General features: G+C 45.4%; 2 protein-coding genes across 2 annotated transcripts; both read left to right on the forward strand.

The window, feature by feature from the left end:
* The first annotated feature begins 4883 nt into the window (after nt 1-4883).
* LOC142255680 (nicotinamide N-methyltransferase-like) lies at nt 4884-38517 on the forward strand. The gene is made up of 3 exons (XM_075327120.1): nt 4884-5029; nt 14386-14593; nt 37738-38517. The coding sequence occupies exons 1-3, from the start codon at nt 4888-4890 to the stop codon at nt 38159-38161; spliced, it is 774 nt and encodes a 257-aa protein (XP_075183235.1). The 5' UTR covers nt 4884-4887; the 3' UTR covers nt 38162-38517.
* A 9200-nt stretch (nt 38518-47717) lies between these two features.
* Nucleotides 47718-57230, forward strand: LOC142257085 (nicotinamide N-methyltransferase-like). The gene is made up of 3 exons (XM_075329156.1): nt 47718-47865; nt 50970-51177; nt 51760-57230. Exons 1-3 carry the CDS (start codon nt 47724-47726, stop codon nt 52181-52183), a joined length of 774 nt encoding a protein of 257 aa, XP_075185271.1. The 5' UTR covers nt 47718-47723; the 3' UTR covers nt 52184-57230.
* Nucleotides 57231-70097: the final 12867 nt, after the last annotated feature.

The raw sequence follows: 70097 nt of genomic DNA on the forward strand, positions 1-70097 counted from the left end.
GCAGCCGGCGGCAGGTAAGGTGAAGTTCCTCGCTCCTGCGGCTTTACACATAGCGATGTGTGCTGCCACAAAAACGAGGAACAACATCGTACCTGTCGCACCATCGGCATTATGGAAATGTCGGAGGCTGCAGCGATGATACGATAACGACGCTTTTGCGCTCGTTCATCGTATCAAAAAGGTTTTACACGTTGCGATATCGACTGCGACGCCGGATGTGCGTCACTTTCGATTTGACCCCATCGACATCGCACGTGCAATGTCGCAACGTGCAAAGCCGCCCTTAAACTCATGATGATCCCATGAGCGATGATCCGACATACAGTGGAGTACCCACCATTGCTCCATTTACTGTCTGTGAAAGTGGTGGTTATAGTTGACTGTCATAAACAATGAATGAGATGATATGGAACCACTGCGCCTTTCAAATTTTCAGCAAGTTGTTGCCTGCATACCTCCTTTTAGGTTTGCATGTATTTTGTTAGTAACATGCCTCCAAAATCCTTAAATTATGCAGTTACATTAAAAAGAAAATCCAAAATTCGTCTTGTAAGAGTTTCATAATATTTCTTTATGGCAATTACATCCTTTTTTATCTTATAACAGAGATTAAAATTGTCTTCTTGGTTGGGTATTGTTGCGTCTTCATTTTTGGAACCTTTATGTAGAATAATAATTGTGTGAAATAAAAATGGTGCCAGAAACTAATGTGATGATCTAAGAGATCACATGTTGACATGAGCAATACAAAGGTTTGGTTGTTCAATGGTCATACCAAGCACAGACTTTTTAAAAAAAATAAAAACCCAGAGTTCGGGTTCGGAGATCGGGCGCTTTATGTATGCAAACCACTGAAGTAAGCATCGCTGTGCTCAGGTACTCTCAGTGCTCAGCCCGGTGCGAGCCGCTTGCAGTGTTTGATCAGCGTGAACTGGGAGCAACAACAGCGTGATCAGATGTGGTGTGCATCCCCAAAAAATAGAAGACTCCACCCACCCTTGGAAGTATTCTGTTTGTGGCTGGCTGCATGTGGGCGGAGACCTGAACGACCCAATTAGTGAACCTGCCCCGCTGTGATAAAGAGCAGCGTGCCCTCCAGACCCATAATCGGTGCAGGGGAGCAGCCCGTCATGTGCCACCCATGATGGGCATACCAATATTAGCTGCCAGCCTTTGATAAACTGGTGGCTTCTACAGCTATTGTGGTGCAAGGAGCTAATGGCTCTCTACTTATCAATACATTTCATCCAAATGTGCGTTTGAGGACTGTCACGTTCCCCGGGTCCCCTGTCACGCTCCCCGGGTCCCCTGTCACGCTCCCCGGGTCCCCTGTCACGCTCCCCGGCTCCTCTTCCATGCTCGCCGGCTCCCCTGCCTTGCTTACCGGCTCCCCTGCCGCGCTCCGCCGCTCCCGTGCCAGGCTTCCTGGTCCCCTTCTCCACAGCCTTCCTACCCCATCGCCTGCGGTCCCCAGGGAGCCCGGTCCCCGCTCCCGGCGTCCGATGGCAACCCAGCCCCAGCCCGGCTCTCCTGCTTCCTCCTCACCGCTCCCTCCTCTGGCTTCTGGCACCCGGGCCGCGCGCATGCGCATTAGGGCGCGCGCGCGGTCATTGACCCTCTCTTAAAGGGCCAGCGTCCACTGACAGGAAATTGAACACGCAGGTACAGGGTATAAAGGGGTTTAATGTCCAAGTGGGCGGGGCCTGTTCTTCGTGTTTCCTAAGCTAGGAGTCAGGTCTCCTTGTGTCTCTATGATATACTTACATATCTCTCTTCTAGAGCCGCTCCTGCCTCGCCATCCGGTCCTGCCGATCCCCGAACCCCGAACGCTGACTATCTGCCATCTCGTCAGTCCGTACCATCTCTGATCCCTGTGGTGACCCGTCCTCTTGCTCCATCGGTTCCGGACTCTGCCTGACATCATCTTGGCCTCCGAACCTGAGTTCCGTCACCCGGACTACCATCAGTGACTCCGTGGTCCCAGGGACTTCTCCATTCCACGCTTTTGCACGGACTGTCCTGCTACCCGTAGTGCTCGGCTACCGGACTCCTTGCCTTCAGTAAGGTGTTCGGCCCAGTGGATCCACCTCCTGGGTCTGCCCGTCCACCTGGCCCTAACAAGGACAGACATTCAGCTGATGAAGGCGCTGGCTTTGGCAAGCCCTCATGATCACTGACCCTGGTCATAGTAGTATTCTCTACTACTGCGATTGTTGCATCTCTCATTGAGCTCAGTCCTGAGGATATATACTTTAAGACAATATTCTGCAATACACCTGAGATTGAACTAACCAAGAACTATCAGCATGGAAAGAGTATTTAACCCTTGTTGCACCAAAAAAAGGCAAATATGTTTAAAAACCCAACGTCTCACAAGGCAATGTGAGACCTAGATCTCAAACCTATCACATCAGAGTTAAATGGGGCAAAGGAGGGAATGATAAATAAGTCAGTGTTCAGCGATTAAAATAATACCTATATTGTTCAAGTTAGGGTCCCTTTATATATAAAAGAGATCACCTTGTTCATGGTTACTGGGCTCACATGCATTGACCAATAGATAAGCTAAATATCACTAGTGATGACCTATTCCTATATATTATATAGAGTCATTACACACAGAGGGATGTATTTCAGGTGTTTATTATACATTATATAGAGTCATTACACACAGAGGGATCTATTTCACATGTTTATAATATAGAGTCATTATACACAGAGTGATCTATTCCATGTGTTTATGTTTTTTAATGTTGAAGATTATGGCTTACAGCCAATGAAAACCCAAAATTCATTATATCATAAAATTAGGATAACAGCAGCAATAATAGGATTGTTAAGAAAAGGCTAGTCAAAAATTTGGGGGAGATTCACAAGTAGTGGACTGCTGCTGGAGTCAGTGCTTCAAGAGCCACCACACACAGAGGAATCCAGGACATGGGCTACAACTGTCACATTCCTTGTGTCAAGCCACTCATGACCAATAGACAAGGCCAGAAGTGTCTTCTGGGCAAAGGAGAAAAAGATCTGGACTGTTGTCAGTGTCCAAGGTGTTGTTTTCAGATGAAAGTAAATTTTGTATTTCAATTGGAAATCAAAGTCCCAGAGTCTGGAGATAGAGCGGAGGCCACAATCCAAGCTGCTGAGGTCTAGTGTGAAGTCTCCACAATCAGTGATGGTTTGGGGAGCCATGTCATCTGCTGGTGTAGCTCCACTGTGTTTTATCACGACCAAAGTCAGCACAGCCGACTACCAGGAAATTTTACACCACTCCACGCTTCTCTCTGCTGACAAGGTTTTTGGAGATGGAAATTTCATTTTTCAGGAGGACCTGGCCCCTGTCCACACTGCCAAAAGTACCAATACCTGATTTACTAACCACAGTATCACTGTGCTTGATTGGTCAGCAAACACACCTGACCTAAACCCCATAGAGAATCTATGAGAGACACCAGAGCCAACAATGCAGACGAGCTGAAGGCGGCCATTAAAGCAACCTGGGCTTCCATAACACCTCAGCAGTGCCACAGGCTGATCGCCTCGATGCCACAGTGCCGCATTGATGCAGTAATTCATGCAAAAGGAGCCCCGACCAAGTATTGAGGCATTTATTGTACAGACTTTTCAGTAGGTGCCAACATTTCTGAGTGTAACATCATTTTTTCAGTTGGTCTTATATAATATTGTAATTTTCTGAGATGACTTTTGGGTTTTCATTGGCTGTAAGTCATAATCATCAACATTAACAGAAATAAACACGTGAAATAGATCCCTCTGTGTGTAATGACTCTATATAATATATAGGAATAGATCCCTCTGTGTGTAATGACTCTATATAATATATAGGAATAGATCCCTCTATGTGTAATGACTCTATATAATATATAGGAATAGATTCCTCTGTGTGTAATGACTCTGTATAATATATAGGAATAGATCCCTCTGTGTGTAATGACTCTATATAATATATAGGAATAGATCTCTCTATGTGTAATGACTCTATATAATATATAGGAATAGATCCCTATGTGTGTAATGACTCTATATAATATATAGGAATAGATCCCTATGTGTGTAATGACTCTATATAATATATAGAAATAGATTCCTCTGTGTGTAATGACTCTGTATAATATATAGGAATAGATACCTCTGTGTGTAATGACTCTATATAATATATAGGAATAGATCTCTCTATGTGTAATGACTCTATATAATATATAGGAATAGATCCCTATGTGTGTAATGACTCTATATAATATATAGGAATAGATCCCTATGTGTGTAATAACTCTATATAATATATAGAAATAGATTCCTCTGTGTGTAATGACTCTGTATAATATATAGGAATAGATCCCTATGTGTGTAATGACTCTATATAATATATAGGAATAGATTCCTCTGTGTGTAATGACTCTGTAAAATATATAGGAATAGATCCCTATGTGTGTAATGACTCTATATAATATATAGGAATAGATCCCTCTGTGTGTAATGACTCTATATAATATATAGGAATAGATCCCTCTGTGTGTACTGACTCTATATAATATATAGGAATAGATCCCTCTGTGTGTACTGACTCTATATAATATATAGGAATAATCCCTCTGTGTGTAATAACTGTACATAATGTGTTTCCCTTTTTGTACTGAATTACTGAAATAAATTAACTTTTTGATGATATTATAATTTATTGAAATGCAGTTGTATAAATTATTCTATATAAATATTATAAAACATCCCCGTGACTGACTCCTGAATATACCGTGTGATGTGAGTAATATTTACTAACTTTTTAAAATTGCAAATTTGATTTCTAGTTATTATATAAAGACCTTGAGATTAGGGAGAGTCATTCTTTCAGTGATACAAGATTACACAATGGATTCCAAAAACTATCATGAATGTGGCTTTGATTCCAGGCAATTTCTGGAGCATTATGTGTCAGACAGCCCCGACATGGCCTTTGAAGAGGATTTCTTGATATTTCCCATTGAAAGTCTAAGAAACACTTTTATACAAGGTATGTATTTATGATGTTTAATAATTTTTTTTCATACAATTACTAAACAATTTTCCTAAAAACATAAGCGGTATCAACTTGTGGCCAAAAAAATGAAAATCTCTGTTACCCTTATGTGGAGGAGAGAATAGTAGAAAAAGCTACTCTCCGGTAAAGTGATCAGAGGGGGATCCATACTGCCCCGGTCAAATAAACTAATGGAAACAGAGCAAAACCTTGGTCATTGAATAGTATGTGTCCATATTCTCATAGATACACATAGGGAGGGAGCGCATGTGAAGAACCTCAGGGACAAGGTGAATAAGCAATCTGTAAAACCGCTCACCTGGGAAGGTTATGCAACCCTGCACAACCACGGTTAAAGCAAAGGTGGTGGGGTGGAGCTAAGCGGTGGCCCAGACGCCACTATGATGTTCCTCTATCCAAGTAATCTGGGTGTGTAACTTGTGGAGCGGTCATGTGACCGCTCACATGAGTGCCCCCTCAACGCCGGTCCTAGATGTTACCAGCCTCAGAAATGGCAGCTCCTGCCATGAGTACCCAAGAGGGGAAATGAGTAGTAGCTGAAGAAATTACACGGTCCGATGGAGCGCTAAGGATGAAGATGAGGACTTCTTCCTTAAAACTTCAAAACTTTATTTCCTTTTCATACCACAACGCGTTTCGATGGAGACTATCTTCAAAAGGTGGAGGTATAAAATAATAAACTAATGGAAACAGAGCAAAGCCTGGGTCATTGAATAGTATATGTCTATATTCTCATGATTTTGTAGTTTCCCACTATATATCCAAACCTTTTGACAACTTTTTAAAGATAATGTAAGGTAACTTGTAAATTCCATATGGTGGAGGTACATACTTTGCTTTATTTTTTTGGTTGTCTTCAGGCCCGGTGTCAGCATCCGGCAAACTCGGTGAAATGCTGTGGCCCTGGGCTGCCGGGGGAGCCCACTCGCAGTGTCAGGGGGGGCTGGTGCCAGCGCTGTCACCACTCTCCCCCCGTCAAGGAACGCGCTTTCAATTGTATCGGCATCGCAGGTGCCGATACAATTGAAAGCAATGATGAGAGATGGAGTGGCGCTCTCCCTCTCTAATCATTCTCCCGCTGAGTGACTGTCGGTGCTCTGACAGCTCTGCAGCAGAGCACGGTGACATCACCACTGCGCGCCTGCAGTGAGGTCAGAGCGACAGCAGTGGATGCGCTGAGGAGACTGGAGCATCAGGGGAACGAGGAAAAGTGAGTAACTATGTAATCGTGGTGGCCAGACGACCATGGGGGTGCATTAAATGATACAGGGGCTGTATACTACATGGAGGTGCCTAATGCTATCTGGGTCTGCATTGTTCTATATACAGGCTGTATACTACATGAGGGTGCCTAATGCTATCTGGGTCTGTACTGTGCTATATACAGGCTGTATACTACATGATGGCGCCTAATGCTATCTGGGTCTGCACTGTACTATATACAGGCTGTACACTACATGAGGGTGCCTAATGCTATCTGGGTCTGTACTGTGCTATATACAGGCTGTATACTGCATGAGGGTGCCTAATGCTATCTGGGTCTGCGTTGTACTATATACAGGCTGTATACTACATGAGGGTGCCTAATGCTATCTGGGTCTGCGTTGTACTATATACAGGCTGTATACTACATGAGGGTGCCTAATGCTATCTGGGTCTGCGTTGTACTATATACAGGCTGTATACTACATGAGGGTGCCTAATGCTATCTGGGTCTGCACTTTGCTATATACGGGCTGTATACTACATGAGGATGCCTAATGCTATCTGGGTCTGCACTGTGCTATATATGGGCTGTATACTACATGAGGGTGCCTAATGCTATCTGGGTCTGCACTGTACTATATACAGGCTGAATACTACATGAGGGTGCCTAATGCTATCTGGGTCTGCGTTGTACTATATACAGGCTGTATACTACATGAGGGTGCCTAATGCTATCTGGGTCTTCACTGTGCTATATACAGGCTGTATACTACATGAGGATGCCTAATGCTATCTGGGTCTGCGTTGTACTATATACAGGCTGTATACTACATGAGGATGCCTAATGCTATCTGGGTCTGCACTGTGCTATATACAGGCTGTATACTACATGAGGGTGCCTAATGCTATCTGGGTCTGCACTGTACTATATACAGGCTGTTTACTACATGAGGGTGCCTAATGCTATCTGGGTCTGCACTGTGATATATACGGGCTGTATACTACATGAGGATGCCTAATGCTTTCTGGGTCTTCACTGTGCTTTACGGCGGCTGTATACTACATGAGGATTCCTAATGCTATCAGGGTCTGAATTGTGCTATTTGCGGGCTGTATACTACATGAGGGTGCCTAATGCTATCTGGGTCTGCATTGTACTATATACAGTCTGTATACTACATGAGGCCGTTTAATGCTATCTGGGTCTGCACTTTGCTATATGGCAGCTGTATATTACATGAGGATGGCTAATGCTATCTGGGTCTGCATTGTGCTATATGCGGGCTATATACTACATGAGGGTGCCTAATGCTATCTGGGTCTGCCCTGTGCTATATATGGGCTGTATACTACATGAAGATGCCTAATGCTATCTGGGTCTGCATTGTGCTATATGGCGGCTGTATACTACATGAGGGTGCCTAATGCTATCTAGGTCTGCACTGTGCTATATGGCGGCTATATACTATCTGAGGGTGCCTAATGCTATCTGGGTCTGAATTGTGCTATATGCGGGCTGTATACTACATGAGGGTTCCTAATGCTATCTGGGTCTGCATTATACTATATACAGGCTGTATACTACATGAGGATGTCTAATGCTATTTGAGTCTGCATTGTACTATATACAGGCTGTATACTACATGAGGATGGCTATTGCTATCTGGATCTGCATTGTGCTATATGCAGGCTGTATACGACATGAGGGTGCCTAATGCTATCTGGGTCTGCACTGTGCTATATACGGGCTGCTTACTGTTATATGAGGGTTGCATAGTGCCATATGGGGGCTGCATAGTGCCATATGGGGGCTGCATAGTGCCATATGGGGGCTGCATAATACTACATAGGGGCTATGTAATACTATATGGAGGACTATGGGGGCTTCATAACACTATATGGAGGAATATGGGGGCTGCATACTACATACCCACAGAGTTATATGTCACTTCCACCCCGGTGCTGTATAGCCTCCCGAGCTGTATACTCCCAGAGTTGCATGTCACCCCCCACCTCAGAACTGTTTGTCCCCCCACCCCAGAACCACTGCCCCCCTCTAGAGCTGTATGCCCCCCCTCTGGAGTTGTATGCCCCCCATTGCTGTATACCATTTTCTTCAGTAATACGTATGCCCCCCAGTAATGTGTATGTCTTCAGCCTCTCTTGTGATGTATACACAGCAGTGTCAGTATGCTCTATGTGCGACCATGTCTGTTAGTGACGGCCACCAATCAGCGTGGCACAGACACATGCCCTGGAGGAGCTGGATGGAGACAGGTGGGGAGGTGAATGAGGCTGTTGTCGGCTTCTCAATATTAGAAATCTCTCTAATGTGTCTGTGTGTGCATGTATGATGTGTATCTATGTATGTCAGTGTATATGACTGTGTATAGATTTATGTCTATTTATATGTTTTGTGAATTTCTCTTTAAATATATATGTGTTTGTATGCCTGTATGTGTATGTATCTGTCTATGTGTGACTCTTTCGCCCAGGGCCCACAATAACCTGGAGCTGTCCCTGGTTGTCTTAATGATTTTTGGTAAAGTTGAATTTCCATAAACTGTTGAGGACAAGAATTGAGTATAAAAAAATACTTAATGCAGCCATTTCATAGACTCAGGTATATAGTTCAGTAGATGTGAACTAACACACATATTTGTGAATGCTTTTGTTTCTTACTAACATGTATATATGTATATTACATATTCAGTGTATTTTCCTTAGACACAGTATATATATATATATACATATAATTTATATATACAGTATGTCAGCACATGTATTCTCAAAGATGGCTGCCATTTCCTGTTCTGCACATGGGACGATGGACAAAGAAATTCCTGGAGCCTGGACTGACCAATCCAAGGAGGATGTGCAGATCTCTCTACGTCATGAAGCCCTGCACTGCGATACTTGATTGGACTAAAACTTTTGTTTACACCCCCTTACTGCTCAGTCTAGAGTTTTTTCAAATAATAAAGATCACTTGGCCAGTGCCAGTCATGGAGATAGATGTAACTGACTTGTTGTCCAGTTATTTAGTCTCGAAGTGCACTCATGACATTTTAATTTGAAACAGCAGTCAGATCCCGAGAGACCTTTTGAATCTCACCATCATCATCGTCATTTTAACCTTGACAAATCTACTCCTCAACAAATTAAAATACTGCTCATCCTTCGAAACAAAATTCACAAAAAAAATAAAAAACATTTTATGTTTTAAATAGAATATAATTCTAAAATGTTGCCATATTTCTGTGGGGGTTTTTTTGCCAGACTTAGGGGTACTTTACACGTTGCGACATTGCTAGCATCGGCTAGCGATGTCAAGCGCGATAATACCCGCCCCCATTGCACATGCGATATGTGGTGATTGCTGCCGTAGCGAACATTATCGCAACGGCAGCGTCACACGCACATACCTGCTCGGCGATGTCGCTGTGACCGCTGAACTATTCCTCCTTCAAGGGGGAGGTGCGTGCGACGTCACTAATCGGCTGGCCAGTAGAAGCGGAGGAGCGGAGATGAGCGGGACATAACATCCCGCCCACCTTCTCCCTTCCGCATTACCGTCGGGACGCAGGTAAGGAGATGTTTGTCGCTCCTGCGGGTTTACACACAGCGATACGTGCTGCCGCAGGTGCGACAAACAATATCGTACTTGCGGTCGACCAGACATTATGAAAATGACCGACGCTACTCAGATCACCGATTTTCGACGGTTTTGCAATAGTTTATCGGCGCATCTAGGATTTACACGTTGTGATGTCGCTACCGGCGCCGGATGTGCGGCACTAACGACGTGACCCTGACAGTATTTTGGAAGCGATGTCGCAACGTGTAAAGCCCCCCTTAGTCGTGTTATATTTACAATAATATAATTTTTTTAAAAAAAGTTAGCACTGGGTGCAATAGAAAACAATGTTAAAAAAATTGAGGGCAAATCGAAAAATTACAGGTGCCTTTTTTCGTCACACACATCCCTAAAAACACAATAAAAAGCAATCAAAATGTCATGTAATTGCGTAAGCCAATATGGTATTGTCACAATCGTCTCCCGACATGTCGAGACCGGTGACGGCCTTTGGACTGGAGCCTCTTATCTGGCTTTCGTCATTTAAATCAGAGTTCCCCAACTCCAGTCCTCAAGGCCCACCAACACTGCACATTTTCGGGATTTACTTAGTATTGCACAGGTGACAGTTTAATCACTTGCACTGGTGATGATTCCAACATCTGTGCAATGCTAAGGAAATCCTGAAAACACGCACCGTTGGTGGGCCTTGAGGACTGGAGTTGGGGAACCCTGATTTAAATGGGTTTCATTTCTTTTGGCACGGCAGTGATTAAGTGCCAGTTTTGCTACTGGAGCTTTTAATAAGCAGTTCCTTGCTGAGTGACCAGCTGCACTTACTCAGTAGTCCCACCCTTCAGCTTCAAATAGCAGCATATCCCAGCATTCCTCGCTGAAGATACAAACTCATTTGTGTCCTGGCCGCCGTTGAGGAAGGTTCTGCAAGTTAAGTTCCTGCTCAGGCAATATCCTTTCGAATGTTAATTTTTACCCCTTTTTCTCTTTGTTCCCCTGTGTGTTGTTAGTGCAGCATTGACAGCTAGTGAACCCTACCTGCCCCTCATTAGTCATGGTTACTATAGGGCCTTTACAGGGTCTCAAGTTCCTGCTCGGCTACAGTTGCGGAGACATTATAGGGACTGGTGAGGAGAGAAGGGACAGTTGCAGATGAGGTTAGGAGGTTCCCACCTACCCCTCTCACTAGTTCCAGGACCTCCTGTTGTTTTTGTGTCCCCTGTGCCCCCCTTTTTGTGTGTTTTTTGTTGTGCATCAGATGCACAGGTCTGAACGCACCTCGCCACGCATGCTACACCCAGCAAGCATGATAGGTATAAACAAAATCAGCATGCAAAAAACAAGTTCTCACAAAGCTACAGGAATATAAACAAAGGGTTTTAAAAAAGGTGATATAAATAAGATTTTTTTAATACAAAATAATGATTTTTTTTTAAAACCAATAAGATACATAAAAATAAACTTTACACGTTTATTATCACAGTAATTGCACTATTCTGGAGAAACAGGGGTCATTTTGTACTGCACAATGAATGTCATAAAAAAAACACCCCCCAAAATGGCACAATTGCATTTTTTGCTCCTTTTCACCCCACTTGGAATTCTTTACAATATTTTATTTATATACAGTCATGGACAAAAGTTTTGAGAATGACATCAAAATTATATTTTCACATGATCTGTTGCCTTCTGGTTTTTAATTGTGTTTGTCTGATGTTTACATCACATACAGAAATATAATTGCAATCATATTATGTTCTATTGACAGTTAGAATGAGTTAATGCAGCAAGTCAATATTTGCAGTGTTGCCCCTTCTTCTTCAGGACCTCTGCAATTCTCCCTGGCATGCTCTCAATTAACTTTTGGACCAAATCCTGACTGATAGCTGTCCATTCTTGCATAAGCAATGCTTGCATTTTGCCAGAATTTGTTGGTTTTTGTTTGTCCAGCCGTCTCTTGATGATTGCCCACAAGTTCTCAATGAGATTAAGATCTGGGGAGTTTCCAGGCCATGGACCCAAAATCTCTATGTTTTGTTCCATGAGCCATTTAGTGATCAGCTTTGCTTTATGGCAAGGTGCTCCATCATGCTGGAAAAGGCATTGTTGGGCGCCAAACTGCTCTTGGACAGTTGGGAGAAGTTGCTCTTGGAGGACATTCTGGTCCCATTCTTTATTCATGGCTGTGTTTTTAGGCAAGACTGTGAGTGGTGTGATTCCCTTGGCTGAGAAGCAACCCCACACATGAATCGTTTCAGGATGCTTAACAGTTGGCATGAGACAAGACTGGTGGTCACCTCTTCTTCTCCTAATAAGCTGTTTTCCAGATGTCCCAAACAATCGAAAAGGGGATTCATCTGAGAAAATGCCTTTACCCCAGTCCTCAGCAGTCACTCCCTGTACCTTTTGCAGAATATCAGTCGGTCCCTGATGTTTTTTCTGGAGATAAGTGGCTTCTTTGCTGCCCTTTTTGAAACCAGGCCTTGCTCAAAGAGTCTCCGCCTCACAGTGCGTGCAGAAGCACTCACACCAGCCTGCTGCCATTGCTGAGCTAGCTCGGCACTGCTGGTAGTCCGATCCCGCAGCTGAAACAGTTTTAAGATACGGTCCTGGTGTTTGCTGGTCCTTCTTGTGCGCCCTGGAGCCTTTTTGGCAACAATGGAAGCGCTTTTTTTGAAGTTCTTGATGATGCGATAGATTGTTGACTGAGGTGCAATCTTTGTAGCTGCGATACTCTTTCCTGTTAGGCCATTTTTGTGCAGAGCAATGATGGATGCACGTGTTTCTTTAGAGATAACCATGGTTAACTGAAGAGAAACAATGATACCAAGCACCAGCCTCCATTTAAAGTGTCCAGTGGTGTCATTCTTACTTAATCATGACTGATTGATCGCCAGCCCTGTCCTCATCAACACCCACACGGTGTTAATGGAACAATCACTAAAACAATTTTAACTGCTCCTTTTAAGGCAGGAATGCAATGATGTTGAAAAGTGTTTTGGGGATTAAAGTTCATTTTCTTAGCCAATATTGACTTTGCAAGTAATTGCTGTTAAGCTGATCACTCTTTATGACATTCTGGAGCATATGCAAATTGCCATTAGAAAATCTAAGCAGTAGACTTTGTAAAAATTAATATTTGTAGCATTCTCAAAACTTTTGGCCATGACTGTAGTAAAGTGAACAATGAATTCAAAATTATGAGTCATCCCACAAAAGTTATCCCCCATACGGCTATGTAGATGGAAAATAAAAAAAAAAGTTAGGATCTTGAAAGAAGGAGAGGAAAAAATGAAAATGCAAAAAAAGAAACATCACATGGTGATAAATATTCAGACCCTTTGCACAGTATTGAGTAGAAGCCTTTTTCCTTTTGAGCTAGTACAGCCATGAGTCTTCTTGACACCTGGATTTGGGGATCCTCTGCCATTCTTCCTTGCAGATCCTCTCCAGTTCTGTCAGGTTGGATGGTGAACGTTGGTGGACAGCCAGTTTCAGGTTTCTCCAGAGATGCTCAATTGGGTTTAGGTCAGGGCTCTGGCTGGGTCGGTCAAGAATTGTCACAGAGTTGTACTGAAGCCGCTCCTTTGTTATTTTAGCTGTGCTTAGGGTCATTGTCTTGTTGGAACGTGAACCTTCGGCCAAGTCTGAGGTCAAGAGCACTCTGGAAGAGGTTTTCTTCCAGGATATCTCTGTACTTGGCTGCAATAATCTTTCCTTCAATTGCAACCAGCCGTCCTACAGCTGAAAAACACCCCCATAGCATGATGCTGCCACCACCATGTCACACTCTTGGGATTGTATTGGGCAGGTGATATGTCTGGTTTTCTCCAAACATACCGCTTAGAATTATCACCAAAAAGGTCTATCTTCATCTGATCAGACCAGAGAATCTTATTTCTCATAGTCTGGGAGTCCTTCATGTGTTTTTTTTGCAAACTCTATGTGGGCTTTTATATGTCTTACACTGAAGAGAGGCTTCTGCTGGGCCGCTCTGCTATAAAGGCCTGACTGGTGGAGGCTGCAGCGATAGGTGAGTTTGTGGAACTTTCTCCCATCTCCCTACTGCATCTCTGGAGCTCAGCCACAGTGATCTTGGGGTTCTTCTTTACCTCTGTCACCAAGGCTCTTCTCCCACTATTGCACAATTTGGCTGGACGGCCAGGTCTGGGAAGAGCTCTGGTGGTCCCAAACTTCTTCCATTTAAGGATTATGGAGTCCACTTTGCTCTTAGAAACCTTGAGTACTGCAAAAATTCTTTTGTAACCTTGGCCAGATCTGTGCCTTGCCACAATTCTGTCTCTGAGCTTCTTGGGCAGTTCCTTTGACCTCATGATTCTCAGTTGGTATGACATGCACTGTGAGCTGTGAGGTCTTATATAGAGAGGTGTGCGCCTTTCCAAATGAAGTCCTATCAGTTAAATTAAACACAGCTGGACTCCAACGAATGACTACTATATAAATATAGTGCAATAAGTAAAATGTACACTACAAGTATGGTTTTGAATATTTTTTTTTCTTTTTTCTGTAGGTCATATTAAAGGAGACATCTTGATTGACCTCAGTCTTGGTTCCCTAGTTCATCAGTTATATACAGCCTGTGATTTTTTCAACAACATCATAGTGCTAAAGTTGAAAGACAGATGCATCATGGAGCTGAAAAGATGGGTGGACGCACGAACAGGAGCGTTTCATTGGGGCCATGTCACAAAACTTCATACTGACATTGGAGAAAAGAGGTGAAATCAGAAGGGGAAGCGAGGCAAATCTACTGTCTAGACTGATTGTCAGAATAGGGCACTTTAATCCTCATTAGAATGGATCAGCAGTGCGCATGCGCCATTCATTCTGTTTGGGCAGTCAAGCAATGTCCTGTGCTTTATCTTCAGCCCCATAGAGAATAAATGGCGCTGGTGATGGTCATCTGACCTGTTGTTCAACTTTATTACCTATATAAGGCCTCTCAAGTTCATGAATAGATTCCGATCATAATCAATTGTAACATATAAAAATTCAGGAATCACAAATTATGATGTTCAAATAGAAATTTATTTATACAAAGTGCTAGTGCAACAATAAAATGTCATTATACATAGGATAACAATATTGGACTGTTGGGGGGGATGTAAAGCCGCACCACAAAGTGGTACAATACTTGCAATAGCTGCAACAATTAGACCATATAATAGAAAAATCTGGCCAGTGGTAGTTATATATAACAGTATAAGCACATCATATAGCTACAGGGACTAGATGAACGAGACATTGGTATCAATCCAAACATATGGTTACGTGAAAAAATATTCAACCATTGACAGGTACTGGATATATCGTATCAATTGCCCCTAATTAAATATCTGCCCTTTAAGCAAAAAGTATACCATAATGTAGCCGTCTAAATACCTGTGGCCATTTGTAAACCGCGTAAGTCCTGTGCAGCCTTGCAGATTGCGCCACTCCCACGTCGACGAGCGTTTCACCGCACTGCAGGTTTCATCAGTAGGCGTGTACATAGTGTGGTGTGTGCCCCTTATTATGGCCCCATAATTGGATCCAGGCGCACACTCTTGGTCCGGTGTGTGGGCACACATAATGGCGGGATGCGCATCCCGAGCGCGAGTCGCCCGTCGAGAGCGTCATGCGTCACATGACCGCAGGTCATGCGGTCAGCGAGCACATGACACGGAGCAGGCCTGGAGATATGTCATCCGGTCGACATGCCAACTCTCTCTGTCGGCGACTCATGCTCAGGAAATGCACAGCGCACGCCACCCATGCGTCCCCGGGCATCAAGCAGCACCCGGATGCAACTATAGAAAGTAGCTCGCAATGTGTAATCATAGGTAAATCCAAAAATAGATTAACACTTGCTCAGAAACAATCATAATATCAGAATATATAATACATGGCTGATTATATTACCATTTCCACTATATTACAATATAGACTGTCTGTCTGTCTGTCTTGCTCCAAAATTGTGTCGTTACAGTGACAGTGTCGTTACAGTGACAACCGTCGAATTGGCCGCTGGGCTCGCCCTGGCCCCGCCCCCCCCACGGAATGGCCGCTCGCCTCGACCTTGCCCCGCCCCCCGCATGGATTGGCCGCTTGCCCCGGCCCTTCGCACGCATTGCCCGCTTGGACACACCCCTTCCCCCAAATTCAAACAAAGCCCTGACTCCCAGGTGACTGCTGCAGTGCACTCCCAGGAGTCCACACCGGCAACCCAGCCCAGACATAACCTGAAATGCTGGGATCGTGACAGAGCCGGTGTAAGCTGGTAACCATGACACACATCGGGTAACTATAGGAAGTGCTTCCCTTAGTTACCCGATGTGTATCATGGTTACCAGCGTACACCGGCTCACAGTACACATGTGCAGGGAGCCGGCACCCCAGGACCACTCGTCCCATTATACTCCTCTTTCTCCAGGACCACTCCTCCTAATATAGTCCTCCTATTATACTCCTCTCTGAGTATAATAGGAGGACTATTATAGCATGGGGGATGGAGCACGATAGGGGGTGTGCAGCATGATGGGGGGTGTGCAGCATGCGGGATGGAGCATGATGGGGGTGTGCAGCATGGGGAATGGAGCACGATGGGGGGTGCGCAGCATGGGGGATGGAGCATGATGGGGGGTGCGCAGCATGGGGGATGGAGCACGATGGGGGGTGCGCAGCATGGGAGATGGAGCACGATGGAGGGTGCGCAGCATGGGAGATGGAGCACGATGGGGGGTGCACAGCATGGGGGATGGAGCACGATGGGGGGTGTGCAGCATGGGGGATGGAGCACGATGGGGGGTGCACAGCATGGGGGATGGAGCACGATGGGGGGTGTGCAGCATGGGGGATGGAGCACGATGGGGGGTGCGCAGCATGGGGGATGAAACACAATGGGGGGTGCGCAGCATGGGGGATGGAGCACGATGGGGGTGCAACATGGGGGATGGAGCACAATGGGGGCTGCGCAGCATGGGGGATGGAGCACGATGGGGGTGCACACCTCCCCCCAAAACACACACACCGCCACACGCGCACCGCACAACACACCACACACACACTGGGAACCATAAACACTGCCCTACACAGACACCCAAACACACAGACAACGCTGCACACACATAACACCCAACACACAAACACCGCGGCATACACAAATATACGCACTTACCGCGCAACACACACACATTGCACAAAACATACCTCCCCAAAACACACACACGCACCCCACAGCCACACCCACACAAACCGCGCAACACACACAGCACCACACACAGACAACGCTACAGACACACAGCGCTCCACAAACAATGCAACACACACAACGCAACACACAAACAACACCGCTCTCACCCCCCCCCACACCTAGACAACACCCAGAACATTTACAGTGCCCTACACAAACACTTGTCAACTACACACAACAACATCTATATATATATAACAAAAATCATACATTAACTATACAATACGTAAATTCTAGAATACCCGATGCGTTAGAATCCGGCCACCTTCTAGTCTTCACATAATGACAGACATTCAGTAGTTGTAAACGTCCATCTGTAGAAAATGTTGTCAGATTTTCTCATCTATATGGGTTTGATCATGGCACTGAATTCATTCACCTCTTATTTTATCCCATGTATCAAATAATAGGTTTCCATGTATTTAGAAGAAATGACTTCTGAGATTAATATTCTTTATGAAATCCAACATTGCTATGGTGATATAAATAGGGACACAAAGAAAACAGAAGAAGAAATTAAAATACTGTACAATGAAAATAGTGCATATGCTAAAATTCGCGCTATACAGGTAGAAAGGATTTGAAGCTCAAGGATTCGTTTAGCCCCTTTTGTGTCATAGTATCAAGTACCATAATCCATTTGGTTTCTTTTTTTAGAAGTTCACTTTTATAGTTTCCACCTCTGGCTTCCAGACTGACATGGTCAATGCCTTTTACTTTAAAGCTACTAGGGTTACATTTGTGATAGACAAAAACATGTTGTGGTACGGTTTTCCATTCTCTTATATCCTTACATCCTTTGGCATTGACAATATCACGGATATGCTCCAGAGTTCTTACTCTTAATTGCCTAGTGGTCATGCCAATATATATCATATTACATGAACAGCTTGCATGATATATCACCATTTCAGTTTTACATGTGTGAGGAAAGAGTTAACCTTTTTCACTGACTTAGAAAATAATAGAAATTCATTCTCCCTGGCAAGACCGAACCAGACTTATTTACGTAATAAACCGTGAGACTAACTGCAAGGACACAGAATGTTTTGACTTAGAAATGAGTGACAAACATCTTGTTATGAGAATGAGAGGCGGAATAGACTATTATGAGAGAATAAGTCATTATGTTAATTTCTCTTGCTGGGAACATGTAATTCAGTGTAATTCACGCCTTTAATGAATATGTATACTGCTTTGTCACGCCCTAATCAAATCTGTATAACCTTGTAATGTAAACAAAATAATACAGTTTTTCTTTTTGGGAGCCGCACGTCTCCTAGCCTTACGTGTATAACGGTGTCTGCCTGTTTTCATTGAAGGCTAAAGGGGGGACAGAGGGGGGTCACCGGTACCCTCTCTGCATTCGGACATCGCTGGCAATAGCTGTGACCGTTAGGTCAACCTAACATTATCTGGCGCCCAAAAAGCAGGGACCCATGTTTCTAATCCCAGGACGCATATAGAAATCAGGATGCATATGTCTCACTGTCTTACAACCCCACTGGTGAATTCATGGCTGAATTGGTTGGTGTGCTGGATATGGCTTTATCCCGGGGAATTATTACCAAAAGAGTGTATGAGGGGCTCCACATCAAATTTCCAGTAACTCCAACTTTTTATCTGCTGCCCAAGATACATAAGAACCCCCGTTGTCCCCCTGGACGTCCTATTGTCTCTGGCATAGGAGGGCTATGCGACCCAATTTGTAAATTTATTGAATATTATTTCCATCCATTGGTTGAAACGCTCCCCTCCTATGTCAGAGACACGTCGGACGTCCTGAGGCGGATTGATGGATTGTATCTTGATCCTGGTTCTATCTTGGTGGCAGCTGATGTGGAGTCCCTTTATTCCTGTATCCAGCACAAGGATGGGCTGTTGGCAGCTAAGTTTTTCCTGCGAATGAGCCGCTGGGAGACATCTATGCAGGATTTGGTCCTCGAACTCCTGGAGTTCATCGTGACACGGAATTTTTTTCTTTTCAAGGATCGGTTCTTCCTCCAGAAGCGTGGCACTGCGATGGGCGCGGCGTGCGCGCCGTCGTACGCAAATCTCTTTCTCGGCTATTGGGAGAGGGAGATTTTCGGCGACGGCGCCTGCGCCGCTTCCCATTTGCAGTGCTGGCTAAGATACATCGATGACGTGTTCATCATCTGGGGGGGAACCGACCTTGAATTATCTTCTTTTATTTCCGTTTTGAATTCTAACGATCGCAATGTCAGGATGACCTTCAGGAGTAATTCGGAGTCCATGGACTTTTTGGATATTAACATCTCGATTCAAACTGATAGGTCTGTTCAGACTGATGTCTTCCGGAAGGAGACGTCGGTGAACAGTCTACTACATGCATCATCCTCCCATTTGTCCTCAACCATCAGGGCTATTCCTGTGGGACAGTTTTTGAGGATTAGGAGGATATGCTCTTCTAATGAGTCCTTTGCTATACAGTCCGGAGATCTGTCCCAGCGGTTCAGGGACAGGGGATACAGTGCTCGGAATGTGAAACGAGCTCACTCCAGGGCCAGAGCCACTTCTAGACACCAACTTTTATCTATATCCAAGAAAACGGAGCCTAGCATTGGACCAATACGGTTCATATCCACCTTTAATAACCAGTGGGGTGAGATAAGACGTATTCTTGATAAGCACTGGTCTGTTTTGAAAACGGAACCTTCGTTGGCGAAGGCTCTCTCTGACCGTCCCCTCATGACGGCAAGGAGGGGTAGGAATCTGCGTGACATCCTGGTGCATAGTCATTATGTGCATCATGATGTCCTTCCATTTAACATCGGGAAACCAAGATGGGGTTGTTTCCCCTGTGGTGCGTGTATGGCCTGTAAAAACATTGATAGGGCCTCCTCTTTTTTGTCGGCGGATGGTACGAAAGAGTTCATAATTAGGCATTACATCTCGTGTAGTACCGACCATGTAATCTATGTGGCAAAATGTGGATGCAATTTGTTGTATGTCGGTTTAACAACTCGGCAGTTTCGGGTGCGTACACGCGAACATGTCAGAGACATTGTGGCGGCAAAGGATGTTGAAGATTTGAACTCTCTTCGTACCATCCCTCGACATTACAAGACGCATCACGATTGCAATCCGGCATCCTTCAGAGTGAAGGCTATCGACAAATTACATCTTGGTTCAAGGGGCGGCAACTACCAGCAGGCATTGTCGCGCCTTGAATGCAGATGGATTGTCATTTTGGGCACCATGACACCTGGGGGACTCAATGAGAAGTTGTCCTTCGCCCCCTTTCTATGAGGTCGGGCTCCGTCAGCGTTTAGAAATCGTTTCCACCCGACTCAGTTTTTTCTGATTCATTTATCTGTGATGTTTTAGTCACTTGCCTCAGTGTCTTTGGTTTTAAAACTGTGTTTATTCATGTTGGTGTTTGTCTCTTGTTTTTTGATTTGTTCTTTCTACAGGCTTATTTTGTCTGCGTTTGGAATTTTGCCGTTCCCCCTTCTGCTAATGGGAACATGGATGTATCTACTAGTGCATGAAATATCTTGGTCACATTGAAAATATTCACATCTATGGACCCATACTGTGGACGGATATACTCCATCTCTAACTAATGTTTGGCATTAAAAGATGAAGTTGGCATGAAGGAGGAGGGCATTGAAGATTGAATCGTGCATGCCCCCCATTTATGGATTGCTGATATACATGTCTGGGTCTTATCCATAACTCTATCTTACGGACTAGACTGGTGTGTTTAAATTATTAGGGTTGCTGTTTATTTGATATCACCATGGTTACTGTAAAGTGACCATGGTATGGTTATCTCTTTTACTATCTATTATTACAATAGCGGCTGCCCTGGAATGTATATCTGGGTCTGTGCTGGTGTATGATTATATTCGCTGGTTTTAGCAGACTCTTTGATGTTGCCCGGTTATGTATGTAGGTTTGGGGTAATGTAGGAGGAGATTGTCTCCTGCTCTATATTCAGCCCCCAAATATCGGGATTTATGGTCTTAGACGCGCATATGTATATCGCCAGCCCCTTTTGCCCTTTTCCTTGCCCTCTCCTCGAATGGCCGCGGCTGTGGAGCGCGTGCGCGCTGTGAATCCGGGCATGTTCGCGTTGGCCGGCTTCCGTACGGAGTGACGCGTGCGCTCTGTGTGACGACACAGGAAGCGCCCGCGTCAGTTCCGGGAATGCCCGATGACGCGGCCCACTGCCGGATCCCCACCCCGCACGCGACCAATCGCTGCCCGGCTGGACATGGGAGCGGTATATTTAAACGCAGTTTTGTTATGTGACAGCACACCACGGCCCCCCGAAGAAGACATCGAAACGTGCGCGTCGGGGCACGTTTTACTCGGGACCCACCTTCCTTATTATGGGTGAGTGCAGCACAGGGACTTTGTGTATGATAATGTGAAGTATTTTGATTAATGCCTGTCTCTGCTATTATTGTGGTGTGGTAAATGGTCTGACTCTTTGGATATTGGGCCCCCTATGTATGTTGATCCCTGTTGGTGCACACTATAATAGGTGTGCACACTCTGGATCATGGATGTTTATTCGGGCCCAGTGTCCAATGTGTTTTTTCTGGCCATGTCCCACCTATCACTTTGGTGATCCTGCTCCCCCAATGAAGGGTGGACTCCTGGTTCTTTTGTGTCAGTGACACCTCCTTGCTCTAGCCTGATCTCTGTTTAATGTTGTTGTCATTATGTCATGTCACTTTTTTGCTATTTATTATATTAATAAAACACTTGTTATATTTTTGCAAAAAAGCAGTAATTGTTGTCATTTTGAATTGGTCATTTTATGACTTCCTGACTACTATTCCCACAGTCCTCTTGTCTCTATATCAAACAAAAGGGTGTAGTCTTTATTGATGCCTTAACTATTGGTCACATTTTGCCCTCATCCTCCTATATTCTAATCCCAGGACGCAGTGGACTGTCTTGCCATTCAGAGGAGGAGTGGACCAGACGTGGGGACCAGAAACACCTGGCCAGGTAAGAGTTGAACCTTATTCTTCTCTTTATGCTCCCCACATCTGATCTCCCCTCTCCTCAACGCGCAAAATGGTACACTGTGAGTAGATACTGGGTTATTGGCGGGTTTCTATTGAACTCTGAGAGAGCCTTGCCAGCTGATGTTTTCTGTGCCTTGTTTGGTTGTTTGTTTGTTTCTCTGTGTTTCTCTGCCTCTCCGTGTGTCGCGTGTCTGCTCTCCTGCGCTTTACTTCTGTGCTGTTGTCCTTGTTGGTTGTCATAGATCCCATACATCAGTGAGTGTTGAAAGGGAATAGTGTGCCTGCTCTGTCCAATGGATGTGATATTCACTGCCCTAGTGTTAGTGGGAATAGCCCTGTTTGCCATTGCTATCGGATATAGAGTGTATCTCTGTTACAAGAAGGGCAACCCAGCGCCATTCAACATTCTCAGCCCCCTCTGAAGTTAGGACACCACCTTTCAGTAGGAATACACATCAAGAATCAGTCTTTGGGTACTTCCAGGAAAGGTGGTTCTAGACCTCACCTTAGGTAGGAATACAAAAGGAGTTAGTCTCTGAGTATCTCCAGGATAGGTAGGTTTAGTCCAAAGGACGTTCAAGGGTCTAAAAGCTGAAGAAGATAGAAGAAGAAGAATGGGGCAAGGAATATCAAAAGACAGAAGAGCTGGATGCACCCTGCAACATCTCATTACGTGTTATCATGGCAAAAGAACAGCCAGTCAGTCCAAGGAAGTTTTTAAGACATTTGGATTGAAGGGTAAGGATCAATTGGACCCCAACAAATGGGACACAATAAGAGCTACTAGAACAGGAGTGATAGCAGATAAATCATGGACTAAACTAGTCAGAACTCTTTCTGACATGGCAAAAACAGCCCACGATCAAGGTTGGATATACCATGAAGAATCAGACATATGGGAAGAAGCTGGGAAGAAGGCTAATAAGGATCAACAGCAGCTTCCTCCGTACCTGTCAGCTACTTCTGGAACAGCTCCAAAAATAGCAGGATCCCTGGAATAGACCTGCACAAACTGTAGCCAACAAAATCCGGACTGGAGTGAAAGATGTCTAGCCTGTGGAGCCCCACAGCACAAGCTACAAGCTACAGCACCAGTGCCTCTTTATCCCGTAGTGGAAAGAAGAGTCCTGATAAGACCACCTGTTAATCCACAAAACCCAGATGCTCCCAGAGATGCAGTTCCCCGTACGTATGAAGACTACATACCCTGGACTCCAGCCGAGCAGATGGCTTTCCTGCAAAATGCTCCAGACCCGACTAGAAACCCAGTCAGTTTTTCACGTTACCTGAACCAAATACAGGTCTCCTACAGAAGCACTTGGTTGGACATGGAAGGTTTGTGTAGAGTTAAAATGTCTCCCGAACTGTATGCCAAACTCACTGCCCACCTGACAGGACATGTTCCGGACGATACCCATAATGTGGAATCGGGCCAAGACTTCATGATAAGACTCAATCTCTTCTGCGCCCAGGAGCAAAGAACTAAGGGCACAATGGGACCAGTGCATCAAGGTCCTGTGGAGAATGTCAGCTCATTTTACTACCGATTGATGCAGTCATTCGCAGATGAAGGGCTGGACTTACAAGCGGGTGCAATACGTCGCCTGATGGTAAGATCCTTCATGGATGGAATACATGCACCTCTGGCAGAAAGATTGAAAGCATGCTGCCCAGAATGGAGAAACATGGAAGACATAGATCTTCTAGTTAACAAAGCAAGTGGCTTAGAAACCGACCTGCTACTATTGTGGGAGTCAGAGGACATGTGATCAGAGACTGTAGAAAGAAGAAGAGGGACACCCAAAACCAACCCGAGAGTCAGGAGGAGAAGACTGCCTGACTTGCGGCAGCACGGGATAGGGATGCCAGAGGTCCATTTATACACGTCCCCCTTCACATTGGCAGCAAGGAAATAAGAGCTTTGGTGGACTCAGGAGCCTCACGCTCCGTACTCCCCAGGAACCTGGTGACTGAAGGATCCATCTCATCTGAAGCTACTGTAGTATCCGGATTTGATGGACAAGCCCAGATAATCCCAATAACACATCCACTGAAGGTGAAACTGGGACCACACATGTTCGTGTCTAAATTCTTAGTGTCCCCCCTGGGTAGAGATGCCCTAGTGGGAGAAGATCTACTATCAAGACTACAAGCTCAGATTGTCTTCAATGAAGATGGATCTGCTATCCTGCAAATTCCAGAAGATATCCCAGAAGAAATCCTGTGCACTCTCCAGATGATAGAAGATCAACCAGAATCTGATGTTACACGTGAAGTAAACACGGATCCAATACTTCTACAAGTTCCTGCAAAACTCTGGTCCACATCAAAAACTGACCTCGGCACACTATCCGTGCCCACAGTAAAAGTTTCAGTCAAGCCTGGAATTACGCCACCGCAGCTGAGACAATCCCCCCTCCCGCTACCTCTCGCAGTACATCTACCAGTACGTGGATGATTTACTACTGTGTTGCCCTAGTGAAGAAAAATGTAAAACGGCTTCAATAAGTCTTCTTACCTTTCTGGCAGAAGTAGGATGCAAAGCAAGCAGAGATAAATGCAGACAGTGGATTCCCAATGCGTCACTACTCATGCAACCGCTGTATGATTGCACAAAGAATGTTCCTTTCTCCCTTACAGAAGAAGCTCGACAAAATTTTCAAAAGCTCAAGGAACTAGTGATTGATGCACTTGCTCTGGCACTACCAAACTATGATCTCACCTTTAATCTGTTCGTAGCAGAGCTTCAAGGATTTGCCGTAGGAGTACTCACCCAGAAGACTGACAAACATCACATAATCGGGTACTACTCCTCTCAACTCGACAACGTCATCAGAGCAGCACCAACCTGTGTCCGTGCTGTTACAGCAGTTTTAAATATACTGCAGAAAGCATCTGAAATCTCATTCGATTTCCCGACTACCATCCTTACCAGCCATGACATTTATGCTGTTCCCAATCAAGTGCAGTTGAAACATCTCTCCATGGCAAGACAAGTCAGACTCCAGTGCACGCTGTTGCTACCCCCAAACATCTCATTTGCTCGAGTTACAAGTCTAAACCTTGCTGATCTGCTGATCTTCACAAGTTTAGAGGGGGGGACAGAAGAGAGGACAGAAGAGAGTGACAAACGTACCAGCGCACCATTTGATCATGATTGTCAGGAACTCATTGAACATGAGGCAAAGCCCCTGCACAATATACAGGCAACACCGCTTACAAATCCAGACTTTGAACTTTTTGTGGATGGTAGCAGATACGCTGATGAAGCAGAACTTCTTGCTCTCATCTGGGCAATTGAGTTTCTGGAAGAACGAACAGCGAACATCTACACGGACTCAGCCTATTCACACGGCATTGTGCACGATTTTGGCACCATCTGGCAGACTAGAGGATTCCTCACAGCAACAGGAAATCCTATCAGGCATGGAGCCTCAGTGAAGAAACTAATGGAAGTAGCCTTGATACCAAAACAGCTAGCAATCATAAAGGTTGCTGCCCACACCAAGGCTCAAACACCCGAGGCAAGGGGAAATCGCTTGGCCGATCAAACAGCAAAACAAGCCGCCTTACTCCCTTTGAAGGAGACGGAAACAGTGTCAACGACGGAGGAAGAAATGCAGAACCTCTTTGAGACACAAGAAAACGCCTCTGAGGAAGAAAAGGCCGGATGGCGGGCCAAGGGGGCAGAAAAAGGTGGAGGGGATTTGGCGCCTAAACGGACTTCCCGTCCTGCCACGCAGTTGGTTCCCTGCCATTTTCCAAGTACTCCACTACCCCACACATGGAAGCACAAACTCAATCATGAACCAGATGCAACCTTATTGGGTAGCCCCGGCTTCAGACAATACGCCTCCCAGAGAATAAAAGCTTGTCACATCTGTCAACAACACAATCCAGGCCAGCTAACTAAAACCCCGCAAAGACACATGCCAAAGACGTTTGCCCCATTTCAAAGAGTACAAATAGACTATATACAGTTGCCAAAACATGGCATCTACGAGTTTGTACTTGTCTGTGTAGACCTCTTCTCAGGATGGCCAGAGGCCTATCCTGTAAGCTCAGCCACGGCCCGAATTACAACAAAAAAATTGGCCTGTGAGCTGGTGCCTCGGTTTGGACTCCCTGAAGTCATAGAGTCAGACCGAGGTACTCATTTCACTGGACAAGTTTTCCAGAACACCTGTGCCCTGTTAGGCATTCAGTCAGCCTTACACACACCTTACCACCCGCAGTCATCAGGGAAAGTGGAAAGGTTAAATGGAACTCTAAAGCTCAAACTAGCCAAGGCAGTGGAGGAGACTGGTAGACCATGGACAGAATGTCTCCCCATAGCTCTTTACTCTATAAGGACTACCCCGCAGGGAAAGCACAGGCTCTCACCCTTTGAAATACTCTTTGGTAGTGCACCCAGATTAGGATGCTACTTTCCGCAGGAGTTACACCTGCAATGTGATAGCCTAACGTCTTATGTTGTTTCCCTGCAGAAGAGACTAACTGAAACCCACCAAAGGGTCTACTCTTCTCTACCTGATCCTGATGCCATTCCAGGAACCCACTCTCTAAAGCCGGGTGACCGGGTCTACCTAAAGAAGCACATGAAAAAGATCCTTGAGCCACGATTCGAAGGGCCTTTGACTGTCCAGCTGACCACTCCAACCTCCGTCAAACTTGAGGGGAGATCGGCATGGGTCCATGCCAGCCACTGCAAGAAGGCCTAATACTGCTGATAAGTATTTCTATGTGTACTCCCTTTTTGGGGCCTTCTACACCACGGCAGAATTCATTTGAGACCCATCATGAAGTGTTAGCTGAAAAACTTGAGATCACAGACTGCTGGATATGTACACATGCACCTGTAACAGCCTCTTCCATGCCATACTTAGCCATACCAGTCCCAATAAACAAAGTGTTTCAATGGGGAGGCTGTTACAACAGACTATCAGTGTTCCAAGTGTTACTCTGTTTATTAGTTGCTTATGTAGTGTTCAAGTTGCTAATGGCTTTGTTTTCTCGCTGCTTGAAGCAATGTAGATGCAATGATTATTCAGCACCCATATGAAAACACTAATATGCCTTTTTTCTCTTCTCTACTCTTTCCTCTAGAAATCACCTTGGCGTATTATGATGAGACTCCTATCGAGAGGCATGCAAGCAGTCCTGGGTGACGGATGTGAGACGACACTCCCTGAGCAAACCCGCGGCTCAGAAAGTATCTGGAGGCTAGCCTGCTCTCTCTATAGTCCACAGCTTCTCGATGGCCCCCTGTCCATCAATCACGCCAATAGGGGGGATTGTGAGGAAAGAGTTAACCTTTTTCACTGACTTAGAAAATAATAGAAATTCATTCTCCCTGGCAAGACCGAACCAGACTTATTTACGTAATAAACCGTGAGACTAACTGCAAGGACACAGAATGTTTTGACTTAGAAATGACTGACAAACATCTTGTTATGAGAATGAGAGGCGGAATAGACTATTATGAGAGAATAAGTCATTATGTTAATTTCTCTTGCTGGGAACATGTAATTCAGTGTAATTCACGCCTTTAATGAATATGTATACTGCTTTGTCACGCCCTAATCAAATCTGTATAACCTTATAATGTAAACAAAATAATACAGTTTTTCTTTTTGGGAGCCGCACGTCTCCTAGCCTTTAAAAACAATGTAAGCAAGGGTTACTCCAAGCGGAGTCTCCCTTTTTTCCAAAAATTGGGCCCCACACACACCCACCCCTTCAGTGGCAGCAGTTGTGCCCCAGTTGTACAATTCACAGCTACATTTGCATCAAGCACATTCAAAAATACGCTATTCTTAACCGTCCCCAGGATGACACCGGGGTAGGTAGCAAAGTCTTTGCTGAACCATGACTTGTTCATCTTGGCTTCTTTTAAAAAACACAGCAAGCAAGGGTTACTCCAAGCGGAGTCTCCCTTTTTTCCAAAAATTGGGCCACACAGACACTAACCCCTTCAGTGGCAGCACTTGTGCCCTAGTTGCAAACAGGATGTTTTGATTTGCATCAAGCACATTCCAAATCCACAAGCAATTACTCTCCCCAGGATGACACCGGGGTAGTAAATTCCTTGTGGATCCATAACTTGTTCATTTTGATGAACGTCAGTCTGTCCACATTGTCACTGGACAGACGCGTGCACTTATCTGTCAGCACACACCCAGCAGCACTGAAGACACGTTCAGAGACAACGCTGGCAGCTGGACACGACAAAATCTCCAAGGCGTAACTGGAGAGCTTTGGCCATTTTTCTAGATTTGAAGCCCAAAAGGAGCAAGGCTCCATTTGCAAAGTCATGGCATCGATGTTCATTTGGAGATACTCCTGTATCATCCTCTCTAGCCGTTGACTATGTGTCAGACTTGTTGTCTCTGGTGGCCTTGCAAAGGAGGGTCTAAAAAAATTATGAAAAGATTCCATAAAATTGCTGTTACCAGCACCAGATACGGTCCTACTGGTACGGGTAGACTGTTGAAGATGACGAGACCGTCCCATGTTTGTCAAGTTACAACTGGGAGAATCACTCCCTGCACCTGCACGGTTGTTTGGTGGAAAAGCCGAGCTAAGATCGAGTAACAGCTTCTGCTGATACTCCTGCATACGTGCGTCCCTTTCTATGGCTGGAATTATGTCACAAAATTTGGACTTGTACCGGGGATCTAATAGTGTGGCAAGCCAGTAGTCATCATCACTTCTAATTTTGACAATACGAGGGTCATGTTGGAGGTAGTGCAACAAGAAGGCACTCATGTGTCTTGCGCAGCCATGCGGACCAAGTCCACGCTGTGTTTGTGGCGTAGAGGTGCTAACCGTTCTTTCTTCTTCTGACATCTCCCCCCAACCTCTTTCAACAGAAATTTGACCAAGGTCTCCCTCATCCGCTGAGTCTTCCATGTCTATGGACAGTTCGTCCTCCATTTCTTCATGTTCTCCTGCACCTTCCTCAACATTTCGCCTGCTACCATGCGCCCTTGTTGATCCCTGTCCCCCATGGTCCCATGCCTGCCGCGTTGGTGATGATGAACGTCTGGACCTTGGTGATGTTGTTGTGTCTTGCGCATATGAATCCTCCTGTAGTTCCTCCCCTTCTTGTTGTCCCACCCCCTGACTCCGAATTGTGTTTAGCATGTGCTCCAGCATGTAAATGACTGGAATTGTCATGCTGATAATGGCATTGTCAGTGCTAAACATATTCGTCGCCACATCGAAACTGTGCAGAAGGGTGCATAGGTCCTTGATCTGAGACCACTCCATCAGGGTGATCTGCCCCACCTCTGCATCTCGTTGACCCAGGCTATACGTCATGACGTATTGCACCAGGGCTCGGCGGTGCTGCCACAGTCGCTGTAACATGTGAAGAGTCGAATTCCAGCGTGTCGCCACATCGCATTTCAGGCGATGAACCGGCAGGCCGAAAGACTTCTGGAGCGATGCAAGTCACTCAGCTGCGGCGCTTGAACGGCGGAAGTGAGCAGACAGTTTTCGTGCCCTGTTCAGAAGGCCATCTAGGCCGGGATAGTGTGTTAAAAATTGCTGGACGACAAGGTTCAACACGTGAGCCATACAAGGTACGTGTGTCACCTTGCCCAGGCGAAGGGCCGCACCCAGGTTTGCAGCATTGTCGCACACGGCCTTACCAGGCTGCAGGTTGAGTGGAGACAACCATTTATTAAACTCGGACCGCAGAGCTGACCACAACTCCTCAGCTGTGTGACTCTTATTCCCAAGACATGTCAAGCTAAAGACCGCCTGATGCCGTTGCGCTCTGCTGCCAGCACAGTAATGAGGGGTGCGTGATTCCTTCTGCGCAGTGAGAACGCTGGTGGCCTGACCAGGCAGGTTTGGGGCGGAGGTGGAGGACCCAGATGAGGTGGAGGAGGCAGAAGCAGTGGCGGAACTTGGACAGACAGAGGATTGACACACAAGTCGTAGGGACAGCAAGACTTGTGCAGCAGACCCTTCACCATCTATCACCATAGTTACCCAGTGCCCAGTCAGCGACATGTAACGTCCCTGTCCATGCTTACTGGTCCAAGTATCGGTGGTGAAATGCACCTGTTCACACACAGAGTTTCTCAAGGAAGCGGTGATGTTGTGTGCGACATGCTGGTGTAGCGCGGGCACACCTTTCTTAGAGAAGTAGTGGCGACTAGGCATCTGGTACTGGGGCACAGCGACAGACATAAGGTCTCTAAAATCCTGTGTGTCCACTAGGCGGAAAGGCAGCATTTCGGTAGCCAAGAGCTTACAGAGGGATAGAGTCAACCTCTTAGCTTTGTCATGGGTCGCAGGAAGTGGCCTTTTATTTGACCACATCTGAGGGACAGAGATCGGGCTGCTGTGTGTAGACGGTGTTGAGTAGGGTGTCCCTGGAAAAATGCAGGTGTGTGAGGAAAGTGCAGGCGGAGACATGATGTTGCCTTCATCCAACGTTGGTGCTATCGATGTCTGAGAGAGCTGTACACACTCACTTGTTTCCCCTTCCAAACCAACTGACGACCTACCAAGCAAACTGCCTGTTGCGGTTACAGTGGTGGAAGTTGTGCGTGGAAAAACAGGTGTGACAGCTGTCCCCACAGTCCTAGAAGATGAAGAGCGCGCGGATGCACTGGAAGGGGCCGGCGGTGGATGGTTCGCTCCGCTAGGCCGCATTGCAGCATGGTGAGCTTCCCACCGGGACATATGATATTTATTCATGTGACGATTCATGGAAGTAGCTGTCAAACTGCTGAGGTTTTGACCTCTACTAATAGAACCATGACAAATTTTACAGATCACATAATTTGGGCGATCTTTTGCTATGTCAAAAAAGGACCAGGCTAGGCAAGGCTTAGAGGGCATGCGACCTGTTGATCCACCCCGACTAGTGCTCAGAGGCAGAGTGGTGGCTGAGGATGCAGTTGTAGACGTGCTACCAGTACTCCGACTCTGTCCAGGAAGGCGCAAGGTAACTTCGTCATCAGTTGCATCCTCCTCCACCACCTCTGTTGACCTCCTCGAGTGCCTGACTGTGAGTTGACAGTAGGTGGGATATACAACTTCATCATCAATTGTTGTGTTTACACTCCCCTCCCCCTCAGACCGAGCCTCTTCTTGCCCTGACTGAATATTTAAGTTGTCATCCCAATTGGGTATCTGCGTCTCATCTTCATCAGTATGTTCCTCATTGTCTATAACCACAGGTGTTACAGTTTGTGACAAAGGGTCAACATTATGCTCAGAAACTTGGTCCTCACGGCCTGAATCAGAGTCACAAAGGTTCTGGGCATCACTGCAGACCATTTCCTGTTCTGTACTCACTGTAGCTTGGGAGCAGACCTCTGATTCCCAGGCTATAGTGTGACTGAACAGCTCTGCAGAGTCAGCCATCTCAGTTCCACCATACTGTGCAGGGCTGATGGAGACTTCAGAGCTGGGAGAAAGCAAATTTGATTGGGATGACAACTCAGAGGACTGGTGTTTTTTGGATGCGGTACTTGAAGTGGCTGAGAGGGCACTTGTTGGACCACTTGAGATCCATTCAAGCATTTTCCTTTTTTGGCCATCATCTACCTTTGTTCCTGTTGTTCGTGTCCGTAAAAAAGGGAGCACATCGGATTGTCCATGGTAAGTAGTAGACATCTTACTTTTGCTGGTAGATGGTCTATCTTCAGCAGATGATAATGGAGCTTTGCCACCTTCCCCACGGACAAACCCTTTTTTTTGCTTTTCTACCACGCCTCTTCCCCTTTCCACCAACATCTGTCATTTTGCCACTCATGTTGATTGCGACAAGATTGTGCACTGAAAATGTGGTAGTAAAAATTGAGAGGTGGTGTAGATTGCAGCGGTGGTCTAGCTTTATTAACAGCAGAATAATAAAGAATAAATATCCATGACAATGCAACTACGGCCCTTAAACTGGCAGCATAAATTGCTAGTATAATGGCTTAGTAACAATAAGTTTGAGTGTGCAATGCAGGCAGACGTGCTGCAAATATCTGTGCACTACTGGGACTATACAGAAGTCCAATAGCCACGTTTAGGATGACACTAGGTACACTCAGTGTTTACTAGTATAATGGCTTAGTAACTATCAGTTGGAGTGTGCAATGCAGGCAGACGTGCTGCAAATATCTTTGCACTAGTGGGACTATACAAAAGTCCAATAGCCACGTTTAGGATGCCACTAGGTACACTGAGTGTTTGCTAGTATAATGGCTTAGTTATAATGAGTTTGAGTGTGCAATGCAGGCAGACGTGCTGCAAATATCTTTGCACTAGTGGGACTATACAAAAGTCCAATAGCCACGTTTAGGATGCCACTAGGTAAACTCAGTGTTTGCTAGTATAATGGCTTAGTAACAATAAGTTTGAGTTTGCAATGCAGGCAGACGTGCTGCAAATATCTTTGCACTAGTGGGACTATACAAAAGTCCAATAGCCACGTTTAGGATGCCACTAGGTACACTCAGTATTTGCTAGTATAATGGCTTAGTTATAATGAGTTTGAGTGTGCAATGCAGGCAGACGTGCTGCAAATATCTTTGCACTAGTGGGACTATACAGAAGTCCAATAGCCACGTTTAGAATGCCACTAGGTACACTCAGTGTTTGCTAGTATAATGGCTTAGTAACAATAAGTTTTAGTGTGCAATGCAGGCAGACGTGCTGCAAATATCTTTGCACTAGTGGGACTATACAAAAGTCCAATAGCCACGTTTAGGATGCCACTAGGTACACTCAGTGTTTGCTAGTATAATGGCTTAGTAACAATAAGTTTGAGTGTGCAATGCAGGCAGACGTGCTGCAAATATCTTTGCACTAGTGGGACTATACAAAAGTCCCTTAGCCACGTTTAGGATGCCACTAGGTACACTCAGTGTTTGCTAGTATAATGGCTTAGTTATAATGAGTTGGAGTGTGCAGAGGACAGGAGGGTACAGTGCCAGGATTGTGGGGCTCTGGGTAGGGGAAAGGAAGCCTGCCTTTCTGTTCCCTTCTAATGGGGAAATGCAGCGAGGAAATCCCTGACCTTAGCTACACAGACGCTGTCTCTGTTTTCAGGACTTGTCACCTATGGCTCTGACCCTGCCGGTACGAGCCCTTAAAAGGACTGATAGAAAGTGCTCTCCCTAAGCTGTCCAGTGCTGTGTATGGAGCGCATACAGCATTATCGGCGATAGGACTCAGGACGGAGCTGCGCCAGTGATGTCTGACACCAAGGACGCAGAAGGCATATAATGGCGTGCTGGAGGAAAATGTCCATTTTTATAATGCAGGGACATGTGACATGGACATCCTATAACACATGCCGTTGCTTCTCTGGCTAAAAGTCCACTTAGCTGTGTTTGTGTCTGGGATTGGCTGCCATAATGGCCCTCCCCACAAGACGCGCGCGCTTAGGGAAGGAAGACAAGAAAAAAAAAAATGGTGATCGCCATTATACAAACAGCAGTGATCTGAAGGCGCTGAAATTTCATAATAGTGTGAGTCACAGAGTGACTTATACTATTACAGCGGAAAGCCAGCTAGGAATTAGCTGTTTTTTTGCTGCTAGAACCGTTCTCGAACGTTTCTAGAACTATCGAGCTTTTGCAAAAAGCTCGAGTTCTAGTTCGATCTAGAACAGGCCCCAAAATCACTCGAGCCTAGAACTGGAGAACCTCGAACCGCGAACCGCGCTCAACTCTAATCCCTACTTTTGCAATGAGTTGTCAAAAGGGCTTCACGATTACTTTTTGCAGCTCTTATATATCCTAATCTAATATTTTTGGGTTTATAGCCTCCCTCTTCCAAATTCCTACTTAACAGCCTGGCTTGATTCTCAAAATCTCCTACTCTTGAACATATCCTCCGCATACGCAGGAATTGCCCTGTTGGCACTGCTTTAATAGTCTGAGGATGGTGGGAGGAGGATGCGTGCAAGAGTGTATTAGTGACCATGTTTTTCCTAAATACATCTGTAATTATATGGCCATCTTCATTCCTCATGATCAGAACGTCCAAGAACTCCACCTTCCAATAATCATATTTAGATGTTAGTTTTATGTTTAGATCATTATCATTTAATTTCTGCAGAAATATCTCCAGGGATGCCTCAGAACCCTGCCATACAAACAGGACATCATCAATGTACCTATACCATCAGACCACCGCATCAAACCCCTCCACAGACTGGACAACATCTCGCTCCTACAGCCCCAGGAAGAGATTAGCATATGAGGGCACACAAGTCGCCCCCATTGCCACTCCCTGGAGCTGTAGGTAATAGCGATCTTTAAACATGAAGTAATTATGGGTTAGAGCGTAATCCAATAACTCCATCACAAACTCTATCAATTCTTTGTCAATGTTTGTCATCCGTAGAAAAATTTTACATGCAGTGGTCCCATGGCTGTGAACAATAGATGTGTATAGCGCCTCGACATCACATGTAACCATAATCATGTCTGGTTCCAATTGAATGCTGTCGAGGCGCTTGAGTACATCCATGGTATCTCTGATATGTGATGGCAGGGTCCCGACACATCCCTGGAGATAGAAGTCAATAAATCTGCATATCTTTTCATTTAATCCACCAATCCCAGATATTATTGGGCGTCCTGGAGGATTCCCTCTATCTTTGTGAATTTTTGGTGTTATATAGATGGTTGGAGTTCTTGGAGATTCCGTCATGAGTCCATCTTTCATCTTGGCTGAAATGATCCCTTTTCTAAAGCCAATTTTGATAATACCATCTAATATCTTTTTATACTGTATAGTAGGATTGCTATCCAGTTTCTCATAGCATGTCAAAGATTTTAGTTGGCGTAGGGCTTCATGCTCGTATATATCTACAGGCCATATCACAAGGTTTCTCCCTTTATCCGCCGGTTTAATAACCATGTTTTCCATATTTTTTAGTTCTTTGATGGCCTGCCTTTCCTTAAATGTCAGATTGTAATTTATTGTTCTTTCTGGAATATAAAACAATGCTTTTCTTACCAGTTACACAAAGATGTCCACCTTTGGGCTGAGGCCATGAGGGGTAAACACTTGTGATCGGCCATGCAGATATGTAGGAAAAAGAAAAAGGTTTTGGTACCATGTTAGCTAGTTAGAAGATGTCACTGTCCAGTGTCCATATGTAGGAAAACGTGCTTGCGTGAGATCATCAGGTTCTTGTTGTTTGTCAAGTAGGATTTGTAGGTCTGAGAGGGCTTGCTGTTCGTTAAAAGTGGAGAAATGTTTGTCATCATTACAAGAGAAAAACGTTTTAAATTTGAGTTTTCTAGCAAATAATTCTAAATCTTTAACTAGAGTAAATAATCAAATTTGGCTGTGGGGTCAAATGTAAGCCCCTTTTCCAGGACATTAATTTGATTTGTTGTAAGTATTCTATTAGATAAATTAATTACCTTTAATTTGTCTTGGGTTTGTGTTCCCATTTTTTCTGATTCCTTAGAACTTTTCCAGAACTTCCTGAGTTTATGGCATCGGGGGCCGTGTTCCAACCCATCTCCCCTCCCTTGCCGCCTGGCTAAAAAATGCTCGCCACATGCCTCCTCAGAGATACTTGATGTTATTGATGATGAGCGTGAATTTCATCCAACCTTGTTTTTATTTCTCTGATTGTTGTTATACCACCTATAGATATTGTGGTTGCGATAATCCAATAGATCACGCTGATATTTTTAAATTTTTCTCTCCGGGACTTCCTTCTCGCACTTACTAATCTCTAGATCTAGTTCCTTGTCAAATTTAGAATGTTCCTCAGTGGTGAGATTCTCTTGAATCTGAACTTTGTAACTATCAATCTCTGTCTCTACTACTTCTATAGATTTTTTATCAAGCCCAATTAACAGCTCAATAAGTGTGCGGGAGCACTTAGTCAGTGCTTCTTCCCACCTCTCTATAAAGAGCGGGTCAGAGATTTCTGCAGTAGGAAAAACTTGTATTCTAAGTCCTCGTGGGACTATATTTTTCTGAAGATAATTTTCCAGTGATACTTTATTCCACCAGAGGCGAGTACGCCTTTTAAGTGAATCCTTCACCTTGAGCTTCAAATCCCTCACAATTCATGTATCATTTTCTACGGCACCTCCCTCACCAAATAGAGATCCTATCTGATTAATCCAAGTTTTATCACGTTTTTTATAATCCATATAGTCAATGGTTGAGGCATCTGAAAATACAGAAACATAACAATACTGGCACGCTCCCCGGGTCCCCTGTCCAGCTCCCCGGCTTCCCTGTCCGGCGTCCCCCGCTCCACAGCCTCCAGGCCTCCTCACCTATGATCCCCAGGCGTCCCGGTCCCCGCTCCCAGCGTCCGCCGGCAGCTTCGCTCCAGCCCGGCTCCCCTGCCTCCTGTTCGCCGCTCCCTGCCCTGGCTTCTGGCACCCGGGCCTCGCGCATGCGCATTAGGGCGCGCGCGCGGTCATTGACCCTTTCTTAAAGGGCCAGCGTCCACAGACAGGATATTGAACACACAGGTACAGGGTATAAAGGGGTTTAATGTCCAAGTGGGCGGGGCCTGTTCTTCGTGTTTCCTAAGCTAGGAGTCAGGTCTCCTTGTGTCTCTGTGATATACTTACCTATCTCTCTTCTAGAGCCGCTCCTGCCTCGCCATCCGGTCCTGCCGATTCCCGAACCCCGAACGCTGACTATCTGCCATCCCGTCAGTCCGTACCATCTCTGATCCCTGTGGTGACCCGTCCTCTCGCTCCATCGGTTCCGGACTCTGCCTGACAACATCTCGGACTCCGAACCTGAGCTCCGTCACCCGGACTACCATCAGTGACTCCGTGGTCCCAGGGACTTCTCCATTCCACTCTTTTGCACGGACTGTCCTGCTACCCGTAGCGCTCCGGCTACCGGACCCCTTGCCTTCATTAAGGTGTTCGGCCCAGTGGATCCACCTCCTGGGTCTGCCCGTCCACCTTGCCCTAACAAATACCATATTACCTATATAAGGCCTCTCAAATTCATGAATAGATTCCGATCATAATCAATTGTGGTAGAAAAATGGTACAATACTTGCAATAGCTGCAACAATTAGACCATATAATAATTTTTTTTTTATTATATGGTCTAATTGTTGCAGCTATTGCAAGTTTTGTACCACTCTTTGTGGTGCGGCTTTACATCCCCCTCCCAACATTCCAATATTGTTATCCTATGTATAATGAAATTTTATTGTTGCACTAGCACTTTGTATAAATACATTTCTATTTTGAACATCATCATTTGTGATTCCTGAATTTTTATAGGTTACAACTGTTGTTCAACTTTGTAGCGGGAATAAACATTCCCTTCTTTGCTGATTGCTCCATGACCCAATGGTCAGACTCCAACTGATCAATTCCATATCACATATCCGCATAGGTGATAACTTATTGCCAATCAACTCTGTCAAATGGTCTCGCTCTTTTTGTGACACAGCAAATTTGGCATAAATATGCAAAAAGTGAGCAAAATGTTTTTGCTTTGATGAATTGAGGCCTTAGTCCACCGGCCTTGGTTGCATTCAAAGATATCTGCATCCTATCTGTATTCTAAGCCACTGGTCCAGAGTTATCTACTGATCTTACATTTGCCCTTTTGATCATGACTCGTGAATAATCACTTTTTTCATTTTTTTCAGTGACAAATTACAGGAAAAAGAAAAAAAAATGAGATCAGCTCTTCACCATGTTGTGAAATGTGACCTCGAGAAAGAAAATATGATGGATCCAATCGTCCTACCACCAGCAGATTGTGTCATCTGTGGTTGGCTCTTAGAGAATATCTGCAAAAACCAAGATGATTACATCAGATACCTCAGGAAGTTCTCAAAGTTGCTAAAACCTGGAGGACATTTCATTTTACTTCAGTGTTTAGAGATAACATATTACAGAGTTGGGAGAGAGAAACTCTTTCTTTTAAATTGTGATGAGGATTTTATCAGGAAAGCTTTAGTTGAAGCAGGTTTTGTTATTGACCGCTGTGAGGTAAAGAAGAGAACGTCTGTGAGTGACCTCACTGATTATAAAGCCGTCATATTCATTGCAGCTCACAAAGAAAATTAGATCTGAGTTTAAATTTAAAAAGTAAAGGGGTTTGAGCCAAAAAAGTAAAAATATCACTTTTCTGCAGGATAGGTGGAAACTTGGAGATTTCGAGCTCTGAACTGCCCTATTAGAATTAAGCAGAGATCCACCATGTACACTATCTCTCAATGTACAATTTATTACATGGGTAGAGAAAGCTGAGTCCCAATAAATCAATTGATGTTGGACCATCGTTTCATTAAACTGTTCACCAAGTAGTTGCCTATCCACCTGCTTTCATGACTCAACCCCTTTTTGCTGCAATGTCAGTAGTATCCATGTAAGACTATAACAATATGAGATAATTCTAGCAGTGCTTGCATCATAATTTTATTTATAGGGAACCTGTCACAAGATTTGGCTACTATAAGCTACGGCTACCACCAGTGAGCTCTTATATACAGTATTCTAACATGCTGTATATAAGAGCCCAGGCCACTGTGTAGAATGTAAAAAACACTTTTCTAATACTCACCTAGGGGGAAGTGCAGTGCAGATTGGTCGGATGGGTGTCTCCATTCTCCGGTACCAGCGCTTCCTCTTTAGGCCACCTTTGTCCTCCTTCTTCTGAAGCCTGGGTGCATGACACAACCTACATCATCCACACAGGCCGGCATTGAGGTCCTGAGCAGGGCAGATCAAAGTATTGTAGTACGCCTGTGCAGGACCTCAATGCTGGTTAGTGTGCATGACGTAGGACGCATCATACACCCAGGCTTCAGAAGAAGGAAGACAAAGAAAGCTGAAAAAGGAGGCGCCAGTACAGGAGAACGGATACACCCATCTGACCAATCTGCACCGCCCGTTAGGTGAGTATTATAAAGTGATTTTTACGTTCTACATAGCGGCCTGGGCTTTTATATACAGTATGTTAGAATGCTGTATATAAGAGCTCACTGGTGGTTGCCGCAGCTTATAGTCACCAAATCTGGTGACAGGTTCCCTTCAACTAAAAACATTCAGAGAATTCTGCTAATTTACTGATATAGACTCTAATGTACAATAGGGGTTTTTTGTTATAGAGACCAGATTGTGTATTTTATTAGTGCTATGCCATCAAAATCCTTTCATGAAACATTTCCATAAATTCAAATTCTTCTTTTAAAAGTCTCATAATATTTTTTAATGGAAGTTGGGTCCTTTAGTTTTTTTTTTATACACAATTTAAAGGAAACCTGTAACCACTTTTTTGGACTATAAGCTGCGGCCACTACCACCGGGCTCTTATATACAGCATTCCAACATGCTGTATATAAGAGCCCAGGCCGGGGGTATAACATAAAAACACTTTATAATACTTACCTAACGGTCGCTGCGGTTGGCCTAATGGGTGTCTCCGTTGTCTGGTGCCGGCGCCGCATCTTTCGGCCATCTTCATCCTCTTCTGAAGCCTGTGTGCATGACGCGGCTACATCATACACACTCGTCGGTCCTGCGCAGGCGCACTACAATACTTTGATCTGCCCTATTCAGGGCACATCATAGTGGGCCTGCTCAGGACTTGAATGCCGGCGATGATGTCGGACCTATTATGCACCGCGGCTAGAGAAGAAGGAGCACAAAGATGGACAAAAGAGGTGGCGCCGGCACCGGATAACGGAGATGCCCATTAGCCTCACCGCGCAATCGTTAGGTAAGTATTATAAAGTGTTTTTTATGTTATACCCCCGACCGGGGCTCTTATATACAGCATGTTAAAATGCTGTATATAACAGCCCGGTGGTGGTCGCAGCTTATAGGCCAAAAAAGTGGTGACAGGTTCCCTTTAATAACGTCTGTAGAAATTAATTTTTGTTATTTTGGTTGCTATTGCTGCTCGGTTTTGGAAGCTTTATTTGGAATATCATATCTAGGAGATCATATGGTGTAATGAGACTTCTGGCTATTTGCATATCAATATTTTAATAAAGAATAATATAAAATTGAACATGAACCTTGTGATTTCCTTGAGGAGTCATGACTATTTGCCTGCTTCTTTACGAAAAAGTTATCAATAGTGATGAGCAGATATTTTGAATTTCAAATTTGCCAGCTTTGACAATTTGTCCAAGAAAATCAAATTGTGTCAAATATACTTTCGCGAATCTCAAAACAAAAATATTTTAAACTGCTTGTAGAGAGTGAAAGACGACCCTGCTGACCGTAAGAGCTTATACTCTGCAGGAGAGAGCGAGAGAGAGAAAGAGAGAGAGAGAGAGAGAAAGAGAGAAAGAAAGAGAAGACCCTGCTGACCATAAGAGCTTATACTCTGCAGGAGAGAGCGAGAGAGAGAAATAGAGAGAGAGAGAAAGAGAGAAAGAAAGAGAGGACCCTGCTGACCATAATAGTGTACGCTCTACAGTAGAAAAAGGACCCTATTGATGATAACAAATTACACTCTACAGGAAAGCAAGAAGACTCACTGACCATAAGATCTTACACTCTATAGGAGAGAGAGGACCCAACTGATCATAAGAGCTTACACTCTACAGGAGAGAGAGAGAGAGGGAGGACCTTACTGACCATAACAGTTTACACTTTACAGAAGAGAGAGAGAGAGGATCCTGCTGACCATAATAGTGTACATTCTACAGTAGAAAGAGAAAGGACCCTGATGACGATAATTACTTACACTCCACAGGGAAGACAGAGGACTCACTGAACTAAGAGCTTACACTTTAAAGGAGGGAGAGAAAATCCTGCTGACCATAAGAGCTTAAACTCTATAGGAGATAGGACTTTGCTAACCATTAGAGCTTACACTCTAAAAAAGAGATCGGACCCTGCTGGCCATAATAGCTTACACTCTACAAGAGAGAGAGGACCCTGCTGGCCATAAGAGCTTACACTCTATAGTACAGAGAGAGTGGGAGGACCCCGCTGATGATAAGAGCTTATGTGGGGCCCCTGAGGCTTCAGACACCACAGGGTACTGCCCCTCAGTTAAGGTGTAGTATCTATTTCTGGTCAGGAGAGGGTTAATCGCTAGTATGTCACATCTCAGCACACAAACAATTAGGTGCTTTCCCACCGGGCCCCAGACTAGGGTAGGCAGGGAGGTTTGCCCTCTTGATGCATGGGACGGTCCTGGTCACTAGGACAACCCACACCTGGGGGGGCGGCACCACTTGGTGTAGTAGACGACACAACCTTTACACGATAGTCAGTTAACCCCGGGCACAGCTTGGGGTAGCAGCAGCAGTGACACACGTTCTTGCAACAAGACTCTTTTTCACCTGCTTTGAACCCGAGGCTTGGAGCTGGAGGCTCAGCCCCGGTTCCTGAGTGGAGAAGGGGAACTTCTAGCTAGAAAGACTTTCATGGGCACCGGTTGTGGCCACCGACTGATCCGGGATCGGCTGGAGCCCATCTTGGCAAAGACCGGCATTTCTGGGGCAGCGCTTCATAATCTGGCAAGTAAAGAGACCTGGAACCGCACCTGCAGCCTCAGACTCTCATTACTGGCGCCAGCGCCCTGCTCCTTGGCGTCGATGGGACCTACCACTGCTCCAATCTCCATTCCTCCCCAGGGCCCACTCCACCTGTGGGGAGCATTACCATCACCGGTTGCGACCAACACCACCAACCCGGAGAGCGAAACCCGCAGCAGCGGGCGTATCCCTGGCCTCATACCACATGTGGCATCATGATAAAGAGACATTCCCCACCATCACCCCCATTCTATCATTCCCCTGACATTATTAAATAAAAGGGGCCAGGATGAGGGACATAATTACTATATGGGGCCAGAATGAGGGACATACATTATTGGTTTATGGTCGCTCGTGGGGCGAAATTACTGTAGGGGCAAATAAGGGGACATTATTACTGATGACATATAAGTTAATTTTGAGGATACTATCTCCAATAGGCGAACAACAGTCTGACATAGTGTATAAATTGGGGAAATAGTGAGCAATGTGCTATGGGAGTGATGAGCTATAGGTCACTGTTATTTTCTGCAGAGTCACATCATGGCAAGACGAAGTCATGGCGGTCAGCGCCGGATGAAGAGGAAAAGCGAAGATGAATAGCTTCAACTAGAGATGGCACTAGTAAGTCAATGTATTACATGTACACACAGACACTATACACTATATACAGAGCTCCTGTGTATAATGTCACTGGTGAGCACTGTATTACCTATACACTATATACAGTACAGAGCTCCTGTGCATTATGGCACTAATGATAATATTAGTGCCATTAGCATTGTAGTTTTTATTCATAATCATTATTGTAGTATTATATGTCCTTGTGTGGTAGTAATATGTTGTCTGGTCATGTTGTATTGATATTTGTCTCGTGTGTGGTATTATTTGGTCATTATGTGGTGTGGTTATAGTGTCACGGTATTTCTCCCTTGTATGGTGGTTGTATTTGGTCACTCTATGGTCTGATTATGGTGTGGCGGTACTACTCTCTTGTATGTAATTATTTTCGGTCATTATGTGGTCTAGTCATGGTGTTGTGGTATTTCTCCCTTGTATGTGGTAATATTTGGTTACTATGTGGTCTAATTATGGTGTGGTGGTGGTATTACTCTCTGGTATATGGTTGCTTTTGATCATTATGTGTTGGTAGTATGTTATCTGGTCATAGTGTTGCGGAATTTCTCCTTTGTATGTGGTATTACTCGGTCACTTTGCGGTCTGGTCATGGTGTGGCGGTATTTCTCCCTTGTATGTGGCTTTATTTGGTCACTGTTTGGTGGTAATATGTGGTCTGGTCACGATGTGGCGGTATTTCTCCCTTGTATGCGGTATTATTGGTTTTGGTATAGAGGATTGTGTTGTGTATAGAGGTAAATTTTTCTCTCTATAAAGGGGGATATTATTTCCAATAGAAATTAAATACTTGAACATTTAACCCCTCCCTGTCCTGTGATTATTACACTGCAGTAAATGTGAACTTACAGAGGTTCTCCGGTCAAAACAAGTAATCTCCTTTTCTAAGGCCACGTGAACACACTGAGTATTCAGTGAGTTTTTTACCTCATATGTGTAGCCAAAACCAGGAGTGGTAAAATCAGAGGAAAAGTCTAATAGAAACATGGGCACCACTTCTGTATTTTTCACCCACTCCTGATTTTGGCTACAAATACAGGTGTAAGATACTGACAAATACTGAACGTGTGAACGTGGCCTAAGGATAAGTGATAACTTATTTATCAGTGGGGTGTGATTGCTGGGACCTGCACCGATCGGCAAAATGTGCAGCTTTTATCCCCATTACACTGGAGGTTGTGTCAGACTCGACCACTGACCCATTCATTCTCTCAGTGGCTGCGAGCGCTGAGCTTGTTTTTATCTGACCGCCCCAAAAAAGATGAATGGAGCTGCGGTCACACCCCCCACCTGCCGCGGCAAAAAGTTCCCCAATCGTCCAATCGGTGCGGTTTCCACTGATCTGGTTCCACTGATCAATAAGTTATCATCAACCTAACCTATGAATCGGTGAGAACTTGTTTTCACCAAAGATCCCATTACTGCAAACTACTGTAATTGTACATCCCAGTTAGGGTGCACAGTATAGATGTGCAGGAGATGCCTGTGTATACAGTCAAAGCAACACAATAACGGGGATAACGCTAATGGGTGTTTATATTTACCTGTAGGGTGGGCCCCTGGAGTCAATTCTCTTGGTGGTCCCCAGACAGCCCAGTCCGACCCTGATTTCACGTGTTTATTATATATTATACAGAGTCATTACACACAGAGGGATCTATTTCACGTGTTTATTATATAGAGTCATTACACACAGAGGGATCTATTTCACGTGCTTTTATTGTTAATGTTGATGATTATGGCTTACAGCCAATGAAAACCCAAAAGGTCATTATCTTAGAAAATTAGAATAATTACCACAAAACACCTACAAAGGCTCCCTAAGCGCTTAAAATAGTCCCTTAGTCTGGTTCAGTAGGCTACACAATCATAGGGAAGACTGCTGACTTTACAGATGTCCAGAAGGCAGTCATTGACACACTCCACAAGGAGGGTAAGCCACAAAAGGTCATTGGTAAAGAATCTGGCTGTTCACAGAGTGCTGTATCCAAGCATATTAATGGAAAGTTGAGGGTGGAAGGGGAAAGTGTGGTAAAAAAAGGTGCACAAGAAACCCGGGATAACCGCAGCATTGATAGGATTGTTAAGAAAAGGCCATGCAAAAATGTGAGTAGATTCAGGAGTGGACGCTGCTGGAGTTAGTGCTTCAAGAGCCAAAACACACAGACGTATCCAGGACATGGGCTACAAGTGTCACATTCCTTGTGTCAAGCCACTCATGACCAATAGACAACACCAGAAGCGTCTTACCTGGGCCAAGGAGACAAAGAACTGGACTGTTCTCAGTGTCCAAGGTGTGGTTTTCAGATGAAAGTAAATTTTGCATTTAATTTGGAAATCGCGGTCCCAGAGACTGGAGGAAGAGTGGAGAGGCCACAATCCAAGCTGCTGAGGTCTAGTGTGAAGTCTCCACAATCAGTGATGGTTTGGGGAGCCATGTCATCTGCTGAGGTAGCTCCACTGTGTTTTATCAAGGACAAAGTCAGCGCAGGAGTCTACCAGGAAATTGTACAGCACTTCATGCCTCCCTCTGCCAACAAGCTTTTTGGAGATGGAAATTTCATTTTCCAACAGGACTTGGCACCTGTCCACACTGCCAAAGTACCAATACCTGGTTTACTAACCACTGTGTCACTGTGCTTGATTGGCCAGCAAACTCACCTGACCTAAACCCCATAGAGGATCTGTGAGAGACACCAGAGCCAACAATGCAGACGAGCTGAAGGCGGCTATCAAAGCAACCTGGGCTCATAACACCTCAACAGTGCCAAAGGCTGATCGCCTCCATGCCACATTGCTGCATTGATGCACGAAGTCATGCAAAAGGAGCCGCAACCAAATATTGAGGCATTTACTGTACAGACTTTTCAGTAGGGGCTAACATTTCTGAGTGTAACATCATTTTTTCAGTTGGTCTTATATAATATTCTAATTTTCTGAGGTAATGACTTTTGGGTTTTTATTGGTTGAAAGCCATAATCATCAACATTACCAGAAATAAACACATGAAATAGATCCCCCTGTGTGTAATGACTCTATATAATATATAGGAATAGATCCCTCTGTGTGTAATGACTCTATATAATATATAGGAATAGATCCCTCTGTGTGTAATGACTCTATATAATATATAGGAATAGATCCCTCTGTGTGTAATGACTCAATATCATATATAGGAATAGATCCCTCTGTGTGTAATGACTCAATATAATATATAGGAATAGATCCCTCTGTGTGTAATGACTATGTAATATATAGGAATAGATTCCTCTGTGTAAAATGACTATATAATATATAAGAATAGATCCCTCTGTGTGTAATGACTATATAATATATAGGAATAGATCCCTCTGTGTGTAATAACTATATAATATATAGAAATAGATCCCTCTGTGTGTAATGACTATATACTGTATAGGAATAGATCCCTCTGTGTGTAATGACTCTATATAATATATAGGAATAGATCCCTCTGTGTGTAATGACTCTATATACTGTATAGGAATAGATTCCTCTGTGTGTAATAACTATATAATGTATAGAAATAGATCCCTCTGTGTGTAATGACTCTATATACTGTATAGGAATAGATTCCTCTGTGTGTAATGACTATATAATATACAGTGCCTACAAGTAGTATTCAACCCCCTGCAGATTTAGCAGGTTTACACATTTGGAATTAACTTGGCATTGTGACATTTGGACTGTAGATCAGCCTGGAAGTGTGAAATGCACTGCAGCAAAAAAGAATGTTATTTCTTTTTTTATTTTTTTTTTAAATTGTGAAAAGTTTATTCAGAGGGTCATTTATTATTCAACCCCTCAAACCACAAGAATTCTGTTTGGTTCCCCTAAAGTATTAAGAAGTATTTCAGGCACAAAGAACAATGAGCTTCACATGTTTGGATTAATTATCTCTTTTTCCAGCCTTTTCTGACTAATTAAGACCCTCCCCAAACTTGTGAACAGCACTCATACTTGGTCAACATGGGAAAGACAAAGGAGCATTCCAAGGCCATCAGAGACAAGATCGTGGAGGGTCACAAGGCTGGCAAGGGGTACAAAACCCTTTCCAAGGAGTTGGGCCTACCTGTCTCTACTGTTGGGAGCATCATCCGGAAGTGGAAGGCTTATGGTACTATTGTTAGCCTTCCACGGCCTGGACAGCCTTTGAAAGTTTGCACCCGTGCCGAGGCCAGGCTTGTCCGAAGAGTCAAGGCTAACCCAAGGACAACAAGGAAGGAGCTCCGGGAAGATCTCATGGCAGTGGGGACATTGGTTTCAGTCAATACCATAAGTAACGTACTCCACCGCAATGGTCTCCGTTCCAGACGAGCCCGTAAGGTACCTTTACTTTCAAAGCATCATGTCAAGGCTCGTCTACAGTTTGCTCATGATCACTTGGAGAACTCTGAGACAGACTGGTTCAAGGTTCTCTGGTCTGATGAGACCAAGATCGAGATCTTTGGTGCCAACCACACACGTGACGTTTGGAGACTGGATGGCACTGCATACGACCCCAAGAATACCATCCCTACAGTCAAGCATGGTGGTGGCAGCATCATGCTGTGGGGCGGTTTCTCAGCCAAGGGGCCTGGCCATCTGGTCCGCATCCATGGGAAGATGGATAGCACGGCTTACCTGGAGATTTTGGCCAAGAACCTCCGCTCCTCCATCAAGGATCTTAAGATGGGTCGTAATTTCATCTTCCAACAAGACAACGACCCAAAGCACACAGCCAAGAAAACCAAGGCCTGGTTCAAGAGGGAAAAAATCAAGGTGTTGCAGTGGCCTAGTCAGTCTCCTGACCTTAACCCAATTGAAAACTTGTGGAAGGAGCTCAAGATTAAAGTCCACATGAGACACCCAAAGAACCTAGATAACTTGGAGAAGATCTACATGGAGGAGTGGGCCAAGATAACTCCAGAGACCTGTGCCGGCCTGATCAGGTCTTATAAAAGACGATTATTAGCTGTAATTGCAAACAAGGGTTATTCCACAAAATATTAAACCTAGGGGTTGAATAATAATTGACCCACACTTTTTTGTTGAAAATTTATTAAAATTTAACTGAGCAACATAACTTGTTGGTTTGTAAGATTTATGCATCTGTTAATAAAACCTGCTCTTGTTTGAAGTTTGCAGGCTCTACCTTATTTGCATCTTATCAAACCTGCTAAATCTGCAGGGGGTTGAATACTACTTGTAGGCACTGTATGTCTTTCTCTCTTTGTATTGAAATACTGAATTATATTACATTTTTGATGATATTATAATTTATTGAGATGCACTTGTATAAATCTTTCTATGTAAATACGGTATGTATAATTCTATTAGAATATATTATAAATCCTCCCCATGACTGACTCCTGATAATACCGTGTGATGTGAGTAATATTTACTAACTTTTTAAAAGTGCAAATTTGATTTCTAGTTATTATATAAAGATCTTGAGATTAGGGAGAGTCATTCTGTCTGTGATACAAGATTACACAATGGATTCCAAAAACTACCATGAATGTGGCTTTGATTCCAGGCAATTTCTGGAGCATTACGCGTCAGACAGCCCCGACATGGCCTTTGAAGAGGATTTTTTGATATCTCCCATTGAAAGTCTTAGAAAAACTTTCATACAAGGTATGTATTTTTTGATATTTAATAATAGTTTTCATACTTTTACTTAACAACAATTTTCCTAAAAAACAAGCGGTATCAACTTTTGCCCAAAAAATGAAAATCACCCCTCTGTTACCCTTACGTAGCGGAAAGAATAGTAGAAAATGCTACTCTCCGGTAAAGAGATCAGAGGGGGATCTATACTGCGCTGGTCAAATAGACTAATGGAAACAGAGCAAAGCCTGGGTCATTGAATAGTATGTGTCTATATTCTCATGATTTGTAGTTTTCCACTATAATATCTGAACCTTTTGACAACTTTTTAAAGCTAATGTAGGGTAACTTGTAAATTTGAAATGCTGGCGGAACATTCTTTTTATTTTTTTGGTTGTCTGGAAAATTGTGGCTTACCAGTTTTTGCTCTTATTTCCTGTTTCTTAATGATTTTTGGTAAATTTGAATTTCCATAATTTACCTTCCAACAAATGAAAAATGAAAATACTGCTCAAAACAAAAACATTTTATGCGTCAACTAGAATATAATTCTCAAATGTTGCCATATTTCTGTGTTGGTTTTTTTTTGCCTGACTCAGTTATGTTATTGTCAAGGGAGGAATTTGGGTAGAAGACTGCTAATGAAGTCTTCATTTGGGATATCCAGAGACGGTGCCGTATCAGCTGTATATCAGTGTCAATACATATCAATGTATATAAGACAAAGAACACAGACATGCTCTCTTTTCAGCCAGCATCATCAACTGACTCATGTATTCTATTGTTCCAGCATTAAACACATCACTTCAGCCTGAAAGATATTTACAAAAATCTTTCCATTTTTGCTCACACATACTGATAAAGAATAATTAGGGGGGAGTGCGTATGGGCAGCATTGGGAGAATGCATGAGATCATACATCATCCCAAATAATACACTTTAAAAACAGTAAGCGACGATGAGTTTCTGTAGACATGATACATGGGAGTATGGGATCACCCGCCTCATCCTACAAATACTACATTCCTTCTCCCTTGAATTTCAGTGATAGGGCTCCCAATTAACTTAATGAATATCTCCTTTGTTGATTTATACTTTGACTAACTTTTTCAATATACAGCTTAGAACTATACTATGGGTCCATGCGATGGCTACATAGATAGACAGATAATTATGCAACTACATCTACATTTTGATTATTTATATACACAGATATTCTTATTACGTTTGAAAAAACAAGCTATAGCTCAGGCGACCTCCACATTATATTTACAATAACTAACAAAAAAAAGCCTTTCAGCTTCAAATAGCAGCGTATCCACGCATTCCCTGCTGAAGATACAAACTCATTTGTATCCTGGCCGCCATTGAGGAAGGTTCTGCAAGTCAAGTTCCTGCTCACGCAATATCATTTTGGTTGTTAATTTCCCCCCAGTTTGTCTTTGTTCCCCAGTGTGTTGTTAGTGCAGCATTGAGGTCTAGTGAACCCCACCTGCCCCTCACTAGTCAGGGCTACTATAGGGTCTTACAAGGGTCTCAGGTTCTTGCTTCATGACAGATGCGGAGACTATTCATCCCGGGTAAGTAGGAGGTCATCCACCGGTGTACACCACAATCCATACAACACTCAGTTCAGGAGCCTTCCCACTGGGACTGGGCTAGGGTAGGGAGCTGGGGGTGGCCATTATGAGGTATGGGACCTCCTGTGCACTAGTTTACTTCCCCTGAAGGCGGGGAACCTTCAGGGGAAGTAGTGAGCCAGCCAGTTTCAGATAACACACGAGCAGACAGCCTAAGGAAGCAGAGCTGCAGCAGAGTGGTCCTGGGGATGTGAGGCCAGAGGAATTTGTCCCAGGACCAGAAGTCAGTCACACACACAGTGAACGCTAAGCCTGCAACCAGTGCATAGGCAGTGACAGACGACAGGAGATGACATGGGAGAGCAAGGGACCCGTGGTCTGGAGCTGGAGAGGCTTGACCCGGGTTTTTAGGAAGAAGGGGGATCCCAGGTTTCGCAGAAAGTGCGGCAGGCACCCGTGACCCGTTCCATGGCCCAGGTGCTGGGGTGGAGGGACTACCATTAGAAAGGACACACAGAAAGAAACACCGGCCTTGACCTCCAAAGTATCTGCAATTGGCTGGAGCCCATAACAGTGGAGCTCTGCACTCCAAAGGTGGTGACACTTCGGTGAGTAAAGAACTTTGACTGCAACCTCTGTTTCGTCCCATCACTATAGGTGACTACTACTACCAACATCCCTGGGGCCTGAGCTCTGCCTGTGGAAAGCTGTACCATCCGAGCTGTGTCACCATCCGCCCCAAACGACATCTCCCATAGCGGCGACTAACCACTAGCCGCACACTACAGGTGGTGTCATGAATCAACTGTCTCCCCTGTAAATACATCCCCATCTTTATTGACACTGCTGGGGTCACAGAACCGGGCCTGGCCGCTGTGACATCCCTCTCCTACACCGGCCCGGTAACGAGTAGCCCCCAAGACACTGTGGGCGCGTCATTTACTGCTGAGGTTTTTAAACCTGCCTTGAATTGGGTCGCCTTATAAAGTTTTTGCACTACCTGTCTTGATTTATTATCTTTTATAAGGATGAGCAGATTTGCTTGAATTTGTTGGGTAAATTTGATTTGCAAGAAATTTATTTGAAGAGTGTGTGCACACACTGACACTGCAGGGGCCAATCGCATTGTGTGTGATCTAATTCCACTCTCCTGTCAACATCGGATATCCGCTACTATGTGACACTATGTGCAGCAAATGGCCGCTGCAGACAGGAGAAGGTGATGAGCATGCACACGTGCACTCTGACACTCTGTGTGCTCTTGGCTGAGGATTCAATTTAGTAAGTGCTAGAAATTGAGTGCTGCAATCAACATGAGGCCAGGTGTAGAGGATTGCAATTAATAGAGTTGAACAGTGCACTGAGGTCTTAGCAGTACCAAAGCCTCATCATTTACATATCTAATAAAATGTGTTTAAAAAAAAAATAATATATTAAAATATATATATATATAAATATATTAAATATACTGTAATAAGTAAAATGTACACTACAAGTATGAAAGTATGATTCTGAATTTGAATTTTGAATATTTAATTTTTTTTTCTGTAGGTCATATTAATGGAGACTTCTTGATTGACCTCAGTGTTGGTCCACTGGTTCATCAATTATTTGCAGCCTGTGAGTTTTTCAAGCACATCATCGTGCTGAAGTTCACGGACAGATGCATCATGGAGCTAAAGAGATGGGTGGACGAGCGTACAGGAGCATTTCATTGGGGCCACGTGACAAAACTTCATGTAGACAAAGAAGAAGAAAGGTAAGATGAAAAGGAACAATGTCTAGACCGATCATCAGAATGGTGCACTTTAATCTTCATTAGAATGGAGTGGCAGTGCGCATTCTCCATTAATTCCATTTGGGCGGCCGAGCACTGCACTGAGCTTTATCTTCATCCCCATGGAGAATAAGTGGAGCGGCGGATGGTCATCTGACATGTTGTCCAACTTTGTAACGGGAATAAACATTCACTTCTTTGCTGATAGATCCATGACCCAATCAATGGTCAGACTCCCACTGATCAAGTCCATATTACATATCCACATAGGTGATAACTTATCATTGAACAACTCTGTCAAATTGTTATGCCCCTTTCCTGACCCAGCTCTGCCAATTTTGGAAGAGACAAGCAAATTTGGTATGAATATACAAAAAGTGAGCAAAATGTTTTGAGTTTCATGACTTGGGGCCTTTGGCCACCAGGCCTGTTTGCATTCAAGGATATCTGCAACCTCTCTGTATTGGAAGCCACTGGTTCAGAATTAACTACTGATCTTACATTTGCCCTTTTGATCATGACTTGTGAATAATCACAATCTTCATTTTTTTCCATTTCTTTCAGTGACAAATTACAGGAAAAAGAAGAAAAAATGAGATCAGCTCTTCAGCATGTTGTGAAGTGTGACCTCGAGAAAGAAAATATGATGGATCCGATCGTCCTACCACCAGCCGATTGTATCATCTGTGGTTGGCTCTTAAACAACATCAGCAAAAACCAAGATGATTACATCAGATACCTCAGGAAGTTCTCAAAGTTGCTAAAACCTGGAGGACATTTCATTTTACTTGAGTGTTTAGGGACAACATATTACACAGTTGGGAGAGAGAAACTCTTTATTTTAATTTGTGATGAGGATTTTATCAGGAAAGCTCTAGTTGAAGCAGGTTTTGTCATTGACCGCTGTGAGGTAAAGAAGAGAACGTCTGAGAGTGACCTCATTGATTATAAAGCCATCATATTCATTGCGGGCCACAAAGAAAATTAGATCTGAGTTTAAATTTAGAAAGTAATGGGGTTTGGCCAAAAACAAGCCAAATATCACTTTTCCACAGGATAGGTGGAAACTTTGAGATTTTTGGTGATCGATCACTAACACCCCCATTGATCCCATGAGCCGGGCTTTGGCGTGCCCTATTAGAATTAAGCAGAGATCCCACATATGCTCCATGTGCAGTTTATTACACAGGTAGAAAAATCTCCCACAGACAATAGGTCAATTGATGTTGGACCACCACTCCATAAAATTGTTCCCCAAGTGGTTGCCTATCCACCTGCTTTTATGACTCAACTCCTTTTCGCCTGATTGTTGGGAGTTTCTATGTAAGACTATAACTATATGAAATAATTCTAACTGCTTGCATCGTGATTTTATTTAACTAGAAACATTCAGAAAATTCTGCTAATTTACTGATGTAGAAGCTAATATACAACAGGGGTGTCATGATTCCTATGTGCAGAACATTCTGTATTGTTCTGCCATGCTCTCCTGCAGAGCTAGTATATGTTGCCTATGGTGCAGAGCATTTTGCAGGATGAAAGCTTTGCTGGTTGTTTCACAGCACTGGGTTTCACCCTGGTCCTGGGAGGTGCTCTCGCAGATGCTTCTTGTTCCCGGTGAGTGCTCTGTTTCTTTAGGGATTGTGTTAATGTGGCACCCATGTGGTCTAGATGCCACAGCAGTATTGCCCTCCCCAAAAGCGTTAATGCTGAGCCTGTAGGTAGTTAGGGAAGTCCATTGGCCAGTAAGTACCATCATCCAACACAGTTTCTCCCCCAGGCCAGCAGAGGGAGCTCTAAACCTGGCGTTCCAGGGGGATTCCTTAAACTCTGACCTGGGTGGAGGAGTTAGGAAGTCTGTGAGGAGAGTTCAGAAAGGAAAGAACTCGAGGAGTGTGGTGTGCGAGCTGGGAGCTGAGCCGGATCGCCCAGGAAAACACAGTCCACAGCGAGGCAGAGAGGAGAAGGACTCCGGGGAGTGGAGCGCAGCCAGCTCACCCCAATGTCATCGCTGGTAAACCAAATACCGGAGTTTGGGGCCAATCGAGTACTCGAGTACCGGTGGTCATATCCGGAGGAAAAGAGGACTTCAGGTCTCTGTCCACCCCACACCTAGAGGCACAGCTGTAAAGCCAGGACTTGGAGCCAGGATTGGAAGAGTGGCACCTGTGACAGTCCACACAGCCTGCCATACGGGGAAGGTAATAGATTACCTCAGAGAATGACAGAACGGGTCTCAGCATTGCTGAAGCAGGGGGACCCTGCTTACACAGACAGAGCATAGGGATCAGACCTCATTAGTCAACTGGCCAGTGTGGGTTCCCTGACTGCTTACAGGCTACCGGACCACCGCTACTAACTGTAACAGGCTCCCTGGAGGTCACCGGTTGAGGACAAGTAAAGGAGAAGGCAAAAGAAATCATTGTCTGTGTCCGTTCCTTTCCACTGACCTGTCAGCCCTGCACCTCATCAACATCCACCATAGACTTTACAAACGGTTGCCCCGGGGTACCCGCTCCACCTGAGGGGAGCAGAAACACCTAGCTGCCACAACACCAGGCCCAGGAGTCCCGTCCAGCAGCTGCGGCTCCAAAGCCGCAATCCACAGGTGGCGTCATGAATCTTATACAAACTTTATTACCATCTCCCCCATACCGCCATATTAATTGACTCCACCAGGGTCACGGAGTCAGGCCCTGCCACCGCTGACTACCCCGGACTAGTCCTGTCCAACACCGAGTCACCTAAGGCCCTGGGGCAGGTGAGTCATTAGCTCAGGACGCCGCCGCTCGTACTTCCTGTTTACAATTGTGCTGTTGGCTCCCGTGTGCTCAGTGTTCAGATCTTGGTCTCTCGACTCTGGACTGCTGTGTACCCATCTCTGCTTGTCCTCCCCTCTTTCTGTTATGTATTAATGGTTTCTGACTTTCTCCTTACTGCGTCCTTGCCTGCTCCCTGTATTGTGTACGGACTCTCCTGGAACCCCGACCCTCGGCTTGTATCTCGACCTCGTCTCTGTCTAACCCCCATGTACTATAATAATCATTATTTCTGTAGCGCCAACATATTCCGCAGCACTTTACAATTCAGGAGGCTCATATACATATACATATCATATACATAAACATATACAAACAAGTAACAATTATAGAAGATACAATATTCAAAGGGAAAAAAGGCAACCCTGCTCGTGAGAGCTTACAATCTACAATGAGATGGGGGGAGGGGCAAGGTACAAGTGCTTATTTACAATAACAATCCAGCCATCTCAAGGAAATGGGGGATAGATAATGGCTGCCTGGACCAATAGGCCAGAGCCTTGAGATGCATTTGGGTGCCATGGAGTTTGACGTGGGGTTATGTTCTGAGAAATTGTAGCGGGATTAGGTGAAATTTGTTTGGCTAGGGAGTGTGATAGGCCGCCCTAAAAAGATGCGTTTTTAGGGAGCGTCTGAAGCTGAGTAAGTTGTGATTTGTCCTAACTTCTTGGGGTAGAGCATTCCAGAGGTTTGGTGCAGCTCGGAAGAAGTCTTGGATTCGGGAGTGGGAGGTTCGAATTAGTGTGGTTGTTAGTCGAAAGTCATTTGCAGAGCGTAGAGAACGGGTAGGATGATAGACAGAGAGGAGGGTGGAGATGATGGGGGTGCCGCACTGTGGAGAGCTTTGTGGGTGAGAACAAGCAGTTTGAATTGGATCCTATGATATATGGGCAGCCAGTGCAATGACTGGCACAGAGCAGAGGCATCCGAGTAGCGGTTAGCCAGATAGGTGACCCTGGCTGCTACATTAAGGATGGACTGTAGAGGAGAGAGTCTAGTTAGGGGTAGACCAATTAATAGAGAGTTACAGTAGTCAAGGCGAGAGTGGATCAGGGCCACGGTGAGGGTTTTTGTCGTTTCCATTGTGAGAAAGGGGCGGATTCTAGAGATGTTCTTGAGGTACAAGTGTCGCGGTCGGAGGAGGGGACGCTGCGCTCTCCCACTGCTTGGGTCCGGCTGCTGCTGCTGCTGCGGCTGCAGCTGCTGCTCGGTGGTGGCTCGAGCGGTGGGCCGGATCCCAGGGACTCGAGCGGTGCTCCTCGCCCGTGAGTGAAAAGGGGTTGGGATCGATTGGATGGTGGGGATTTGATTATTGTCCGTGACGCCACCCACGGTTGTGGTGAGATTGGTGACACCACCGCTGCTCTGGACGGGGATCCCGGGAGCGATGACTGGGAGCAGCTTGGATGTTGGTTCTCCCCTCCGTGGGTAGGGGGTTGGTTGTCCCGGGGCCCGGTGATGGGGTAGGGATGGTTGGCAGGCGGGTTACGGGGCCTGGTGAGGTGCAGGGTCGTGGGGGCAGCGCTGTGCCGCACGACACGGTGGTACTCACTCAGCCAGTAACACACACGGAGTCTCTGATGAAACAAACGGCTGGATGGACGGGTCCCACAGACAGCTGCGGTGTTTTCCCCTGACCCCAGGTTGGTAATGTAAGTCCTTTCCTGCACCTAATGTACACTCCTCCTGCGCTCCGGTTTCCAGCTGGCTCCCCGGTTCGGTACCGGTGGGCCACCGCCCAGCCCCGGCTACCTACAGTTCCACCAGACTGTCTTCCCGGCTCTCGCAGACGGCCACTACCGTCTGCCTGACTGCTGCACGAGGGCCCTAGGCTCCAACCTAGGCCCCAGTCTGCGTCTGCCTCTCTGCAGACCTCCTCTCTCTTCCTCTGCCTAGACTTGTCTGCTCTAGTTTCCTGCCTCAGGCCAGCCAGACTCTTCGGTGGGCGTGCCTATCTGCTTGACTTCGCCCACCTAGTGTGTCTGTCTGAACCCGAGGGAAGGAATCAGGTCTCACTGGGGATGTCTGTTGTGAACTGCTGGGGGTGGGGGTGTGTGTGTCTTGTTACCTGTGGCCCCTGGCTTGTTCAGGGCGCCACACAAGTGGCAGGAGCGGGCAAGAGATTGTATGTGGGAGGTGAAGGAGAGATCAGTGTCAAGTATAACCCCCAGACAGCGGGCTTGCTGCCTAGGACGTATCGTTGTGCCACACACAGAGAGGCAGATGTCCGGTTTAGAAAGGTTGGGAGATGGAGGTAAAAGCAGAAGTTCAGTTTTGGAAAGGTTAAGTTTCAGATAGAGAGCAGACATGACATTGCAAACTGCAGTCAGGCAGTCACTTGTGTTCTTTAGTACAGTGGGGGTGAGCTCAGGGGATGAGGTGTATAGCTGTGTGTCATCAGCATAAAGATGGTACTGGAAGCCAAATCTGGTGATGGTCATTCCAATTGGGGCAGTGTAGAGGGAGTAAAGAAGAGGGCCTAGGACTGAACCTTGAGGGACCCCAACAGTGAGAGGAAGAGGAGAAGATGTGGAGCCAGCAAATGATACACTGAACGAGCGGCCAGAAAGATAGGAAGAGAACCAGGAAAGAACAGTGTCCTTTAGGCCGATACAATGGAGCATAGAGAGAAGGAGATAGTGGTCAACAGTGTCGAAGGCGGCAGAAAGGTCAAGAAGAATAAGCAGAGAGTGGTCACCGTTACGTTTTGCTGTCAATAGGTCATTGGTCACTTTGACAAGGGCAGTTTCTGTTGAGTGTAAAGGGTGGAAGCCAGATTGTAAAGGATCTAGAAGAGAGTGAGTGGAAAGGTAGTGGGTGAGACGAGAGTAGACCAGGCGCTCCAAGAGTATTGTGCCCTCCTGGTTTATGATCTCAGGCTGTCTACCTCTCCACTTACATCATACTAGTAGTGTCTAGCGCCACCTTGTGACAGTCATCACAAAGGGTTTTTCGTTTGTAGAGAGCAGACTGTGTATTTTATCTGTACTATGCCTTCAAAATCCTTACATGAAACATTTCCATAATTACAAAAGTCTTCTTGTAAAAGTCTCATAATATTTCTTCATTGAAATTGGGTCATTTTATTTTGTTCATATGCAATTTAACATCCTCTGAAGAAACATAAGAGTGAATTTCTATTATTTTGGTTGCTATTACTGCTCACATTTCTAAACCTTTATTTGAGAGATCATATCTGGGAGATCATATGGTGTAATGAGACTTCTGGCTATTTGCTTATCAATATTTTAATAAAGAATAATATAATATTGAACTTGAACAATGTGATTTGTTTGAGGTGTCATTGCTTTTTGATTGCTTATTTATGAAAAAGTTATCCGTAGAGATAGAGTGTATCTTTTGAATTTCAAATTTGCCAGCTTTGACAATTTTCCCAAGAAATTCAAATTGGGGCAAATATATTTGTGCGAATCTCAACACTAAATTTTATTTAATTGCTGGTAGAGAGTGAAAGCAGACCCCGCTGACCATAAGAGCTTACATTCTATAGTAGGAAGGCTAGGGGACCCTGCTGAGGATAGCTGATGATAGAGAGTTTATACTGTGCAGGAGCAAGAGAAAGGACCCTGCCAACCATAAGAGCTTACACTCTACAGAAGAGAGAGAGGACCCCACTGGTCATAAGAGCTTACACTCTACAGGAGAGAAAGGGAGGACCCAACCGACCGTTACAGCTTACATTCTACAGAATAGAGAGGGAGAGAGAGAGAGAGAGAGAGAGAGAGAGAGGACCATGCTGGCCTTAAAAGCTTACACTCTACAGAAAAGAAAGAGAGATTACCCTGCCAACCATGAGAGCTTACACTCTACAGAAGAGAGAGAGGACCCCACTGGTCATAAGAGCTTACACTCTACAGGAGAGAAAGGGAGGACCCAACCGACCGTTACAGCTTACTTTCTACAGAATAGAGAGGGAGAGAGAGAGAGAGAGAGAGAGAGGACCATGCTGGCCTTAAAAGCTTACACTCTACAGAAAAGAAAGAGAGATTACCCTGCCAACCATGAGAGCTTACACTCTACAGAAAAGAGAGAGGACCCCACTGATCATAAGAGCTTACACTCTATAGGAGAGAGAAAAAGAGAGAGAGAGAGAGAGAAAACCCAACCCCACTGACCATAAGAGTTTACATTGTACAGATGAGGGAGAGAGAGAGGACCCCACTGATCGTAAGAGCTTAAACTCTACAGGAGAGAGAGAGAGAGTGGGCCCCATTGATCACAAGAGCTTACAATCTACAGGAGAGAGAGAGGACCCCACTGATCATAAGAGTTTACATTGTAGAGATGAGAGAGAGAGAGAGAGAGAGCACCCCACTGATCATAAGAGCTTAAACTCTACAGGAGAGAGAGAGTAGGCCCCATTGACCATAAGAGTTTACACTCTACAGGAGTGAGAGGATCCCACTGACCATAAGAACTTACACTGTATAGGAGAGAGAGGGAGGACCGCACCGACCTTTAGAGCTTACATACTACAGAAGAGAGAGAGGGAGAGAAAGAGAGCGGACCATGCTGATCTTAAAAGCTTACACTCTACAGAAGAGAAAGAGAGATGATCCTGCTTACCATAATAGCTTACACTCTACAAGAGAGAGAGAGGACCCACTGACAATAAGAGCTTTTATTCTATAGGGGAGAGAGAGGGAACCCTGCTGACCATAAGAGCTAACACTCTAAACAAGAAAGCGGACCCTGATGACCATAAGAGCTTACACTGTACAAGAGAGAGAGGACCCTGATGACCATACAAGCTTACACTCTACCATACAGAGTGAGTGGTAGGACCTCGCCGATGATAAGAGCTTACAAGAGAGAGAAAAAAGGACCACCCTAATCATAAAAGCTTACATTCTACAGGAGCAAAAGAGAGAGAGAGGACCCCTTTGACCATAAGAGCTTACACTCTACAGGAGAGAAGACCTCATCGATTATAAGAGCTTACATTCTACAGGAGAGAAAAAGGACCCGATTGACCACAAGAGTTTACAGTCTACAGAAGAAAGAGAGGACCCTGCTAACCATAACAGCTTACATTCTACAGAAGAGAGAGGACCCTCTGACCATAATAACCTACACTCTACAGGAGAGAGAGAGAAAGAGAGAGAGAGGACCCCACTCATCATGAGAGCTTACATTCTACAGGAGAAAGAGAGAGCGAGAGACAGGACCACACTAACCATAATAGCTTACACTCTACAGGAGAGAAAGGAGAATCTGCTGATCATAAGAGTTTCCACTCTGCAGAATAGAGAGAAAGAGAGGACCATGCTGTCCACAAGACCTTACACTCTTCAGGAGAGAAAGAGAAAGGACCCTGATGACCATAAGAGCTTACACCCTACAGGAGAAAGATAGAGGATCACACTAACTATAAGGCTGGGGCCACACGTAGCGATGCACCAACGATTCCACCAGCGATCCGACCTGGCAGGGATCGGTGGTGCGTCGCTACATGGTCGATGGTGAGCTGTCAATCAGGCAGATCTCACCAGCGACCAGCCACCAGCGACTCATGTAACGATACTGCCCTTGCTAACCAGGATAAATATCGGGTAACTAAGCAAAGTGCTTTGCTTGGTTACCTGATTTTTACCCTGGTTACCAACATACACCGCTTAAAGGCTGCAGCGCTGGCTCCCTGTATACGTAGCTAGGGTACACATCGGGTTCCTAAGCAAAGTGCTTTGCTTAGTTACCCAATATTTACCCTGGTTACCAGCGTACGCTGCTTACACAGAGTCGGTGCTCGTTGGTCTCCCGCAGTCAAACACGCCGATGCGTGTTGCACAGCAGGAGACCAATGACTAAAAAATGAACCAGAACAGTGTGTAACGATCAGCGATTTGACAGCAGGGGCCAGGTCGCTGCTTTGTGTAACACACAGCGAGATTGCTGATTAGGTCACTGATACGTCACAAAACCTGTTACTCAGCAGCGATCTCGCTATGGGAGAAGTATGCCTAAGAGATTACACTCTACAGAAGAGAGAGAGGACCGCACTGACCCTAAGAGCTTACACTACAGGAGAGAGAGAGAGGAGAACGCTGACTATAAGAGCTTACACCCTACCTGTAGAGGGTCATCTCTCTTCTCTCCTGAGAGAAAACCCCGCTGACTATAAGAGCTTACACTCTACAGAAGAGAGAGAGGACCCTGCTGACTATAAGAGCTTACACTTTACAGGAGAGAGAGGACCCTGCTGACTATAAGAGCTTACACTCTACCTGTAGAGGGTCATCTCTCTTCTCTCCTGAGAGAAAACCCCGCTGACTATAAGAGCTTACACTCTACAGAAGAGAGAGAGGACCCTGCTGACTATAAGAGCTTACACTTTACAGGAGAGAGAGGACCCTGCTGACTATAAGATCTTACATTGTACAGGATAGAGAGAAGACCCTGTTGACTCTGAGCTTACACTTGACAGTAGAGAGAGGACCCCGCTGAGTATAAGAGCTTATACTCTACAGGAGAAAGAGAGGACCCCGCTGATTATAAGAGCTTATACTCTACAGGAGAGAGAGAGAGAGGACCCCACTGACTGTAAGAGCTTATACTCTACAGGAGAGAGAGAGAGAGAGAGAGAGAGAGAGAGGACCCCGCTGACTATAAGAGCTTACACTCTACAGGAGAGAGAGGGACCCTGCTGACTATAAGAGCTCACACACTACAAAAAACAGAAAGATCTTCCCCGCGTAATATCATCTGATAGATATATCACGAAATCCGTAACTTGTGCTGCATTGCAACAGAGGCATATGACATGCATTATTATTTTTAAGAACCCTTGCACTTTATTACTTTGTATTTGTATGTGTATTTTATATATAGTAATTAAAAGTTACATTTTATTGTTACACTCATTTTGCTGGTTTATCTTTGTTTGACTCTAAAACGTTTTTGGAATTGAGATGTTAATAATGTTTTCCACTGTGAATTTGGTCTCTACTATGGACTGGGTGGATCTATTAATTTGGTATATATTGGTCGCATCTTTTCCCTGATGAAGCCTTGATTTACTAGAGATGAGCCACCCCCCTAGTGTTCGAGTTTGGTTCGTCGAACGGTGGGCAAGTTTGGCGAACGTTCGACGAACACCTTCGAACCCCATTGAAAACAATGGCAGGCAAACACAAACACATACAAACACATAGAAAACACCTTCTAAGGTGTCCAAAAGGTGACAAACAACTCACAAGACACCACAAACACATGGAAAAGTGACAAGGACATATACTCATGCAAAAACAAAAGAGCTGGACGAGTAATAGGAAGAGGAGACACAGATATAATAGTATCTGCAAGTGAACATCGATGCCATTACTGTGCAACTTGAGCCTTGCTCATTTTGGGCTTACAATCTGGATAAATTGCCTGAGCTCGCCACTTACGCCTTGGGGATCTTGTCGTGTCCCGCAGCCAGCGTTCTCTCGGAACGTGTCTTCAGTGCCGCTGGGGGTCTGCTGGCAGATAAGTGCAGGCATCTGTCCAGTGACAATGTGGACAGACTAGCGTTCATCAAGATGAACAAGTCATGGATCAGAGAGGACTTTTCTATCCCTGTGTCATCCTGGGGAGACGAAAGGCTGGAGGATTTTTGATAGTGCTTCATGCAAATCAACATGTGAAGTTTGCAACTGGGGGATAACTGATGCCAGTGAAGTGATATGTGGCCCAATTTTTGGAAAAGAGGGAGACTGTGGTTGGAGTCTCGTTGCTGTGTTTTACATGATTTTAGAAGGGCATGACATGCCCAAGAGGTTGACTTTCAGCATCTGCAAGCTGTTGGCTACAGAAATGCTGCCTTTCCACCCTTTTGACACAGAGGATTTTCGAGACCTTATGCCCATCGCAGTGCCCCAAGAGCGGATGCCCAGTAGCCACTCCTTCAAGAAAGGCGTGCCTGCGCTACACCAGCATGTCGCACACAACATCACCGCTTCCTTGAGAAACTCTGTGTGTGACAGGGTGCATTTCACCACAGATTCTTGGACCAGTAAGCATTGACAGGGGCGTTACATGTTGCTGACTGGGCACTGGGTAACTATGGTGAGAGATGGAGAAGGGTCTGCTGTGCAAGTCTTTCCGTCCCCACGAGTTGTGTGTCAATCCTTCCTCTGTATGTAGAAGTTCCTCCACTGCTTCTGCCTCCTCAACCTCGTCTGGGTCCTCAACCTCTGCTCAAAACCTGTCTTGTAAGGCCACTCACGTTGTAACTGTGCACAAGGAATCCCACACACCTCCTTACTATACTGGCAGCAGAGCTCAACGGCATCAGGCGTTCGACTCTTTACTTTGAAATGTTTGGGAAATGTGAGTCACACCGCTGAGGAGTTGTGGACGGTTAGCTCTGGAGAGTGAGACTGAGTTTCATCAATGGTTGTCGCCACTCAACCAGCAGCTAAGGAAGGCCGTGTGCGACAATGATGCAAACCTGGGTGCGTGCCTTCGCCGTGACAATGTGACACACGTGCTTTGTATGGCTCACGTGTTCAACCTGTTTATCCAGCAATTTTTAAACCACTATCCCGGCCTAGATGGCCTAAAAAAGGGTGTGGTGTCTTCCCATTGGTTGTAGCTGAATGATGGTACTTCAGCTGTGAGACAACCACCACCTACAGTCAGCCAGTGGTACTGCAGATCTCAAGGTAACTCAGCACAGTGGCTGAGCGGAACCTGCGGCCACCGGCGCCGCTGGCATCGACTCCTCTCCCATCACCAGCATTATCTACGAAAGGAACATGGTGTCACCTGGCGATTGGAGTACAAGTTGCAAGAGCGGACTCCGGTGGTGACATAACAGCCATGTGCGACAATGATACAAACCTGGGTTCGGCCCTTTGCCAGGGCAATGTGACAGACGTGCCTTGTATGGCTCTCGTGTTGAACCTGGTTGTCCAGCAATTTTTAAACCCCTATCCCGGCCTACATGGCCCTCTGCAGTGGGCATGCTTGCTATGTGCTCACTTCCACCATTCACACCCCGCAGCTGAACAACTTGCATCGCTCCAGAAGTCTTTCGGTCTGGCGTTTCACCGCCTGAAATGCGATGTGCCGACACACAGGAATTTAAATCTGCACATGTTGTAGCGTCTCTGGCAGCACCGGCGAGCCCTGCTGCAATACGTTATGACATATAGCCTGGGCTAACGAGATCCAGAGGTGGGGCAGATCACGCTGCTGGAGTGGTCTCAGATCAAGGACCTATGCACCCTTCTTCGAAGTTTACAAATGGCGACGAAGATATTTACCGCTGACGTTGCCATTATCGGCATGACAATTCCGATCATCTGCATCCTGGAGCACACTCTAAACAGTATTGATAGTCAGGTGGTGGGACAAGAGGAATGGGAGGAAGTACAGGAGGAGTCATATGTGGAAGGGATACCAAAATCCCCAAGGTCCAGACGGTCAGTAGCACCAAGGCGGCAGGCATGGGACGGTGAGGAAGAGGGATTAACAAGGGCGCATAGTAGCAGCCAAACTGTTGAGGAAGGTGCAGGAGCCCAGGAAGAAATGGAGGACGAACTGACGATAGACATGGAAGACTCAGCAGATGAGGGAGAGCTTGATCACATTTCTGTTGTGCGAGGTTGGGGGGAGAGGGCAGAGGAAGGAGGCATGATTCTCACCTCTCCACCACGAACACAGCAAGGACTTGGTCCGCATGGATGCGCAAGACACATGAGTGCCTTCTTGCTGCACTACCTACAACATGACCATCGGATTGTCCAAATTCGAAGTAATGCTGACTACTGGGTTGCCACAGTCTTAGATCCCCGTTACAAGACAAAATTTGACAAAATAAGTTCTGCCATAGAAAGGGACGCACGTATGCAGGAGTATCAGCAGAAGCTGTTACGCAATCTTAGGCCCTCTTCACACGTCAGTGATTCTGGTACGTATGTGCTTTTTTTTATACGTACCAGAATGACTAACATACGCATACGCACACCCATTATAATCAATGGGTCTGCTCACACATCAGGGATTTTTCACTGAACATGTCTCCGTGCAGCGTACACCCGTGGCTGTGATTCTGCACGGAGACAAGTCAGTTTTTTTCTGGCATCACTGATGACCCACGGACCACACTATGGTGTGATCCGTGTGTGATCCGGGAAACACGTACCAGAAAATCACGGACATATTACATATTTTCAACTTACCTTGCCTGCGATTTGCTCTGCAGCCTCCGCTCTCGGCAGCTCCTGCCTGGCTCATGAATATTCATGAAAGCAGGAATAGCCGACCAGGAAGTAGCTGCTGAGAGCGGTGGGTGGACGCTGCAGAGCTGAGGAGATTAGCACCATGGATAGCAGGAGCAAAGGCAGGTGAGTAATGTCAATATGCAATCACGGATTGCACATGGACAACCCACGTGTGCCGTGAATCATGGAACACGGAGAGACATGTGCGTGTTTTACACGTCAGTGAAGAACGTCAGTGTTTTTCACTGACGTGTGAAACGGATGAATCTCAACGCTTTGTCATGGCTAGGAGGAAATGGTCTTTCACTTGTCCACATCTGAGGGACCGAGGGTTGGCTGCTGTGCTGAGATGGTGTTGAGTAGGGTGCCCCTGCAGAGTTGCAAATTTGGTCATATACAAAATGAGTGGAAAAAGGCCATATGCTGGTGGAAAGGGGAACAGGTGTGTTGGAAAGGGGAAAAAGTTTGTGTCCATGGGTTTGGTGGTTAAGCAACAGTAACATCTGCTGAAGATACACCATCTGTTACGGGGGGACTGTCAGATTTGGATAAGGTGGTATACATCCCAATCGCCAGTCGGGGTCCACCGTGCTCCCAGATGGAAAAGGAGATGCTGGCAACCCGAAGGTTAGGCGGAGGATACAGAGCTGGGTGGCTCTGAAAGAAATAGTAGCCTGAACCGAGTTAGACGACAATCGGATCTGAAGACATGGAACCCTGTTAGGGTCACAGGGTCCACACACCCAGCCCAGGAACTCCCTGTTAACAACACAGGGGCCATTGGGTACGCTGTCCGTGTGCATAGGGGGCACACCTGTGGACAGCAGGTGCTGCAGCAGCAGCCCAGTTAATGCCGCTGTGCTGCAGTAGCAGGACTGGTAGGAAAGGAGCTGGTCATAACCGTTCTGTGTTACCAAGTGTGGTGGCGGCCTGCACCGACGCCCTATCCCTACCTACCTCTGGCCTAAAGCCGCAATGGGTTCAACACATGGAGGTTTGCTCTGTCTGAGCATAATAGAAGACTGCGCACCTCCTTGTTGTCTCCAGACCCTTTTCTAACCTGGGTCCGCCCCAACCCAGGGTGGACAACAATGCACCTCCAGGAGACAAAATCAGAGGGCCACGGTATCAGTGACATAACCAGCAGCCTATCCGGAACCGCCACTTCAATGATGACCTCATGGCAGCCACACCATAAACACCTCACCAGTCATCGTCTGACGAACAATGATGAGGTGCCAAATTATAGGGGCGGGCCTCTGCGAGCCAGTCCGGAGTGGCCACATCATCAGAACACCTGATGCCCTCTGGACTATCATGGACTGCCACCTCACGGACATGGCCAGTGAGTTCCTTAATGGACCTAGCCTCTGATGCACTTAGTGCCTGAGCATGCTCATTAGCCTGAAAAACAGTCTCACAAAAAAGACTATCAGCTTCTGCATGCTCTGTAGGCCCAACACAGGACTTAGACACGGCACGGAGTCCAAGTACCTGTGCAAAGAGGCTTTTTTCACTAAGTGTGGCAGCATGCACAGTAGCTTGAACTGAGGACTTAGCCTCAGGAATGGCACAGTCATGCTGAGCATGCTCAGTAGGCGAAACACTGGACTTAGGCTGTGGCTGGGGTAAATCGGCACACGCATGCACACTAGCCGTCTCTCCACACTTAGACGTGGAGGAAGAAGCAGCCAGCTGGACGACCAGAGGCACGGACAAAAATGGCAGCTGATGCCTGGGCGCAACTGGAACCTCAGCAGGCTGCTTGCGTCTACGGCGGCACCGATTCGTAACACCAACTACCAGCCAAAATAACAGGTGTACTTCTTCTCATGGATAATCTGATATTATCCCTTTTTTCACGGACACGACCATCGCTACAAAATGTAGATGAGGCACCAAAAGAGCAGGTGCTTCAATGGATCTCAAGTGCTCCATCAAGTGGCCTCTCCTCCACCTCAACTTCAATATGCCAAATACTCCATTCCTCTGTGGTGTCAACCCAATTGCACTTGCTTCCTAACAGCTCTCAAGTTTCCACCAGCCCTGCTGAGTATGTGGTAACAGAGATGGTTGAGTCTGCAGAGTTGTTCAGTCACACTATAGCCTGGGAATCAGAGGTCTGCTCTAAAGATGCAGTGAGTCCAGACAAGGAAATGATCTGCACTGATGCCCAGAAGCTTTGTGAGTCGGATCCAAGCTCCGATGAAGAAGGTGCTGACCATAATGTACACCCTCATTCCCAAACTGTATATCCTCCTGGTGGAGACAATGGGGAACATGCTGATGAGACTCAGATACCTGATTGGAACGACAACTTTACTATTCGGTCAAGGCAGGAAGAGGTTGGCTCGAAGGAGTCAGGGCGAGGGGAGTGAAAACACACAGAGTGATGATGAGGTTGGAGACCCCACTTACTGTCAAACCAAAGTCAGCCAGTCGATGAGGTCAGCAGAGGAGGTGGAGGAGGATGCTACTGATGACGAGGTTAGGTTGCATCTTCCTGGACATAGACAAAGTACTGGAAGCACGTCAACAACTGGATCCTCAGCCACAACTCTGCCTCCAAGCAGAAGTCGTGGTGGCTCTGCAGGTTGCATGGGCTGTAAGCCTTGCCTAGCCTGGGGCATTATTTACATCGCAAAAGACCACTCAAGTCATGTCATCTGTAAGATTTGTCACCAATCTCTAAGTAGAGGCTAAAAACTCACTACTTTGAGTACTTCGTCCATGAAGTGTCACATGGATATGAAGTGATAGCGTGAGGGTATATTGATGAGCTTTATCCACTGTGAATGCAACATGCTTATTTGCCATTCATTGCATGCATTGTTGCAGACTACCCACAAGGAGCTACTGTTTTTTTCCATCTGCCTTTGACTGTTTTGTCACTATAGCAATAGCAAAACGGTCTTCGGCTGTGGACTTGGAGACTGGAGGAGGTGCTGTCTGTGAACTGAAGGAAAAGCTAAAAGCTGTGCGTTACAGCAAGGAGCCACCGCGGAAACACTTTGGTGGATTGTGAGGAAACTCGTGTTGGAGTTTGGTGAGGAGGACCGTAACGCCTGTGAGCAGCATCCTGTGCCGGAGACCGACAATCTTTCGGTGCTATCTATACGGTTTACGGTGAGAGGATCATAAACTATGTAATTATGGCAACTGGACACCACAGTACCTGGGTACGGTAGGCTGGGCCCAGACACTAATGCGTGCACGCTACACTTTGTTTTGTTAACAAAACACATATCTGTTCTCCTTAGGCCGACTATATAGACAATAAAGCGGGCTTTACACGCTGCAACATCGCTAGCAATTGCTCGCGATGTCGAGCGCGATAGCACCCGCCCCCATCGCACATGCGATATTGTGTGATTGCTGCCGTAGTGAACATTATCGCTATGGCAGCTTCACACGCACATACCTGGTTGGCGACGTTACTGTGACTGCCGAACAATCCCTCCATCAAGGGGAGGTGCATTCGGCATCACAGCGACATCACCGCGATGTCACTAAGTGGCCGGCCAATAGCAGAGGAGGGGCGGAGATGAGCGGGACATAACATCCCGCCCACCTCCTTCCTTCCGCATTGCCGGTGGATGCAGGTAAGGAGATGTTTGTCGTTCCTGCGGTGTCACACATAGCGATGTGTGGTGCTGCAGGAACGACAAACAACATCATACCGACAGCTTTAATGATATTATGGAAAGGAGCGACGTGTCACCGATCAACAGTTTTTCACGTTTTTGCGATCGTCGCTCCTAGGGTTTACACACTGCGATGTCGGTAACGGCGCCAGATGTGCATCACTAACGACGTGACCCCCGACGATATATTGTTACCAATGTCACAACGTGTAAAGCCCCCTTAAGACTTGCTGCCTCTGCTCTGTCAATTTGTCAGTTACAGTTAAAATCTTAAAGGGACAGCAACACATGTTTGCATTGACTGTTGCTTTACAAGATTTCCAAGACTGTGTTGCTGAGCTGTGTGGTTTGACTTACCACTGTTATCATCTGCCTTATCTGAGATGCTTCAGCTAACAAGGGTATTCAGGGGGGGTTAATGGGTTTTGTCTATGTTTAGGTAGATAACTTGTAAGCTCATGTGATGCGCCACTGGTAAGTCGTGTTCGCACACACACACACAGACACACACACACAGACACACACACACACACACACAATTACTACTACTACGCAGAGAGAATACCAGGTAGTAGGCAACTGTTTAGACAGTCCCTTGGTTAGGCAAAGGTTGGTGAGAAGGGGGTATAAATGGCCATTATGATTGTCGCAGCTATGGGTGTAGGTTTTTGGGCTGGTGAATAGATTGTTCTATTCTTTCAGTTTTATGCATGGTTGTTATTGTTTGTTTTGGTAAAGTTAATCAATCATTTATCAACCCAACTACCTAGAGTCCTTTTCCTAGTGCGTGGTTTTGCTGTATACTGGGGAGCCCACCCTGTACACAACTTTAAATGAAGCATAAGTCACAATGGGAAGTTCACTGTGCTACAATGCGGCCTAGCATTCCGGTGCAACCACCGCCTGCCCCATCAAGTGCATCTGCGTGCTCTTCATCCTCTGTGACTGTGGGGACAGCAGTCACACATGCTTTTTGACACTGACCTTCCACCCCTTTACCCACAACAGGCAGTGTGATTGGCAGGTCGTCAGTTGTGGAAACAGCTGCTGGTGTTGAGCTCTCTCAGACATCGAGAGAACCACCTTTGGATGAAGTCAACATTATATCCACGCCTGCACCTTCGTCACAGATTGGCTGGACTATCTGCAGTTAATAATTACGTAGCAAAAATGGAGAGGAGTGTAGAATGCACATGTGGTGTACCTTGCTTGACAGCTAAGAAACCCAAAGGTAGTATCCTAGACAATTTTAGTATGCCCCTAACAGTGGCAACACTGTTTGCAATTAGAATTGCGTAGCAAAAAATGGACAGGTGTGTAGAATGCAGAGATGGTGTACCTTGCTTGGCAGCAAAGGAACACTAAGGTAGTATCCCAGACAATTTTAGTATGCCCCTAACAGTGGCAGCACTGTTTGCAATTAAAATTGCGTAGCAAAAAATGGACAGGTGTGTAGAATGCAGAGATGCCGTCCCCCACGCACACCATACGCTGAATTTTGATAATATCATGATTCACAGTGACTCACACTATTACAGTGAAAAGCCAGCTAGTAACTAGCTACTCTTTTGTGTGATCGAACCGTGCTCGAATGGTAACTCGAACTGCCGAGCTTTAAGCAAATCGTTCGAGTTTGTTGAACGACTCAAACACCGCCCACAATCACTCGAATTTGAAATTGGCGAACTGTTCGAGTCGAACATCGCTCAACTCTAGTATTTACATTTGGCGAAATGTGCGTTGGATTGCTTAGGGGCATTTTCCATGTGGGGATACCCTGTGTAGGGACACTCTTTTTTAGTATACTTGCACATAGCACTTTTTTCATTCATGTGACCACAAGGCATACACCCTTTAGACAGTGTTGACAACATACCATATTTACTACTGTTGACTTGGTATTTTAATATGTACATTTTGTTACCATATACTATTCAGGTTGTATGTTCTCTCCACTGGACTGGGGTATTTTTTTCACACATGTTGTGAGGACATATGGTGTACGCATTGTTAGATATTAATACTCAGTTCATGCCTATGGATGTTTATTTATTACTTGACATCATTCTTGTGTCCATGCCAAGGGCTTACATCCCCTCTCCATGCAGTTTTTAGTGTAATTTTAATCATAACCACCCTTTCTTGATTCTTTATAGATGTGCTTTTGTATTTTGCATTGTATCATTTAATAAATATTTGTGATCAATTTT

The sequence above is a fragment of the Anomaloglossus baeobatrachus genome, chromosome 11, assembly GCF_048569485.1.
Source record: "Anomaloglossus baeobatrachus isolate aAnoBae1 chromosome 11, aAnoBae1.hap1, whole genome shotgun sequence".
Taxonomy (NCBI): domain Eukaryota; kingdom Metazoa; phylum Chordata; class Amphibia; order Anura; family Aromobatidae; genus Anomaloglossus; species Anomaloglossus baeobatrachus.

Bases quoted from the DNA above. Each gene is read 5' to 3' on its own strand.
- LOC142255680 (XM_075327120.1), top strand. From the start codon at position 4,888: ATGGATTCCAAAAACTATCATGAATGTGGCTTTGATTCCAGGCAATTT. The intron at 5,030-14,385 runs GTATGTATTTAT...TTTTTTCTGTAG, and splicing joins AAGAAACACTTTTATACAAG to GTCATATTAAAGGAGACATC. The intron at 14,594-37,737 runs GTGAAATCAGAA...CATTTTTTTCAG, and splicing joins ACTGACATTGGAGAAAAGAG to TGACAAATTACAGGAAAAAG.
- LOC142257085 (XM_075329156.1), top strand. From the start codon at position 47,724: ATGGATTCCAAAAACTACCATGAATGTGGCTTTGATTCCAGGCAATTT. The intron at 47,866-50,969 runs GTATGTATTTTT...TTTTTTCTGTAG, and splicing joins TAGAAAAACTTTCATACAAG to GTCATATTAATGGAGACTTC. The intron at 51,178-51,759 runs GTAAGATGAAAA...CATTTCTTTCAG, and splicing joins GTAGACAAAGAAGAAGAAAG to TGACAAATTACAGGAAAAAG.